This window comes from Anopheles marshallii, chromosome 2 (assembly GCF_943734725.1).
Source record: "Anopheles marshallii chromosome 2, idAnoMarsDA_429_01, whole genome shotgun sequence".
Lineage (NCBI taxonomy): Eukaryota > Metazoa > Arthropoda > Insecta > Diptera > Culicidae > Anopheles > Anopheles marshallii.
This window is the reverse complement of record NC_071326.1, coordinates 18,579,247-18,651,335: the sequence shown is the minus strand read 5'-3', so window position 1 is coordinate 18,651,335 and position 72,089 is coordinate 18,579,247. Positions and strand designations below refer to the sequence as shown.

Sequence of the window (72,089 nt, the reverse complement as noted above, 5' to 3'; positions counted from 1 at the left end):
CGACAACCGAGCAATTGCGACGCAACGACAGTAAAAGCACCAATTAGGCCCGGTACGGTACAGGGGCCCATATAATCATCACACATGGCTGCTTCTTAGAATAACATTTTGGTTTCGAGTCCATCAAAATTCTTCCGACCCCGAGCGCTCGGCGACTACTTCACGAGTTTCACGCAACTCCTGCGCTCCTGTCACGCCGGTTCGCTGCTCTCCTGCTCGCTGCTGTACGCCGCGCGATGTGATGCGCTTTGTTTACACGATTGTTTTCTTGTAAAACGGCGTAAAACAAGCATTTCCATCCATCGCCAGTGCCTTCGCGCGATCGGGTCGGTTGGGCGACCGGGCCGGCCGGGTTCGGGTTGTGCGATGCTGGTGTGAAAAAGTGGATGAACAACGGAACACCCGAAACTTACCGGCGTGAATGTGTAAATATTTCGAAATTATTGATGAGCTAATTTTGCTTCACACTTGTAAGGTTTTTGTGGTATTCACAGTTTCGCCGTTTCGTGACCGCAAAGATCAAGCAAACGCAGGCACAGCTGGTACGCTTGGGATGATGGAGGCTAAGAAGGAGTTCTTAAAGCTATGAGCAATTTTTTTAGGCCATTTTATATCCATTATCTGCCGAATGTATAATGGAATGACATCGACAATTGCTTAAACAATACACGAAAACACAGCGAACGTGCAGAGCGAATGCAACATAACATTTTGCTCACGCGGTTGATCATTCGCTACAGTAAATAGTTCGACGATCGATTTATGAACTAGTTAGTGAGCATCAATTATAAATATTCCATGTTTATCGTATCCCGCGGCTTAAGCAAACAAACATCAAGGCATTCGGGAAAGCCGGGCAAGCGCTCTAGCCGCCAAAGTGTAGCTCTTGATGCTTGCTGCAGGGCAATGCTTGGTGCCGCGTACGTATACCTTACACGCTACCTCCGTTCCGACTCCATTCACAAACACTCCAGCGACTTATATTTCCTTTCGCTTTGAAAGGGGGGGGTTCCATTTGGAGGGAAGGGGGTTATTTTTTCCTTTCCTTCCTTTATCGAAATCTTACGCACCGTGTTTTGCGTACGTTCAAACGTGTATGTTTTCGATCGATTAAGATCACATCCAACGGCCATTGCTTTTCATTTCACACTTCACTGTGATCATCATAACCATCGCGTTAATGTGTTCGACTGTTATTAGATCTTTCATCGTGCGCACGGTAATAAAACCATTGGAAGCGGGCCGGGTATTTATCAACACACCGGGCTCGGCTCGGGCGTGAACCAAAAGGACGAACGGCGTATGATGGCAATCAAAGCAGGGCTCTTGAAGTACTGGGAAAAATGATTGAAAGAAAACTTCCTGCTCAATAACCGAAGATGAAACAGTTTGATAGCGGCGCAAGAAGCTTGCACGATGGAGGGTGATGTCGTCGTACGTGTCAATGTTTGGTGTAGCTCTCATTTAATCATGGTGCTCTCATTTATTAGGATTGATTAGTCGATTCGATAAGCAAAAGTGTTTGAAAATACAATAACTGTTTGTTAAATATCATGACTGACCGCGTCTGTAAGCCAAGTCATTAACGCACAAAATAAACAATGCGCTTTTACTAATTTAGAAATTGCTTAGCTTTACTGTTTACTATAACAATTGATAATTCTAGTCACAATACCTGGCCCAATCGAACTAAGACCAACCATTGTTAGATTTGATATTTGAATTTTTCAGAATTGTTGATAAGAGTCAGCTCCCCATCAGTCTTCAACTGTTAAATGTGATCCGATTTCTCCCAGCGTTTTAAGATACAAATTGTCGAGGGAGAATTTCGCAAGTAACTAACATCCGTCCAGGAATTGCCTCTATCAGAATATCAGATGAATCCATTGTGAAAGACCATTTGTGCGGAAAGAAAGCGAGATGTTGTTCCTTCACTATTTGATAACCTGGACAATATAGAGAATGTTGAACCTTGGATATTTGTTTATCATTAAAAAACAACCGAAAAATGAGTTAATAAATTGAAATTGGGTGATGTAACAATCGAACGGAATGTTTAGAACTTCTAAATCCCAAGTACTTTTGGCCCACTACTGCTGCGATGCTACTGAGCTCGATTTTGTTGATCCTACGGTAAGCGCCCATCATAAGCGCTTCTGCTAAATGTCCACACATCTTTCACAATAACCTTGCACCGTTCAAGTAGTGTCACAGACTAAACAAATAACAAAAACCTACCCGGAACCTGGTGGCAAACGTACAGCTTTACACACCAAACTTTGTTGGCAGCGCAAGTGGCCAAAAAAAAAAAAACGCCATACCTCATAACCGTGTACGAAATAGATCCTCGCTGCCGGCACGGTGCACGCAGGCAACGCCGAGCTCAACACGTCAATAAACAATCTGCTTAAGTCTCCAGCACTCGAAAATTGGAATTGGGACCGCTGCCAAACCCTAAGTTCGCTTCTCAAGATCTTGTTCGGCAAGAAGTAAACAAATGCTCAACACGATCCGTGTTTCCCCTTTCGCTCGGGTTTTTTTTTCTTTCTTTTTGGGATTAGTTGCTTGAAAAGCCATTTTTAAGCAGAAAAACGCTATTCAACTCATAGTTTCCCGGCCGTCCATCAGGGATCCAGCGAGCAGCGGGCACGGGAGGGAAAATAGATGGCTGGAAAATCGGGGATGGAAATTGGTATATTAAATTACAGGAAACCCTTTCTTTGCAGCGATTATATTTTAGTGAGTACAGCGTCGCCCGAACCGATCTCGCCGAGCGCTAGAATCTGTAAATATTTACATATTCGTGTCCCTTTTGCCGTGTCCCAACAAACGGCCCCTCGGAGGCGGCACCGTAGCGTTTTGCACTGGTGCACTGTTTTCCAACGGTGTCGACTTTCATTGTGGCCAGCCAGCCAGCCAGCCAGCAGACGGCTCCCGCTACTGTAAGGGTGTTGACGGTAGCAGACAAGTGTAATTAAAGGATAATTCTACTATTAACCTTTCCGACCGTTACTCTCGCTCGCCCGAAGATGCGTGATGCATCGCGGTCAAACCGTACGCTGGCAGAGCTGCTGGCTGGTGGCAGGCAGTGGAAAACGGTGACGAGAGACCGTTGGAGTGCTTTCGTTCTCTATCTGCCCGTTTCTGTTCGATGCTTGGTGCCGCATCATGCGAACAACCCACATTCCCGGGATGAAATTCCATCTACTCTAGTGGGATGGTGCTACTGTGGAAGAGTATTTTAAGCACCACATTAATGCTTTACACTCATTACTTTGTTAACTGCAGGTTGAAATTCTTCCACTGTTTAGTACGATTCGAACGTTATGAGAATTAAAACCAACGCAAGTAAACATTCCACTGCGGAGATGTTATCTCGAAAACTTGCACGATTCGGCTCGTATCGCGTAACCAGGCATTACAAAATCACTCCGAGCACATTTCATTTTCGTTTCCCAACCAGCGGAACCTGTTCCCGACACGGAGGGCTCAAGAGGCTGCGCACACTTAACCGTGCATCGAGCTTATCATACCGAAAAAACACTTGTTGCGCCCGATCCCGATCCCACAGCAATCAACCGTTTCATTGCCGGTGGACAATGATCGTCACCGAAGCATATCTTGTGACGTTGTCCTTTTGCTGGTGAAAGTCTCATTCACAAGTAATTAAACCACTTCAAGATGGAGCTATGGAATATGGCGCATGGGCATGAACCGTTTGAACGTTGTTGTTTGTTACCGATTTGGGTTCCAGTTGATTGGTAACCAAATGAGCAATCTGGGAAATTCCTTCAGTTGCACCCAAGTGGTGCGCTTTCAAGTGGTGTGCGGATGTCATAGCCAGAGCGATTAATTCGTTGAGCTATAATGTGGTATTAGAAGGATGTTAATTGAGTACGGCCTCCGAGTAGACTATCTATAAATCTTTCTCACGCGTACGAAAGGCTTGCATCTTGGTGAAAGTTCGGTTAGTCAATGACTATAGCTGTTCTAATGCATGCATTCCTCAAGAATTCTATATTTAATTTTCGGTACTCCAATTCTTACAGTTCCTCAAATATGTTTTTTTGACTAATTAGGAAGATTATTAAAACTTCTTAAGAAAAATTGAAGCGTACCGTGTACTTAAACCCAAAACATTGTTATTTTCCACATATAACGCTCGATAAGAAGAGCTCTATTTCGTCCAGATTCCACTGACTCAAAATGCATCATGACTTTGAGCATGCAAATCCTTCAGAAGTTGCTCAACCAAGAAACTTAATTCATAGCGCTCATAGTACTTAAGTAACTTCAACTGCTTCCAACAATATTGACAGCACCAGCAAGTCCAATTTGTAGAACTAACACTCAGCAATAAATATAGATATTTGCGTAAACAATCCATTACTAACATCAATAAATTCCAATAGTTCCTTAATAGTACGTGTTGGTCGGTTTTCGCAACAACACTTCACCCAAAACATTGTTGAACGTTTGCCAAAAATAGAGATCTAGCCTGTTTCACCGCCATCAGCACATTGAACGGCCATCACAGTGGCTGCCCGCCATGCCACACAGTGCAGTCAGTTACTTAACTCACACTCGAGTACGGTTTTCTACCTACCGAACCACTTCCCCACTGGATGAACGCCAAAATTTCCACCAAACCGGGCAACGATTGAAGCTGTTATCTCCTTAAAACGTGCTCCAATTCCATCCCGTCTGCATCACCGTCCACCTTCCGACTAGGGCGGGTTGGCAACAGTTTGGCAAACCTGCACCCCGTGGATCGGATCGAGCTGAGTGGACTCGATTGATGGCGAAGCTTCATTTGCTTCGATCGTGCCTCTGCTCGAAAATCCACTTCCAAGTGTTCCACTAATCTACATTTCCCCGTTTGACCCTTCTATTTGCTCCACATTGCCACCGACCCGAGCCGGGCGCGACCGTACCGATCTGGAGTAGTTGACCATCGCGGTCCGCCAAGGATAACCCATCGTAACCCACTTCAACCCGGGACCCGGTGCACTTCGTTCGGTTCGGGTTTTGGCTGAGCATTTCTGCGTATTGCAATCATTCTGCCATCGGGCCACGTCCAGGCTCTGGATCGTCATCGCCTTAGGAACGGTGCACACTCCAACGACCAGAAGTGAGCGCATGTTAATGACGGCTCTAACGTCTGAATTGGTTGGCCTTTCTTTTTACGCACACGATCGAGCGCGTTTACGCGATTTTTATAAAGTTAGGATTCCGTTCCGCTTTTGCGTAACGGATTGGTGAAAAGTTGAAAATCGTAGCCAGATTTATGATCGTGTTTTAGTGAAATTACTCTCTCCGTCTCTCTTTCTCTCTTTCTTTTAAGCACTTCGTGGTTAAAGTAGGCAATGGTAAAAACGACCAAACGATCGAATGTTGAAAATTACTCTAGAAAACTGAAAAAGATATTTTTCGTACAATCGTCAAGAGGACGGCAACGGTCAGTGGCGCCAAGCAGAGCACACACGTGTTCCATGTTAAGGATGCGGCGCGTACCAGCTGGGCGAGCCGTAACTGCGGGACAACTTTACACTTGTTTTACGCTGTGAGGCAGCGATTGTTGGCCACCCAGTGGCATGCGCATAAATCTACGAGCCACACTTGACCGTCAAACAGGCGCATAAACCAAACACACACTTAAACATAACACCGGGGCTTGGAAAAGTCGGATAATGTGGGTGGTTTTCGGTTGTGACACACTGGAGTGGCAAGAAGGTTTCGAGATTTATTCGGCACGCTGAGGGACAACCGTTGATTGGTGAGCTGATTGGTGTGGGGTTTGCACTGTTTTGAAGCTATTTCTTACAGGGACTAACTATCAAGCACAACAGGCGTACAAGAAAAAGGACATAGTCTATGAATAGAAACATTACAGACCACTGCTACTATGATTTTCCAAAGTGTATTTAGTTACAGTTACTGAATAAACAATTTATGAGAATACGACCCTGCCACATTTGATTATAGGCGAACAATAGTCTTTCCTTTAACAACATTCTTTCCTACATTCATAATTATTTTGAAGTATAAAAATAAGAACTGCAAAGACGCAATCGTCAATAATTTGAATAATAATACAGCTGAGAGAACTATGCCTGGCCCTGTGATAAACTCTTTGCATTTTTTGTTTCTATTCTGTATTTGCGAAAGTAAAACGAATTAAGCAAAATAATTCATTACATGAAACCAAAATTAACGAGAGTAAACGGAAAGTGACCACGGAAACATCGAATTTTCTTCATTAGTTATTTCCTTTTTTCTAGTCCAGAGGTGTATTGGTAGCGCTGTATAGGTCTTCAAACGGCAGGACTGGACCAAAATCTCATCCTGACCAATCCTCCATACGCATGACTGGTTGTTACGCAACTGGTAAATTAAGTCAAAGAAAGCCTGAAATACGAGTCTTGGACTATGCTGGCCGAGGATGCCAATGCGGTCGCTATTGTCGAACGGCGGGTACTACGGACTATCTTTGGCGGTGTGTATGAGCCTACACCAGCGGATCGATGAAAATACTGTGCTATGAACGGAAATAAGTTGGGCAAGATTCGTTGAACAATAATCCAAGTTTCCTCACCATTTTCTCACATTATCAAATGCAGAGGTTCAAGTTCTCTTTATAACATCCAGCCAGACGTGATTAATCATGCTTAAATATAGTAAAGAGCAAACGAGGACTTTTGAAGAAATTGCATTTCTTCCTGGTGTTTCGGTTAGTGCAGCTATCAATAAACAGATGACGCTAACAACGCTAACGTTTCTGAGATCGAAAAGACGCTAGCAGCAAAAATGCCTTTAGAACAATCACATATAGGTGGCGCTAGCAGCAAGTAGACTTGTTGTACGTTCAGTTTCCGATATCTAGTGTTGTTGTACCACATGTAGGTGGCGCTAACATTTTAGTTTTAATGCTTAAATGTGGATGACGCTTACAGACCAAAAATAAAAAGAATGCATGATTGCTCGTCGCATGTCGAATATTTCCTTTTTAATATTAAATATAATGGTTTTGAGGACATTTTTTTTTGTGCCCGCACAGAATGATGAAGGATAACGATTGTTACAAACCGATCACATTGAAAAAGTATTTGATTACAGTTCATTGATACATTATATTCGTTTTACTTGGCTTGGTGTACGAAATGAGTAGGAATAATATAATAATTGAACATAGAAGTATTAAGAAAGCTCCATTCGAAGGTGCAAACTGCATAAAGTTAGATCATATTTCGCTCAACTTAAGTAATGTCCATACTTGAAACCAACAATTGCCATTCAATCACAGCGATAGTTCAGCGTAAGCTCTTACAAAATGAGTACTGATTTTCGAAATCTGTTAAAACTCACCAAACCGGAACGTGTTCGAGGATTCATCGACAGGTGACACACTGCGCTTCCATTTGACGTAAATAAAGCATCCCTGATGCTGTGCTAATTTGTGGTAAACGAAAAGTTGACGTTGCTCAAGAGAAACAATGAAGCTGTTTAGCACGCCCGAACGCACCGGAAGGTGGCAAAAAGCGCGCCATTCACGTGGTTGGGCTGGTTGGGTCATCCAGCGCTCGTATGGTCCCCCGGGGGGCCGGGAAATGCTGACCAGCGGTTCGGTTGCGGTTTTGGGAGCGCTTATTAATTTTCGATATCGGCCGCTAATTGCCTGCGCGACTAAGTCATTTAAATTACGTTTTGCCTCGTGTGCGTGGCACCGTGCGGGACATTTATCACGACGCGGACGGTACGCCGGTGCGGTGTGTAGCAATCCGGTGGCATAACTTCGTATCCTTCCTCTGGCACATCGATCGGCATTAACGATCGATTAGCGGCTGGGTGCGAGAATGGTTTAATTTAATTGTTGTCTTTGCTTTGCATGATTTGCACGCAGCGCACAAGGGTAAGGTGGTTTGGTTGTCTAATTTGCTTTGCGTTTTTGCAGCTCCTTCGCTCGGTTTTGGTTGGTTTGTGTTGGATTGGTCTAGTTATTGTGATTTCGCAGTGCTTCTTGTTTACCGCAGTCCGCATTCGCCGGTGGCTGCCGATTCGCAGTGGATCGTAGCGCTGACGTGACTGTACGTTTGAATGTGGAGTGGAAAAAATCCGGTGTTGCGCTTGAACGACGACGATCTGCTTGTATCGTTCACACTTGATTAGTAAGCAGCTATCGTTCAGCGTTCGAGAAGCGGTCGTGGCATCGTAACTCGCTAATAGATTTCGTGAATGAGGTGACCTTTGTGAAGCCTGTTTGTGATCGATAATGCTATTATTGTGTCATATGTCATATAAACAGTGTCATATGATTCATGCTCGATATGGAACCCATTGCCAAACGAACATTTTTATAGTTACATGATTTTACAGTTTTGACACATTTTGATGTCGGTTGGTTATTAAAAAGAAAGAGGAAGTCTTTCCTATTAATTTATCCAGCGACGTCTGATTTATACAGAGGACTAAAGTATGAGTAAAAATGTCCAAATATATTGGGAAATATGTGTAAGTGTCCAGCATTTTACAAACGTGAACTCCTCCGGTATATAACGGCCAGAAGAATCTCCCCTCTGATGTCCATTGGTTGCTCCGGGAAGTTTATTTGGAAGAATTTAGGATAACCTAATACTGCGCTCAATCAACACCGGCTCGAAATATTCACCTGCGAAAAGCCATGGTCTACATGTAATAAGAAGAGTGGCATATATTACTTACTTCTTCCGAGTGGTCAAACTATTCTTAGTGACCAATATCGAACTTGAACATTAAAGGAAAAACTACGATATTAGACACAAATCACTAATATTGCGTCACAATCGAATTCGGCCACATGTGGCTGCTTCGATTAAAATCTATTTGATGAATAAGGAAACCGTAGCGTCTACTGACGTTAAAAGCCTACAAATAAAATGTAAACGGATCATCCCGGGGTTGTCGACTTTAGCTCGCTCGAGCAACAAAAAATAGTTTATAAGGAACGAAAAGTTTTAGCTTTAGTGAGAAGTTTTTGGCAAATCAAGCTGCGAGAATCTCCAAACTGAAGACGACAATAAAAGAAGTAACCCTCACTTTAAAACATTGAAATAAGAGAAATATTTCGCTCTGCGTACCTTACGAAAGTTCCCGTTCAACTCCAAGGTGCAAGTTTGAAGTAAAAGTACCTAGCTTTACATGAGATTGCATCTTCAGGTGAGTATAGATATTTGCAAAACTGTTGTTCAATTTGAAGTTTGAGGTGCTTCAAGCAGAATTTATATATTTTTTTGGTGTTTGTATTTCTCAAATTAAAAAGTGCACGAACTTTATAGAAACAATCATGATTACAGAGCTACAATATTTATTACAAGAATATATAAATGATGCTCCGCTACCAGATTAATCTTTTAAAACAGGGAACTTTTGTGGGAAATTTGTCCATTGCCAAACCACACACTCAACTACCATTCTTGCACGGGTTTAGCAAATTAATCAAATATTCAATGCCCCCGAGCCCGCTTCACGCATTGCGTGGTGCAAGTTAATGTACGGCTCTATTCACGCCACGAGCCTACACGACCGCATTTGTTTGCAGTTGCCGATGATGTATCGGGTGCGTATTTATTCAAAGTAGCTTCGGTTAGTACGAGCCTAATAGAGAATGAAAAAAACTGATACGTCGTTAGCCGCAGTCCGGAGACGGACGGATCCCATTTATCTTCGCCAAACCTCCATCAGCCATCGGCGTCCATTTTTGTTGTTTATTGTTACGGTTGCTGAACGTGGGGTCCGCGAGGTTGTCCGTTGGTTGTTTGGACGGGATCGCCAAAAACCTGGCGCACCCAGCCCGGCTAGATCGTACGGCGCTGATAAGCGCATGAGGTAGCACACGGCGTACGGAAGGATTGGTACGGTTCGTTGGAAACAAAGACCCATTCTCATTAATGATAGATTATGATGCCGTTTTTTTTTTAATCTAGGTTCTGTTTTTCGTTAGCCGCCATCTTTGCACACAGCGTGGAAAATTAGGGATACCCCCAGGATTCCCAAACCCGAGCAAGGCTGTAATTGCGTACAAATGTTATGTTTGAGGAATTAGGGATGGAATAGACACGAGCAGGGTTGGTGCTGCAGCAGATCGACATAGGGGAAAGGCCGAGTCCGGTAAGTGATAACCAACCGAGTGTGATGAGGCCCTGGGCTCGGTGGAGGGGTTGTTTAGCCAATGATTGTAATGGCCACCAGTGATGGTACGGTACGCATCGTTCGACGTTACATCAATTATTCAGAATTAATTTATTACTGTCCATATTTGCATATGTTTGGGGTTGTCTGCGTCATCACCAAAGCTAAAGACGCATGTTTAACGCTATTCCCGCGTCCGTACAAAGCTTTTCGTACCTATTTTCGAGTATAAAAGATATCATTGTTTTGCGATGTTTTGCTATAAGGACTATCCATGAGTGATGTTTTGGTATCCTTAGTGCTTGACTTAATGAATGTGGAGCTACTAAGTGCATCTTAGACTCTACTTCGATTTCGCCTGTTTAAACAGCCTTTTTCTAGAGTCGATAAATAATAGTTTTGAACTTCTAGCTTTAAACATTTAATTCAATTTTGTTGTTGATTGATGAGTTGTATGCGTTGCTTTCTTTATCGGCACAATAACCGCAAGATGTCTAGGTCTGCCATTTATACTATTCTTTGATTTTATTAAGCCCTTTAATTTGTATAAAAAAAAGGAAAGTTACCCCTTTAATTTGTATGTTAAAGTGCAGCTACCTTGGCGATGATCAATTGAAGTTGTGATACTTAAAATCAAAAGCAAACAAATCATGTCCGAAGTTATTTTCGTTGTTTCGAAATCAATTTCGCAGAGTAGATGCCATTTTAATCCTTGCTTTATTTTGGCTCCGATTTTCTCATAAGCTCACTAACGAACGACTCAACTCCTTGAAAGGTCTTAGAACAAGGAAGCACAATGCTATGAAATAATTGTATTCCCTACGTTACGGAAATGATAAGAATTGCAGTCTTTAAATTGGACTTAAACCATAATTACTTATTAAAGTCTACAATAAATGACCAAATCTTGACATGCGCAGTGTTTTGCAAAACTCTTCAGACTTTGAATTAGCACTATTATCCAGTCCCTATGCTTTCTTCTAGTGCTTTCTTCTGAAAGTTTTTTTTTTTTTTGGTTGGTACGGTGGACTATCACCGAATCGTACTTCACGCTAATTACATCTTGCCCCCTTCAACTTATCATTAACAAAAATGATATATTTATGTAAATTCCCTTAGCCACCGTTGACGCTTCGCTTCACGCGACTCCGGCTGCCGTGGTAAGATTTGATTTTAACAGCTAAATTTGTATCTAGACCCCGGCAGACAGGACGCCAGCCATGGACCGGAAGCTTCATTTGAATAAAAGACGCTTTTTGTGCAATCCGTCTTCGTAGGAAGTGCTACTGCCGTACGACGGCAAGACCCTTAACGGCGAGCGCGTCAGAAAGAAGTCGGTTCCAAAATAACAGTATTCAGCACAGTCCGGCAGCACGATAACGGGGAGCCACCACCGTTTTTGGACAACGTTTTATGACTGGAGATATTTATTTTTTGGTTTTGTTTTTGTTTCAGTTCACCTATTCACCGCTGCCCGATTCGCTATCTCCACCATCGTGCATCCTGCCGAATGGAAAGAAATGGAGCCTGGGAATTTAATTTTTCACACTTTTTGTCCCCGATCATTCAACCGCTCATTTGTGTTCTTGTGCACCATGTCCCGGGAGCTGACCTTTGTTGACGGGGGGAGGGAGGGTGTCTATCGTCCGGAACGATTTGGCCAATGTGTTCGTCCACGAGTTGGGGGGGTTGGGGGAGAAGACCGACCCTGTTGCACCTCCAATCTCCTCGGGCGAGGCTATTCGCGCAGCGGAAATCGTGTAAAAGGTTAATCCACTTTTTTCGCTGAGTCAACGTCGCGCTTCCCTTGGCATCGGCACCGGCCGGCCGCGCCGACATGTTTGACGTTTCATTAGGGCTAATTGATTTAATTTACGAGCCCATTCTCCGGAGGCCTGTGGTCCTGCCGATGGTGATGGCTCGTGGATGGCTCGCATGCCCGGTTCTCGTGGCTCTACCGGGCCCTTGATTGATACCTTCGGCTAAGCGACCGATTCGGAACCAATTTCCTGTCCTGATTTTTGATTGCCGTCCGCCGATCGATCGGACCCATTTGCCAAGCAAAGTGTGAACCGCAGGAATAGACGTGGGAAAATATTACCCAGGCACGCACGGAACGTACGCGCTTTGACGCGTCAGTAAAGGAGTGCGGCCGTGCAGTGATCTGACTGCCCCGGCATATACCGCGCTTTGTACACCGGAGAGGTGGGCTAGGGTTGAGAGCGGGAATAAGTTTCAGATAATTAATAAGTGTTGATTAACGATTGGAATAAAACTCCAAAAATGCCGTCCAATCCGTGGGCTACGATGTTGTATGGAACCATTAGACAAATGAAGTGTCATGGTACGCGCTTAGTCTAATGGAATACCGCACCAGATAGTGAATGTATGAGAAAAGATCTCATTAGCTTTGGAAACTGAATTGTAATCATCAAGCCGGAGGGATTTATGTAACAGTAGTCTACTGATAGAATTTTTCTCATATCAAAGTTGTAAAATAACAAAACATTTAGTAATTAGTCCTAACCGCTCCATAGGAATGCTAAAAACTGTCAAAAAAAATCGTTTGTTAGAGTCAATGTGAAAGAAAGTAAAGTAATGTTAAGCAAAGTAAGAATAGGTTTAAGGTATAAAAATTCTTTCCACGCAAACAATCTACACCAAATTCTCTTCAAAAGCTTAGTCGTTCAGTAAATATAGCTATATATTCTTGGTAGTCAAAGTGTCAAAGTACATATACAGGAAAAAAAACTTTGTAGATTTGTATGAAGAATGTTTTGTTGGTTCAAAAAGAAAGTTTGTTGATTGTATGTTGTCTGAAGAATGAACATTCTAGTACGTCCTATCCTAAGTCGAAATCAAGACATAAAGGAACAGAGCTTGCGATTTTCTCCAATTGATAGGAAAGATATTCACATTTATATTCATTGGAGTTCCTAACGTATTTCATTTGCATGGTTTCAATACTACCATTACAAGTTACAGTGCGTTTTGGCAGGATAACAAAACTACCATACTCCACTCTGAAGATGACCAAGATGCATGGTAATTTGGAATAAGTCAACTCATATTCACTCTATATAACTCTATCTGTTTGTGAGAATAAGACGATTTGTTACGACACAGTGATAATGGAAATTCCACGAGAAATTAACTATGTTGTACAGATCTTAAACGCAGGATGTGTGAACTTTGTGTTCTTTGTGAGCAAATTTGAGATTTTTTTTTTCTTCTATAGACATAATAACCTCAAGAGGTCTAAGGCCTAGCATTTCTGGATTTCTTTGACTTTATTTACACGTGGCCGGATAGTAGTCAGTACTACGTACGAAAGATTGGTCCGGATGGGATTTTGTACCGGTCCTGTCGTGTGCGCCGCTATCAACACGCAACCGGACCGAGATTATGGTTAAATCCTTGCAATCATTCTCCCTTGGTAAAAGTTAGGTCCAGATGTAATAATAAGAAGTTGATGTTTGAATAATTAGTTATAATAAGCAGGCAAACAATTATAATTGTAATCAAATTCAAGTACAAACAAACAGTTGGTAAGCTCTGTGGAAAATAAAAAAAATCTTTTAATATGTTCAATAACGCGTGTTTGAGAAGAGCTTCATCTAATTACACATTTCATCTAAACCCCTCTCCGTAATAAAGTGTTTCAATGAAATGTGTAATTGAAATTTGTTCGTGCAAAACACACATACGCGCTCACTCGCACATGACACAAGGGAACGGCAAGAGAAGCTTACAGTGCCATTGCAAATAAATACTTCATTAAGTCCCATTAGCAAATGGAAAGCAGCCTTCACACGACCTGCAAGTGCACGCGAAGGCGTTCGGCCAAACGTCCTTCCCAGTCCCACTGCCACCAAAGCGGTAGTTCCGGATGAGCAGCTCTAACGAATCTTCGAAACGAAACGGAAGATTAGCTGCACTAGAAAACTCGTGTATTAATTACGACAAATTCAACGACCTGTCAAACGTCAACCGTCGAAGAAGAGTGCCGTTTACTGCCACAACGTGTTTGGTGTGTGTGTTTTTCTTTTTCATTTTGCACATGTGCACCGTACTCGAGGTACGCGCACTGGCGAAAAAGGAAGAATAGCGCTGTTCCCCGCCTCGTTTCCACCGTGCTGGCGCCTGAACAAATATTGCATTATGCATCATTCCGTTACCACGGCAACCAGATGCCGAAACATGAGGTCGCGGATAGAGAGCAACCGTCTTCGTAAAAAAAAAATGTGCATCTTTGTGCGAGAGCTGCATTCGTCGTGTCACTCGCTTGTGGCCAAGAAACTAAGGAGTGATTTATAATACGTTGGGGATGGATTGGCGGTAGATCCGCGAGCGTGGTAGGGGTGGGAAACGGGGGTTTTGCTAATGTTTTTAATTACCGAACCGACTCCCATTTCCGTTGCCGGTGTTTACCGGTCGATGTTGGTTTCGTTGTTTTGGCCAGAAAATTTGCCGCATTCTAATGCATGATGATGAATGGGACAGCGTAGTTGCGATGGCATAGTGTTTTATCGTGCCGTTGGTTCTGTATCGTGCTGTGTACTAATTGTAGATGACGGAGATACACATACTAAATGGAAAAATATGATCAAAATGTCATAATACATCGAGAAACCGTGCTCATTTGAATTGCATTACGCTTTGAGGTTTAGAGCTACAGAATTTTACGTTCATAATTTAGTCAATCGATTTGAAATTAACGTTTGAAATAAGATCAAAAAATGAAGATTACCAAAAATCTCCCCTTCATGCTTTGAAGTTTTGTCCAGCAAAATTAAGAATGACGGTACATAGTGGCAGCGATGGCACTCGTCATGTGATTTGAAAATTAATTCGACATTTGCACTACACATTTCGCGCTGCACTATCTTGGTCTGTCTCCCCATATTTCAGTTGACACTTGGCCATGTTTCCCCACGGACCGCTTCAACTAGGAAAGCGAAATTTTCAACTAAGACGGTGAAGTGTTTCACAGCCGCACAAAATGAGGCGTTGTAAATAAAGTGAGTAATTTTGAAGAAATAATTAAACATTGCTTCCACTGCCAAGATGCACAGAAGCACTTCTTGCGAAGGATGAACCACCAACCGGCTTTACTTTGTGGATGTAGCTTCACGTACGTTGTGTGCCCAAGGATCAGTTTTTGGCGTTTTTCGGATTGATTAAAGACGACGATTTAAGGGTGCTTAATTAAAACTCGGTTGCACACGGCTACAGTTGGCCCCAAACGTATGGGTTGGTAAAGGGTAAGCAGCGATCATTACAGTTGCCGTAGCGGTGGATGCATCCACAGCCGCTGCGAACGTTCACCATGACGCGATGTCTCGCGGATTCTACCGCTCGCTAACGGAATCATTTAGCGCGTGTAATGTTTAATTTGCTAATTATTTTAATTATTTATGTGCAATTTGCGGTCACTTGCAGCTGGCGTCCTGCGCTGGGAAAACGCAACACATAGGCATTAGTTTGGTGGAACGTGTTTGAGGATCTCGTGGGTACGAAAATGTGTGAGTTACCTAGTTTAGTGCTGGCAGGCGGTCGACCGCGGTTTATTCGCCCGTAAGCTGCCCGGTAATTGCATTGAAAATTTGGTTGCGAACCGGAGCGGTATGGTAGCGAACGGGCGGTTAGGTGAGGATCGCTTAGTGAAAACGGTTGGGAAGAGGCAAAATTTATACGTCCGAGGACAGGATGTGGTTAGCCTTGGAAATTATTATTATCACTACATTGAAGATGTGTGTCTTCGGCCGGATAGAAGATTCTGATCGATGTGCAACGATCGTAACGTGACATGAAGTAAACTGCAACATTGAAAACCATGTACAGGCAGAGGGTGTTTCACAACATTTGTTTGCTCAATCTTTAATGCATGGTTATCGCAATGTCCTGCGGTTGGGTTAACACAGCACTTCCAGAACACAATGTTGTCGAAGGAAAAGCACCACTTCTCATGAAATAAATTCGAAATCTTAGCATCCTTTTTTTTGTGAACCATCCTGTCACACGCATCGAGATGGTTTATCCGTCTCCATTAAATGTTCGTCGGAAGCCAAGAGAGAAAATTAATCACTGGGACAGTCATTGCATTAAGGGCGCCGATGGTATCATCCGAAATTCCATCATGGCGAACGTTAAATTGAAAACGCCAGCCAAAGAAGATCTTCATCGTTTGCTTTGCTTTATTTCGTTCCAACCACCTTGTTTCCGAACCTCCCTGCGATCATGCTCGGCCGGCACCTACCTGTCCTAACCAGCGGAACCACTCGTTCACACAACGAACTGGCCCCGTTGCCGCTAGAGAGAGGGTAGGGCTGATGGTTCAACATAGCCCCCCAACATAAAAGCGCACTTATCGGTTCCACCTGGGTTCAACCAATCCTGGACGAGCAATTCATCAATTCGTTCGGTTGGCGTTTTCCCCAGCGTTCGTCGTTCGGCTGTGGGTGGCTTTCGATGCTTTGGATGAAAGTGGCCAGGTGAGGGTATTTTGCACCCCCACCTCTGTGTTGCTGTCTCGTTCGTCGAAACGAGCCGGACGCGCTGTTCGGGCCAAAGGTATTTGGCGGTACGTTCTTCTTATCTGCCGGTGGATCGAACCAAGAAGCTGCTGAAAGAAAGATGGTCATTGGGGAAAAGTGTTTTTCTCACTCGTGCACGTGCAAACGAGAGGCAACAAAGACCAACGCTTTTGTGACAGCTTTGGATCGCTTACTCCATCCCTTCCTGAGGCTTCGCTCGGTCTCCAGGCACCTCATCGCACCCTGCTCGACACTCACTAATTTCACATTTATGAGCGGTAATTTATTTTTCGCTCCTCCACCGACTGCCAGCGCCAAAAGTGGCCTGGCCTCGCCCGGCTTTCACCCCGTTTACTCCCTTTTCCTCGGACGGGGAAGTCTTTATCTTCATCATTGCGATTCTTCTTCCAGGCTCATCGGTGATCGGAGACGTAAACGGAGACGACCACCAGGAGCCCGCATTATTCTTTCTACGCTGCACGATCTTCCTGGTGATTGGACTGGTGAGGATCGTTGGGACTCTGTAGGAACCGTTTCATTTAGCATCGTCCCGTTCCGTTCTATCGTTCGCCGCGCGAGCGCATTGTGTGCACCGAGCAAGCGTTTCGTTTAAAGTACTATCACCATCGAGCGGAATGGCAAGCAGAGCCAGCGAGCGGCTCCATCGTGAGCGGAATGAACCAGAATGGATCGTTGGAACGCTGCACCATCCGTTTGACCACCAACGTAAAACCGATGTGATCAGTGGGCGTCCCAGAAGATGCTGGAGGACAAACAACGTTGCCAGTGCGAGTGGCTGAGAGCTGAGTGAGTGTTGCGTGGAGCTTTGGAAGGGAAATTAGCTGGTGTTTGTGTATGTGTGTGTGTGCGGGAGTCGGTGGGAGGAGAAGGAGGACCAGGGGGACACAGGCGCGGGCCCATCTCAAAGAGAACCACCGACAGACGACGCCGCGACGAACGAAGAAAAACCACCCAAGCGTCGGCATCTTGCCTTTGATGTTATTGTTATAAGCAAAAATAAATACATCATCATATTAATATTATAATTTTCTTTCTGTGTTTATTTTTTCTTTCGCTTGGTTCAATTCCTCCGGTACAAACCATCTCCAGCTACACCTTCATATGTTCGTCCTTCGCGGGCCCAACTTGTCGTTCTCGTTTGCTCGTTTGTCCTGCCATTCCGGTGCCATTGCGTTGCCAATCCTATTTCTACCCTCGCCCGCTCGCATTACCGGTTGCCGGCTCCCCGTTTCCCTGGCCCCTGACCGATCTTTAATGGGCACCGATTCCTTGGCGCGCCAACGCGCTAACCACCAAAAAGGATGCCGCCTGTCGTTGAGCTGTGCGTTTTAATCGGTTTTGCGCTCGATTTGCCGTTGCCGACACGTCTTTTTGGTATCATTTTGCGCGTGCACCGTTTTACGAGCAGGAAACAGTGTACCACCTAGTTTGAAGCTTTAGCATGGGTTCGGGAAAAAGTGTGAAAACAAGGCACGGTGGAATAAGTTATGCTTTGGGAGGTATTTTAATCCCTTGTTCTGAATCATGGATCGCGTTGAAATGAAACAGATTGTAGCTCCGGGTATTCTATTTTGTATAATGTTTCAGAGCAGTCAATCTTATAATAGCTTCTTTTCTAAAATTAGAACAATTTACTTGTTCTACTAATGTTAAATTTTTTTTTTAAATTAAACTTCTTTCTTGCAATTTCTTTCACTCGCTATCCTCATTTAAGACAGATAACAATAATAGTCTTTTAATAGTTTATCCATAAGCTCCATATTTTTAACTAATTTACTTACTTACTTACTTACTTACTTACTTACTTACTTACTTACTTACTTACTTACTTACTTACTTACTTACTCACTTACTTACTTACTTACTTACTTACTTTCTTACTTACTTACTTACTCACTTACTTACTTACTTACTTACTTACTTACTTACTTACTTACTTACTTACTTACTTACTTACTTACTCACATACTTACTTACTTACTTACTTACTTACTTACTTACTTACTTACTTACTTACTTACTTACTTACTTACTTACTTACTTACTTACTTACTTACTTACTTACTTACTTACTTACTTACTTACTTACTTACTTACTTACTTACTTACTTACTTACTAGAATTCGTCAAATAACCATCATTTATCTGTTTTAGGCCATTTACCTTGAACATTTATTAGTTAAGGATAAAACTACACTGGCTCATTTCATTACTAAATCCAAACTGTGACGATATTAGGTACGCCATTTGTACTCCCGAAGGAAATTACTTTATTTATCAACAGATCACACCACACACCCAACACACCCGTTCGTTGTTTGATTAAACCTTATCATACCTTCCATGATCACGACTCGACATCATTGTTGTAGAGCCTCTGGGACAGCATTTTTAGATTGCAGCCTACATACATAAATACCACAGGTAGCTAGAGCGTCACAGGCCCCCCAAGAAGTAGGGTCTCACCTGAAGACCACCGAGACGGCGTGAAATGGTAGCTAATTTTCTACCGATGATTAAGTTGTTTTCGCTGTCCGCTAGATTTCTTTCACCTTTCCACTAAATTGGTCACAGTTTTTGTTCTTTTTTTTTTTGTTTTGCTTCATCGCCCGGCTTACAGTCTTGCTTAATATGTTTTAGTACTAAAACTATAAGTTTGAGGACGAAGCTTCAGAGTCTCGTTTTGTTTCACGTTTGTTGAAACATTCTTTTAAAAAAAGAAAATGATTTTAAATGAATATTTTATATCAAAAACGCTGATTAATTGATTCTACATGTAATATTAATCAAATTTCTACAAGCACTTATTTAAATACTTATTACTCGTTTTGCTTCAAGTCATCAAGAACAGAGGTCTTTTTTATCCTCGCTGACACAAACTGCATAGTTTGGTAATAATGCTTTCAACTTTCTTGTCTTCATGATTTGCTTCACTGTTTGGTTTCCTCATGGTTTTATAATAATAAACGTAAACACCATCGGAAAACCCAGCAGTTAGCAAAAGAGGAAGAGAAAGTCGTAAAAAAAACCCCAAGCCAGGATGCACAACGATTCGACGAAAACAGTGAAATAAACGAAAAGGCATTCGACCGCCAAAGGTGTCAATTAATTAGTGTTTACTACGATGACTCTACACAACAAGAAAGACCGGTGCCGCCTGTATAGATGTTTTTGTGTTGGAAGCTTTATCCAAAGAGGGTTTTTACGGCATCTCACGGACCGTAGCGCAAACGAAGGTTCGAACCAATCAAACCTGGAAGCACAAAAGTGTTGCGATCCTTCCATTATTGTACCAAACGCTCAAATTGGATCAACCGCTGTAGATCGGTCTGTGAGGGCTTCATTACGGTCGTTTGATCCTTTCGGGAGTTTTTGGTGGTGGTGGTGGTAAGAATTTGATAAGTGCAAGGATCAGCTGCAGGTAGCCGTTGGTTTTGTTCGGTGCCGATGCGGTAGGGGAACAATTAAGGAACCCAGCATCGCGTCTGTTTGATGCTGCGGTAACAAGGGAATGATATATTGAATCCAACTATTCGGGTTCGAACCGACCTGTAATCTTTTCAGTAAAAACTAAATAAAAACACAAATTTTCGTTTTTGCTTACACAATCTTCTATTACAATTGATATTTTTACAAATATTAACGCAGAATACAATCGTTATTATACAGAACAAGCTTAGCAATAATGTTATATTATATATTACGGCTCTTAATTAAATTAGTTTCTTTTTAAAGCAGTTGTTCCTCTTGGGTGGATTGATTGGGCTGCGGTCGTGGTAATCGGAACCTGCAAAGCTTATTTTATACTTAAAATTGATAGCCTGTAGTTTGATTTTTTGCTCTTCGATTCGTTAGTTTGCGTTGACGAAACGACCGAGCAAACCTGTTCCTGATGCAATAAATCTTGTTCGGGTGTTAATTAGATTCCTCATAAACTGTTCGAACGTTAGCGTGCAGATAACGTCCGGCAGCCTTTGAGGGTTGGTGCGCCCCGGTCGTATTATTTTTTTCCGGAGGTCCTTACCCGTTGCGTACCAACTATCTTGTATCGGGATCGAAATTAGTGCTGTATGATGATCCCTGCGGCAGTGTGGCCTTTCTGCCACAACATTCGCCGCGTTCAGCATCTTTGATAGCTGTCAAGTCAAAAGTGGAATGGCATCAACATCTCAATCAATCGTATCAGCGCTCGGTAAAGCTTGTTTCTGAACAAAGCTATAAATAAAGCACAACACCGCCAAAAGGAATTGCGAAAATCGTCGCCAAGCAATCACTTTTGCCTCGTTTTACCATTTTGCCAGCCCATCGGAGCGGAGTGTCGGATACGACTTTGGGATCTGGCGGACCAAAGTGTGTCGATCGTCTTTTACCACCCAGGCACCGAAAGGCACATGATTATGACTTCGTCCGTCAAAACTGTCGGATGATTATCTTTCGTTCCGTGTGAGGTGAGGTAGCGAGCGATGCGCCGCTTTGCCGCATTGCCTGGGTCCCACCCTTACTCCGCTCGAGAAACTGCCGACGAGCTTCGATTCGTAATAACCGTTCTGTGAGTGACAGCAAATGATCGGCATGGATGGATTCACTATGCGCTTGACGAACGAGCGGAGCGGCTTGAACGAGCGCGGAGAAGGTAAAAGGCTTTATGCCGGTTACAGTGCGAAAAGGGTTAACGTTTTCAATAAAATGCCACACATCTCGCTTTTACCGTTCCCGAGCGTGCACACAGATGCTTCGTGATGGGAGATAATTATCCGTTCCGTCATTTTGTTCCGGATACCAATCGTGATTACTACTATGCCGAACGATCCAACGTATACTGACACTGGTGACATCTTGGTGGAGTATGAAGTGGAGAAAAATATGTTCGATTTTATCTGTTACGATGAGGAAGGTGTGCCTCTTTTAAGTTAGTTCTGGTTGAAGTATTGGTGCTTCAATAAATTGTGTTAATCAAAAAATGAGCCTTAATGAAAATGAATTGAACTATACTCAAACTTTTAAGGTTCGTCATAATGATGGTCATTCTTTTTATGCCAATTATGACTAGCCCAAACATAGCTGTTAACATAACATAGTTTAATTTGGCGTTTTATATATGAAATGAAGAATTATTATTTTCCACATAATATTTTATTAAACTTGAAGGCAACCCTGAACAATATAAATCTTTGTTCAAAATTTAAAAAAAGAAGAGTACTATTTTATCAAAATTTAAATCGGGTAATTAAATTACCGCGGGACATTCTATTCATTTTGTTCATAGTTCATAGTAAAACAATAACAATAATCATTAAATGTTATCACATTTTGAACGTTACAAATATTACAAGTGGAAAATCAATCTGTCTATCCTCTTTAATACTGAAATACAATTTTCATATTTTTCATAGTTGATCATTTTTAAGCAGCAGGCCAATGTTGTTGCGAGCAACAATATGCAGACGAAATGTATTGATTTGACAGCTACAGAAAATATAATTAGTCCTACACAAAGGTACAACCGATTTTCTGAAAGAACTCTGCAGTTTGCAAATTATAATATTCAAAACCATTTATTTGCCTCAAAAGCTTTTATACAAGCGCACTTGCACGACCAAAAACCATAAAAATAAACATTTGTATGACATTTACTGATTTGGCATTACATTCAAATTGTTACTAGCAATATTTATAGACTATTTCGCCAGTAACACATTGAGAAATGTAGGTAATTTTTAATAATTTTAGAACTGGTCCCTGGAGTATATGCAGGAAGTTATTACAATTCGTACATATTCCAATATGTAATACAATTAAATTTCGATTTAGCTCCATTCAATGTTTCAACTCGTTTATCGACAATTTACATATATTCTTTTTTAATTATTTTCAGTGTTCTGTCAGTATTAAGAACAGAAGATGAATAAACATGTTGATTATATAAACTTACTTACTTACTTATCGGAATTACAACCGCTTCGCGGTCTTGGCCTGCTGCAAGTGTCCAGAAGTTTGCAGGAGTTTCTTTCGCCAATTTCTTTACTGGTTATAAAAAAAGTATTTTAAAATCTACATATACAACAGCAATGTGTTGTTATCGTTGTTCCCACGAACTGCCACGAACCACGAACCCACGAACTCCCACGAAGGCATTCTGATGCCTACAATTTTCTTTTTGTCAACGTCTATTCTTCTTTTTGCAGAATAAGTGAATGTGTTATTTAAAACAATATAACGAAACTGCTTTTTTCCTGTTTTGTTTTTTCGAACCATTGTCGTTGGAGGACAAGGCCCAAGAAACAGCAGTTTATCATGTTATATTAACCGCTACTAATTGCACATTGTTTGCATTAGTTTTAATTAATTGACTTAATTGCGCATGCAAATGAGGTACGCACATGGTTACGCCGGGCCTGTATGTTGCACCCTTTTTTTTTCAAGATATCTCTTCTAGCTTCTGTCACTGGTGTATTTCTCGACTTTTCGTCGTTCGGCATGCTTCACTGAGCTGCCATTTTCACTATGATGAATGTTCCGAATGTTCGGATTTGGTTCTGTGTAAAATAAATGTTTGTCTGCTTGAATGCACTGTGATTAGAAGCGTATGTGATACATTAATTGTATTAAACAACAATCTGTTCTGACTTACGTACATCCGAGATTCGAGTGTTTCGCAGCTCATATGATTTACCGTATAAAATAAACAATCAGGAATGAATTATTTTCTTAAGAATAACAGGAATGGAACTATGTTTTACGATCGTCAGCATCGTATATAAACCTCCAAAGTACAACAAAAGTGCGCCCTGAAAGTATCAACAACGATTCGATACTTTTTTCACTGTTGCTCGAATCAACAACAACAAAAAAAAACAGACACACACTCATTTACGACTTTACACACTTTTGCTCCAAAAGCCACGAAAGGACAAGAGGTTTCGTAGCAAGTGCTTCATTATTTGAAAATCTGTTTTTTTTTATGATGCAGTGAAATTGAACGCGCAATGGCGGTGACGGCAAAAGAGATAGAAGCGTTTGGTTTACTTATTCCACGAAGATTCAGCTATAAAAACCGACCCATCACAAAATAATTCCGAATCAGAACCATTAAACAAAGATTCATTAATTGTACAATGCTTGCGGCTGGCCTCTGTGAGTCGCGTTGGCGAAGGACTAGTAAATATTGCTTACAAATCCACTCGAGAAATGGTCATAAAATCAGCATGATCACAACACAACTTCGATGTAGGTAATCGTCGGAAGTCCATGACCTGATGGTAAAAATGATGTATTTAAAGAAGAATGTGCTAGCGACGGTTTCGGTTAGAATCCGAACAGCTTCATAATCATTGTGGCTGGTGTGCCTGGGCAGGAACCGAAAGATTGTTGTTTCAGTTGTGTTATGATCGTAAAATTCAGCCAGCACCATGAAACGTCATTTGTGATCACAGAAGTCTCCGCAATGGACGGCTTGTTTTATTTTTTACTGTTCTGCTCATGGTAAATAAATAATTCATCACTGACCGCAATCACATTTATGATGTTATAGAGTCTCCGTTGCGAGAGCGCGAGGAATAAATAAACAGTTATTGTAATGTTATCCGATTACACCGATGGAACGGAAATTTTTATTTCTCGCAGTAGAAACTGTGCTGGATATCCTAAATACACATTTGGTTGGCATTCGATTTTGTAGAAAATGTTTTAAAAGATTACGCGGAATTCTGAAATCAAATTGTGTTAAGACCGGCTTGGCAAAATGTTTCATCAAATGGCGAAGTAGATTAATTCAAAGCAATTGAAGAAATAGAATCTGCGCATGTGTATCACTCTTCACAATTTTCAATCATTACATCCTACCGTGTTGCTGGAAACTATTCACCGGCATCAGCGACGGTGATTGTGCCTCATCAGCATAAGCAATGTAAAAGCCTGTAATTTTGATTAGTCACACTTTTTGTTCGTAGCTGGAGGCGCCCTCACAAGACGCAGATTGTGCGATCGTCCAGAAGTATTGTGTGCATTCGATCGTCGTAACTAAGAGAGCGAGAGAGAGAGAGAGAAGGAGAGAGGTAAGGTTGGCATCCACGACCAACGCCGATCAATTCACGCAGCATTCCCGCGGCACTCGGCGGCAGTATCTGAGCGGAGCTAAATGCAGAACGAGAAGTGAATGAAACGAAATCAACGTGGATCGCGTCCTCGGCAGAGCGACAGAATCTCCGGAAAATTTGATGGTATTGAAGGCGAACAGGCGAGCAAAACATACAATGTTAATAAATAATAATAGATCGATTAAAGTAAATGAGATTAAATTGTACCCACTAACAAACGTGGCCCGGGCTGGAAGGATGCAAGGCAAAGATAACGACAAAACGATCACCAACGATCGATCGTTTCGGAACGAGCGAACTGGCGAGCAACGTTTGCCTGTATCAAGCTTCTTATTTCGATAACAGGATCCTAAGCCTGCAGAGTGGAATAAGTCGGTAGGATGCACAACCGATAAGTGCTTGTAATAGTCGTCCCTGTACGGGTAATGTAAAACTGGATGATTTTCCCTGCCCAAACAATCTTTCATTGAAAAGATAGTCAGAAGTTCCGAAACGTAAAGGCTTATTTATTTGCAAACTGGATGAAACCTTACAGACACCTATCAATCCATTCAACCAGATGCGGGGTATTCTTTCCCCATGGAAGAATCCCTAACATCATGTCGCTGCTTGTGGTAGCTTAGTTTAAAATTTTGAAGTCTGTTCCGCTTTTGACGCGGTGTGCTGGCCAGTTGTGGCAAAGGCACACACAAAAACTGGGTAATTTTTCTTTCCGGAACGCTGGAATTGATTCCGTAAAAGGAAGGAGTAGTGCTATTTAGTCCCATTCTTCGCTGTAGGTAATGGTCAGCGAGCGTGTGGGCACGAACCAATTGCCACTTCGCTCTTTTCGGTGGGCCTTCATTAGGACTAGGCTGGGAAAAACAGAGACCCTACACCGTGGAGGATGCCCTGATACGAAGGCACGTAAATTTGGACGCCTTACAACTGTTATTAGCCCGCTTCCTTGTCCTCGCATAAGTGACCCCGGACGACGGCAGCCCGGCATGCTTGCGGGGGTACTTCGGCGTAGGGAAACAATGATCATGACGATGATAATGATGATCAGCACACTCACACTGTACGCGACGGGGTCGATAGCGATGGCGACCACCCACAAATTAATTACTCCTTTTATGGAGGCGCGATTTTTATTGTGTTTCCAACGCTTCGGTGAACAATCCTCGCGACACGCGGGGCACCCACGGGGGAATGGCTGTGGGGCAAGATGAAGTATGCCGGTGGTGGTCTTGCGCTAGTTAATGATTCGGATGATTTGCTTCACCCGCCGTGGTCACTTCACGAGCTTCGCGGCCATGCTTTTTTCCGCACATTCGTCTGCCTTTCCCCTCTTTGATGCGCATGACCGTTGTGCGGGATCCCGCAGGTTCCATTTATTTTACCTTTTCTTTCAGTTTTGATTTATTTGATTGGGAAATAATGACGGCTCTGGTGGTCCCGAGCGGGTCCCTAAGGCCGTACCGCTCCCCAGCAAATCCGTTTGGATTATAGCCGTGGGGCTCCCAGCTGCCCGTGGTCAAAGTGGCGCGAGACGATACTCAAGAATCGTGTGAGAAGTGATAAATTACTAACAGCTTCATCAAGAACGAAGGAAACCAAAGTCCGGCAGCAGCGGTAAAGAAAGCCAATAACAACCCAAAACCAACCCCTCGCCACTCTGGGCCGAACCAAACGGAACGTCACGGAATTCGACCATCTGCGCTGCGGAACTCCGTGCGCTTACCGTCTCATTGGTCAAGCGCCACGGAACAACTGGACCGGTGTTTGCGTTCCCTTATCCCTGGGCGGTACATTTGCATGTTTTTATTTCTATAAGTTCTATACTCAAAGCAAAGTCGTAGTCGGGGCGCTTTAATAAGGCGGCATGAAAACCGTCACGTTGAGCTAAATTGGTTGGGGAAAAGGTGAAAAAGTGCTGGTCTGAAAATATCAAAACGGATATAGCGATAGATGCATTAAACAAATGGGATTTTCACAAACAGCGCAGCAAGATAAATGATACCATACGGTAATACGAACACAGTTACTGTAACAATGAACTTTTGTGAAATCATAGCTAGCAGGTGGGATAAGCACATCAGCAGCAGAAACTGTTTAGGAGCGTTTAATCGTTCCGAGTACTAAGCAAACATTATTGCAAAAGGCATATTAAGAGTCATTTTGATTAAATAGTTGCCTTTTACTTGCGTTGTTGCCTCAAGGTCTAGCGCCTATGTCGGTTTTTTTGGCGAACGCATCAACGCCATTGCTCCCTCTTATTTTGGGCCTACCACGGCTCCTCTGTCCATGTGGAAGACCCAAACGGACTTTACGGGCAGGGTTGTCTGAAGTCATTCTAATGACGTGACCAGCCCACCAGTCCTTCCACACATACGGAGCTAAATATCCTTCTGAGCATCTTACTCTTGAAAGAAGTCAGACTTGGATAAAGTACATGTACAAATTAAGTTCCAAAACAGAAGTTCCAACTTATAAACACAAAATTCAGTCCATGTGTAAAATGTTCTTGGTAAAGGTGTACTTCTGGGAAATTATTGTAAAAAAAACACTAAAAACCACATTCGAAACTAAAACTCATCTTTCATTCCGACGTAATGATGGTTTGGTGCAATGATACGCGTTATTTAAATTCAAGGAACAGACCCTTCCAGCTGAACGAAATCTGCCTTGCTAATCTCACCGCTTCGTGTCAAATGAGGCTTTGCTTCCGTTGTCGAGTTTTCGAGAGCTGTTCTTCATTTCAGCAAATTAAATTAAAATAAATTATCGTTTTATGCCTATCATCTCCGTACAGCTTTTTTTTCGCTTGTTCGGTTTTTTTCCATTTTACCGTCCGCACTGGTACGCACGGTTTTGCCAACCTTTTGCGCTGCTATCCCGACTTGACAATCATCGTCGATATTCGGTTAAGATTGTCAACCGCAAAGCAGTTTTTGAAATCCACAGCCGTCAAATGAGTGAAACCACATATGGAAAATTTAACGAAGCAAATTAGTTGCCGCAATACGTGAAGATGTCGGCGGCGTTCGGTTTAATATAACGTACCACAGGGCAACCAGCATCACTGATACACCGATCAAGTTGATAAAAATGTCTCAATTGCCATACAAACGTGGCCGGATGGTTTTGCCGAAGAAAATTCTTTCGAACCGACAGATCATCCGATTTGGCAGTTCGTCATCTGCGTTGTGCATTTTGGGGTCGAGTTTCTTCCGCTCTTCTGTAATGCTGGAATATGTATCGACCCAAAAAACCAACCTGCACATGATGTCGCTCTGGACGCTGGAGATGTGCTGGCGATGATGATGGCAGTTAGTTCCCATCCGCATGCAAATTAGTGCGAGCGGGGAAATGTGCAAAACTGGATCTCATTAATTACTAATTAGCTTCCAACATTCATGACGATGTCATTTCTCGTCTTGTCAACGGTCCGGCCACATAAATGAGCTGTGGTCGGAAGAGCTTTAAAATCAGTTTAAACGGAATAAATTGACGAGCCCGGGTAGGGAAGGCCCCGGTATCGAGAGAGACAGAAGCGAAAGGAAAGGAAAAAATATATCCTCCCTTGTCAATGATAAGCAGGCTGCAGCACGGGTTGTGAAGATGGCGGTAATTGCATTGCGAATGGCAACCACTCAATTGCGACCATGCGTTGCACAGCTGGGCTAATTAATTGTCACGCGCAAAACTCTACTGCTGCAGCGTGCGCATTACAATGTAGACCGGACGTAACCAATCCTGTTGCAGATTGGATTGGTATTCTGCACAACATGATCGCACTTGATCGGGTTGTGCAAAGTGCGTGAAGCAATCACTGGGTGCTTATTAAACCTCAACGATGGTAGTAAGGGTGTTTAATATCGTTTAAAGTGGTTCTCTTCAAGACCTACGCCATAATTACTGTGATCTGTTACGATTGCGTGAGTAAATTTTTATTCAAGTGGCTGCACTGCAAGTGAAAACGACGGTGGTGAGGTACGCAGTGTTTGATGTGATGGTTTTCGATGCAAATAAAAAAAATGTATTTTGGTAGTCTAAACTATTACAAAGTGTTGGTCCAAATGTCGGCTCCAATCCTTGTTTTTAAGTTAAGCTCATTTGAACCAGAATCAACTCCATTTCGATATAATGGTTCTAGAAAAGCTAAGACCAGATAAAATACATTCTGATATTTTCTTACAATCTAATAATATTGTAAGTTATGATTCACAGCAAAATTTATTAAACGCGCTTTTGAAATCCAATAGAACCATCAATATAGTGTAATAATACATATAAGCGAACACACTTAGCTATGAGTTAATTTATTTTTTTTTATGTTACATAATTTGGACAGTTTGTTTGTTGTGATTTTTCCGTTTATAAAATTTTAACAATATATACTAGAAGGATAAATAATCCTTCCGTATTTGAATGCTGACATAAACGTCTTAATGCTTAATGTCTGGAATGGAAAAGTTTAACGTTTAGAAACATTACTTGAAGGACATGTTGTTATACTCTTCAGGAAGGTGAAAAAAAAACATCTATGAAATAAAGATAAAAAGTTTATGAACAACAGTGTTCAAACGTACCCGTAGTTGCTCAAATATTCAAAAAAAATCGAATCTCATCTTAAGCCATCCCCGTAGCAAAAAAACTCACCATTATCCAAACGTTTTGAAAATAATACAAAATTATTGATTATGAAGAAAAGTTAGAAAATAACTTTGTTTACGTGTTGGTCGCTGATTACGAAAGGTAATTCAATGTCTGGTTCACAACCCATGGCAAACGGTACTTTAGAAGCGGCCGTCCTAAAATAATGAAGTAATGTTCCCAACCCTCAAAGAAATATCATCAAATTATCGTGTTTAAAAGTATCATGATTGTGCTTCATTGAAACGTTCTGCAGCCATTTTCTTGATTAGCATATGGAGGAAAGCGGAAATCTTCCATCCGGTTCCACTGCACTATGAAACACCTGTTGTATCGCCAACAACATCCAGAACATGTTCATCTATCAATTGGCTAGGGGCTAGGATGATGGTATATGGAAACGATTACTACCTTACTCACTTTTACATGATACCAGTACCAGCTGTACCACCGTCAATTGGGTGAGATTTAGTAACTCTCGCACGAAATACAGTTGGAAAATAAATTATCCTAATGTGTTTGCGTGCCGCAAAACACGAAAATATAGTGGAAAAAAAGAACAACAGTTTTGGTTCATTGCGTTCTGCTCAGCTACTTCTTCCACCAAATACACTCGCAAACATGCGCACTAGCAAAAGGATTCGATTACGATTACATCCATTAGGACGGCATCAAACTAACTCAATTAAAGTAAATTATATCTTTTCTTTTCGGGAAACTCGCGTTCCCGCTTTTCGCACATTTGTACTGTACTGTTGTTCGTTCGGGTTCATGTATGGAAAACAGATTTGTACTAGTTTGCAGCCGGTGGCCTAATAGTGTGAGAGCATGCCGGTGCTTCACACCACATAATTAATCTTCATTATGCTAGGTGTGCTTGTTGTTGTTGTGTGGAAAATTGGCAATGCTTCGGTATGGTTTAGAAACAATTGCAGTACGAATGTATCAGTGTGCAGTCCAGAAGAATACGGAACTATCGGCAATGGCTAGCAGAATGCAATTAAATATCCGGTCGAATAAGCAACCAGATTTCGTTTGCGGCCGAGAACACTACTGACAGAAGTAGGCAAACAGACCCCTAAAACAATTTGCTACTTTACCGGCAGTTAGCCAACTGCTTAACATTCTTGGCTACGCACGGTCTTTCACCAGTTTTCGCAGGGATGTATTATATTCGTCGAAATACGAAAAACTACATTACGCGATAGGGAAGGAAATGGCCGCCGTACGATTGCTACGCCCGATGCTCCTAACCTGCACTAATGCACGTAATGCCAATTTCGCAATTAACATCAATCTAAAATATCACTAATTAGTTCGCTTTTCTCGGCTCACCTCGACTTTCCACCTGGGCGATGCTTTCGCTTTGGCCGAACCGGCCGTTTTTCTGCACTCATACACCTATTGCTTTAGATTTTTCAACCATAATCCTCCAGCAGCTCCGTTGTTGCGCCGGCTGTCTCGGGTTTTGCACTGCGAGATGGAACGAGACAAGACTCTCCACCTTTTCCAACCGAGCCCAGTGGGGGGAAAACGCTTGCCCTTGCATACTGCTTCGCACCCTCGACAGGACGCCACGGTGATGGCTGCTTTATAATTGCCCCCGTCTGCTCCCCATTGTCGCGCTTGTCTGCAAATGCCAAGTCACAGCTATTAGAGAACGACAGTTCTTTAGCGCGGTGCAACACGCCGCCCGTCTGTCTCATCAACGCCACCGGACCAATCCTTCCGGCCATACGAACGGACGAAGAAATTTCAGCACCGCAGCCTATTCGGCCAAGATGGATCTAACCCATTCCACTCTGCCTGTAGTCGGGCCAGCAGTTCAAATGGTTGTTTTCGATCGCTGCGTTCGTTCGTCCGTCGAAGTCGTTGCTCCCCGGAATCCGGCATCAGGGTTTACCTTCCCGACCTATCCTCTTCGTCCCCCTGCCCCAACGACCCACGCCCTTCTTAGCCGCAGCACAGCATAGACACGTTTGGCTGGTTAAAAATCGATACTTTGCCTTCTCAACGCGGCCCCGTTGTCGGCAAAGATCAAAGAGCAGCGATCGGTGGAATGAGCGCTCAGCCCGTTTGTAGTTAATGCTATAACACACCTTCTTTGCCAACCTGGCGTTTTGGACAAAACGGTTCGTTCGGTGTTATAAGTGAAATGGGAGAAGCAATACGACGAAATATTGGCGACCCACCAAGTATGAGGCGGGTTGGTCCCGGGAACCGACCCCGGGGAATCAGTGTCGCGGGATGCGGAAGATCATCATAATGATGTTGCAGAAAATGGGACGCAATACGGAGTCCATCGGTCTTTGCGGTAGGGACAACTACTTATCCAGAGCGAGCAAGACACAGTTTCAGTTAATCTCAATGCACATCCAATAAATACGACACTGCCATTCAGAATGATCCCCTTGTGGTGAGCATTAAAAAGTGTAAATTTGAAGGGTTTTTTTACTATTAAAACAATGCGAATAACAAAGTGACATAACATTGCAATTAAACAAAATTGAAATATCATGTTGCTGCTCAAAAAAAAAAAGCACAGCAAAAAGCAGTGTAGCATCAGTGAAGAAAAATTGCATCCCACTGCCTTTTAATTTCTTTATGCCGACTTCGGCCGTCACACCTTCTTTACTAATTTCCAGTTTTGGCATTCCATTGTCGGCGTGCCAAAATAAGCACTTGCGTATCATTTCGGCGTTTCGTTCGTTTAGCATGCGTGTCGTTGGGTAACCGAGCAGTGTAACGATACACACAATGGGATGCGTTCGAACAAGCTCCCCTACGAACAGATGTGAATATTGTTTCGGTTCTGTCTGATTGTGTCTGAGCGAAGGATATTGGTTTGAGGTGCATACGGAAATTGGCAAAAGCTGGAATGTGGAATGGAATGTCAGTATAGCATCATTGGAGTTTGAAAACTAAATTGGAGTATTTGATATGCACGTTATACTCTGTAACATTTACTTATTTAAAATTTACTTTTTAATATAATACAAAATTTACTTTGAATTTAATTTTAATATTCTAGAGTGATTAATACAAATTGTTTCTCTTTGAACGCTCTTTCCAACAAGGACACTCAAAACGCTCCCCAATTTCAAGGTTCCAAATCAAGGTCGGAGCCGTATCTGCATTGTGTTTAAGTGGAGTTCAAGTTTTGTTTTTAAATTCAATCAAAAAAGCTTAGAACAAAATCAATTTCCTTTTGAGCTACATCCAGAACACTTAATAATTCAATTTTTTTCAGAAACCAGACCAACTCCTACTCCAACAAATAACATGGAAAACCCTGTAAAGAAACACTTTTATGTTTGAAAGCTATAAAATTTCATAAGGACTTTAAACGCGAGTAGTTGATTTTGACAAAGGATTTATATTGTTAACAAGAAATGATGAAGCATCATACTTATGCCAAAACGGAAGTAAAATTTGTAGGCATTAAAATTAAAAATTTTCTAAAGAATTCTTTTACTCATATACAACTCTAATATCCTTAATGTATATATGTTAGTTCAAAAGAAGCGCAATGGATTTTTGATACCTATTTCTATCATCGCTATCAGTATTCTATTTTAAATCTTTTAGTCTTATTGCGAGTCCTATGATGTGTAATAATTACTGTCATAAATATACTAATGAGTTCTATGATATGGAATTTTTGTATTAAAATAATTTAACGCTGCCTTGCCAGAGTTAACCTTACAACGGTGACAAAGTTGACTGCATTGTGGGCAAATGTTTCTAAAGTTAAAAATATGCTACAGGTGAATGTGCGACATCTTTATGCTGTTATACCCTTTTGCTTAATGTGCTTGTGTGTTGGCTCTGAGAGGCCCACACCGGGAGTTGTTGCCGTCTGTTTTGCTCCCGGTCACACTCCATCAATGTTTTACCACCTGCAAAACATGACAACAACACAAAAAAGGCTAACAAACGCATTCCCATCGCATTTGCGATGCTAGTATCTTCAACATGACCGTTATCCCATCAAACTCAGCGCAAATCAAACTGTTCACAAAAGTCGAAATGATGCCCGGTCCCTCCGGCTCGGGTGGACAAAGTGACGAGGGTTGTGTGGCAAACCGTACGAGCAACAATAGCTCAAAGTCAGCCAAACGTACCAAACACTGGGAGTCCAAACGTGTTGAAGTGCCAATGGAAATTGTTCAATTACTTATTCACTTTAATTAGTTGCGGTCCATTGTTTTCCCCCGAACCCCGGGGGCCGTTTGCTTCTAGCGCATTTTCCATCCTCTGCCCGAGTCAACAACGCCAAGTCTTTTTGCATTGCATGTGGCCCGGTTTATGGTATGATCCTTGTTTCTGACCTGCCAGGTCTCCTATCGCCGGGTCTGAGGCCAAATTCGTAAAGTCATCGTTTGGCAGCTGAGTTGAGGCTTGAGCGTTCGATTTCTGGTCCCGTGCTTCGTCGACAGTCCAGGCCGACTGTCGGTCTGATTGAAGCCCTCGGTTATGGATATTAAGTTCTCGTTTAATTTCCACTCCATCGCTCTCTGTCGTGTTTAGGGGCTGTGGGTACTGAGTAAGTGTCACCGATACGACTGGAATGCATGAACGGTGCAGAAACGGTTGTTCCATTCCCAAGGGGTTAGATGGCAGAATTTTAATTCAATTTCAAAAAGGATGTATATGCACGGCAAATTTCATACTACAATAACTATTTACAAATAAATTAGAATAGCTACAAACGAACGCAAGAAGATGACCTTTCCCAAGAATTCCCAAGATTCCTGGGTGTTCTCGCTGAGATGATTGGTTCGAGTATACCCACCGATTGAATATTGGGTTTTATTGGTAGAAAAACAAAAGTATATTGTTGTTTGTAGCAAACATCGCATCCCAAAACCAGAAGCCGTTTTGAAGGTAGCTTGCTTTTTTTATCCCCCGAGGAACGGTAGCATTGTTGGTGGTTCACTTAGCACTATTCTCACGTGCCTTCCAATAAAAGACGATCCGTGCCGCTCGACGGACATGTACAGGTTCGAAACGAGTGCTGCCGGGTGCAGTAAAAGCCCCGGATGCCCATGACGACCGGACCGACCTGCGTTCGGCGCGGGCAGTGCAAACAAAACAAGGAACAGCCTAACCCGCGCGGGCAATTCTCATTAAACGGGTTAACCATCCCGGGCCGAACGAATCGTTGACCGATTCCCGTTTGCCCGGCGACTCAACCGGTCGCCGGCTGGAACAGAAGCCGCACGGAGAACCGATATTTGCTCTTTGGCACCAACTACCTTCAATTAGCATCCAACAGCAGCTTCCGTTTCGATCGCTAGCTAAAGCGAGCCAGGCCAGCAGCAGTAAAGCGGTAGCAATAACACCCTTACCCATTTGGCGAGCTCACAGGCGACCAGATCTCCATCTCTGCAGCGAAATGAAGCCATCGTTCGGGTCGTGTACAGAGAGTGTGGCGGCATCGGCATGTACTCAATAAAAGCCAAATCAAAAGCCCAAAACGGTAGCAACGGTAGCCAATAGGGAAACGATTTTCTAATCATTACCCTTGTGTAAACGGGTGTAACCGGGCGTAACGTGGCCGGTGCCTTTGTTCTTGTGTCGGCTTTTGTGGAAGTAGCGAAGAGCGTTCTGAAGGTTTGGATTTTTTGTGTGTTTCTCCCCCCATTTGTGCATGTTGTACCTAGATCCAATTTAACTCCTTAAACGATCAACCTTTAACTCTTGTCTTTATGCACGTATATTACATTAAATGGTTTGCATTCTTCGTAAATGCGTTTCCTATCCTAATTCACTTGGGAAATGAAAGATCGAAGTTTCGCATTCCATCGAATAGCTCCGGCGATTTTCCTCCATCGTAAGATCAATTCGGAACTTAATTGCTCGGTTGATTATAGATGAAACAACTTAACAGACATCAAGAAATGCATGAAGCGTGAATCAAAAGGATATTGATTGTCTAGTAAAGGGCAAGGAAATAGAACAAAACCGAAGACAAGCAATGAAAATCTGATCGTTGTGTTAAAGATTCGACGCTAACAAAACACTTCCCACTTCCGACCACAAGATAGGATGGTGATTGCTAAGTTATCAAGCACCGATCGCACAAGGCCCGAGTGAGTGACTTTAAATTCTTTCCAAATGTCCAAACGATTTCTTCCACGTTTTGGGTTTGCTTCCAAACGGGCTGCAGCAACGCTGCATACATTCCATTTTCGGGAGAATGGCTTCATTAGGCGACCGGAACGAAAGAGAGGAACGGTAGGACAACTTCATCAACCGCAGGAGCAACAGGAACCAGATCAACATGATTTCATTTCTCGCTTCTCGTTTTCCACCTCAGTGGGCAATGGCAAATACTACACTGGCTGTTGCATTTCGCTTTGTGAGAAATTGGTTATGGGCTTTCGATCATTTTCATGAGGGCTCGTACACGCACCCGACCGGAACTGATTCGCAATTAGATCGACATTCAGCTGGCAGTGGCTTACCACACGGTGTCTTGGCAAGCTGGCAACGCAACGCTTAGCCAATGAGTGTTTGATGCAGCTACCCAAACCCCTAACTGCTCAACTTTTGTCAACCAGATATATTATGAACCGTGACTGACGACGTGCGACAGCGGCACGGCATCCAATTGGGATCGTGGATGTACCGAAATGCTCTCATCAATTGGTGATTTTCGAGTTTGTTGGCGGTCGTGATATCGTTGCCACCGTTGGAAACAAATTATCATCACTGCCAACCTCATCATGATTGATGGCAGTAGGGAAAATGTCAGCGCAGGGGATTTTGACATTAGAAAGCGTACACCAAGCCAAGGCAACAAGCTTTGCAAATGAACGCATTTTATTCATTGACATTTGGAGTGTTAATCGTAATGAGGTTTTTCGGTCTACAATCTGATTCGCGTATGAGGTAAGACAATTGCAGAAAAGATAGGATTTTCTCGTAGCGAACGTTTTTATTCGACACACCAATAGTCGTACTAACTATTGAAGTTAGCGTGACTGTCGACAATTTGCTAGAGGCTACGACGGGAGATATTATTTTTGCATAACTTGATCCTTCAATAGCCTAAGTGTATTGGGATTTAATGGCATGGCGTTGCAATTATGCTTGATACATTGACTCATCGACAGTAATTTCACATGCATTCATCATACTGCAATAAACATTAGAAACTTCAAAATGACCCCAAAACATTACAGGTGATTTTCTGCAGACAAACATTACGTTTGCCTTCAGCCACGAACCCTTGGTACTCGCCGGTGCTGTTGTTGAATTTGTTTGTGAATTTTCCTCGACACGTGAGTAAGTAATGATTGCGTTGGAGTGTTCAATTTAATTAAGCGATACTTTCCACTTGCAGATGGGCCACTAATGTGCCACCGCGTATTACGACGCAACTTCCATCTCCATCATAGCGGCCCGATAAGCTGAGTATACAAAATCAACGTGAGTATACGATGGCCACCGGGCAACGGGGTTGTACTGGTTGCAGGATCAAACCTTCATCATGTAACACGGATGGATGAGGCAGCTACCAATCCGAGGTTGTTTTTGATTCACTATCGCAACTGAATACGTTTGTGCGGCCGTGATAGTGCAGACGGGACAGAAATTGATTGCTACCGCCCCATGCACACTCGATCAACCATTAATTCGTTCGCTAATGATTGCTGCGATAAATCATCAGCGCTGGACAATGTCAATCGCCCGATGCTACCAAGACGAATGCGTACCGCGGTGCTTCCGATTGTTTCGATGCACTTTTCATTACATTTCATTTTAAAATCTCCTCTTGCAAATTACTGTAATCAGTGAAAATGTGCGGCGACAGCACTGCTAACCGTTCATCGGATGACATCCGCTCGATCCACTTTTCCACGAAACACCCGGCTGTAGGGCCGTTTGGAGCCAGGGGGGAGCAAATTTTTCGAACGATAAAACTATTCTGTTTGCAGCTGGTCGCTTCTTTTCAGGGCTTTTGCATTCGTTGATGATCTGGCTTGAATGTGAAAATGTACAATTTATCGATTGAACGACCGTTAGAGCGATGAATGATTAACTTGGTGTTGCTTTCAACTATCTTACTTACCTTACGGCCAGACTATGGGACGTCAATCAAAAATATTTATGAGTCAATTGGTTCCTACCCAGTTTACTGTTCATCGACAGCAGAATAAACTATTCGCTTTATATCCTAAGCCACTTACATTGTAATGTGTTGTAAATTATCTTAAGAGATATTAGGAATTAATAAAAGTCTTCGTAGACTATGACATTCTCATGATAGTCTTGCAATGACACAAGAACTGCAAGAGTTTAATAAAAACGTATAACAATTAGTGCATGTTCGTACATTAATATGTTTTATAAACTATAAGACAGGTAACCTTTCATAGTTTGGAGAAGGAATATATCTTTCTTCAAACAAATGAGAATTGTACCATAGATCAAGATACCCTTAGTTATAAAACAATCCTTTTTATATAAAAAATAATAATAAAAACATAAATCGTTTTAAAAATCATTAAATAATGAACAAATATCACAATGAAAATTTAAAATATGCATAATAATACTAAACATGCTATCGCTATGAAGGATGTTCGATGATTTTATGAACAATTTTAATAACATTAATTCTCGTTACAATTTTGCTTAGCAATTTAGTTCCACCTCAAATCAACACAATTTTGCATTGCTTTTTGATGTATTTGTAAAATGTTTACAGCGCAGAATTTCGAGCGCGACACCAATTCAATTCAACGAGATAGTTTGCTGCCGGAAATTGTTCGGCGATACTATCACGCTAATTGACGCCTGTTGGTAGCGATTTTCCCCTAATATTTGGTATTAAAAACACTGCACATATTAATTATAAACTGTTTTGTTTTGACGTTATTTTTTGTGTTCAGATACGTTTAGATTAGGCGAGGCTCGGTTTAGTGCGAGATATTTTCCGTTCACTTTACGTTTTTAATGCAGATAGTCAGGTCTAATCGTCCCGACTTGATGAAAATTGGAATCATTTTGTAGTAGTACCGAGCAGTCCAGATCAAAACCGATAGCAGCACTGGCTAGATGGGTTGTTTTAATTGACGTACACTATAATGACAACTACCAATTCAAGCAGAGCATTGAGTAATTAAGGCATGTGGGTCATTTTCTCTCGTCTATTTGTTTCCGTCCATCTAACGACTGAGCAGCCATTCAATTTTGTTGATGAGGAATTTGATGTAAATAAGTAATTAATGTCGTGCACATTTATGAAACCTTTTTAATTGTTGATTGTTTAAAAAAAAGTTTAGTTGAGTTGAGTGAGAAACAGTTTTAGAGTTTTAAGCAAACGAGGCTAGGTATATTTTTGGACATTCTAGTACGAAACTGTACAACTTCTCCTAATATAATTTCTTTCGAGCTTTTTTTAATTCTATTGCCACAAATAGACAATTTAATGAGTGTATATGTGTGTGTGCGCGTAAAACAAAACAATCTAAACACGTAATATATCAATTAGGAGCAGATGACCAGCGTGTTACAGTGATGGTTTTACAAAATGGGCGCATAAGGTCGATTTTTGGACAAAACGGTGCTCTCTCCAAGACACGGGTGATTATAAAGTCATTTCCGCTTCTTTCTTTTCATGTAAGTTAGAGCTGGTTTGATTATTTGTAGACCGTAATTAAGGTATTCTATCGTTTCTATGATTTAACCTCAAACAAACATTTCGTTTCGTGGTTTGAACGCTGTACAAGGCTTTTGCCTGGTGAATTACTGACTAATGCGTTGGGATAGGAATGACTTTTTAATCTCACCATCGCCACATGTTTGGACTTTGGATTGTACACCAGGTGATTGTTAGTGATTTTCAACAGCTGTTTATGTGGTTTACCGTATGGTTTAAGAGAAAAAGATGTTGAAAAAGACACAAAATAACGAACGAATATGGCAACATGATCAAGCGTATAGAACTAAATGTTCATGCATTTGTAAACAATGTCACATCAAATTAATATAATAATTTGGAAAGATAGTTCTACGTAATTTAAATATTCTTAAATGCAAATAGTTTAACTGTTGTAGCTGCAGATTTTTCACAAAAAGTTTTTTTTAACGCGTTGATCGTCAAATCAGGAACCACTGAAAAGTGACATGCTACAAGACGTGATACGATAAATGCTCTGTTTTGCAGAAAAATCCCTTTTTTGCTGATATCACACGCTTTTATTACAGACGCATATTTGTATTATTATCTCATTCTTATTATGCTCAATTTTGAGTTTTCAGTAAATTAGCTGTCACCCAAAAACTGGTTGACATGGCCTGGATGTGTCACCAATTCGGCGTTCAACCAGATAAATTAAAGTAATTTTTTCGTATCGTGGATATTATTGTGTTAAGAATGCACGTAAAATTATTGGATTTCAGCTGAAATATCCTGTGCTTTTTAACAACATCAAACGCAACATCCAACATCGCAAAGCCAACACAGCAAGTGGCATATCTACTGTGAAGTAGATCGGTAAAGACGCTGATACTTTAGAGCATCTGGCAATCCTTCAATCTCTTCTATAACAAGGAAAAAGAATGCTTAAATTGTAAACCACCGAAAGCCAAAGAGCAAATGTATAAGTAATATGAGCCAAAACTACGGAAGCAAGGAAATCACTGCCACAGGAAAGCAGAGCATCTCGCGCGAGAAAAGCGCAAAGCATCTCGCGAAAGAGACGGAGCCACAGAAAGCAACGCTCTTGAGCGCAATAAATAATACATTTAACTTCTAAAACACTTTTGCACTTAGTCTCCTAACTACGTGCGCTCAAAAGTCAATTAACCAACTTAACAAATTAGCCACCGGAACCGGAAGGCAACGGGGAAAGGCGCTTCTGATTGGTTGGCACACGGCGAAGCACCGCCTACTTCGAATGGATGAGAAGGAAGGAAAAAATGCCGGCCTTACGCAAACCACGCAAACGCAAACCGACCCGCAGCGCTGCTGCCGACGAACAGAACGAACAAGTTTCTCTCGAACCGGCAAAGCGAACGCCTCGTGGTCGGACACGTTTCGAAGTCGTGCTCTTCGCAAACGCAGTGCGTGGGTTACGTAGCTCTCCATTCGCGGCGCCGTCCGTTGTGTGTACCAGCCCGCGGGGTTTGTTGATGTGGCCGCGTTTGGCAGGTGTGTTTTACCGCTCGTAGTGCGTTTTGCTGTGAAAGAAAGTGCCCCATTATTCGGTTGGTGCCACTATGTGGCCATATTTGCATTGTGTAATGTAACAATCAGTAAGAAAAGCTGGAATTTACCCTAAGTTCTTCAGTGTTTGAAGGCAGAAAAAAAGAGCAGTTGTGTATCCGTGTGTACAACATGAACCGTTGAAGGTATTCGGAAAGAAGTTGTCCAACTTTAGCAAAATATCGTAAGAAATAGAGTGCAACAGTAGGTGCGGGAAAGTGTGCTATACGTAAAGACGCAGTGCAATGTTGTGCGTTTGTTGAGTGACAGATAAGAAGGAAAAATTGCTTTAGTCGACTTGGTCGATCTCCGTGATCTCTCCTCGCTTCAAGTTCTTGGGGTTGTTCGTGTATAATTGAGACGATACAGCGTTCATACGGCCTCCCAATGCTGGAAGAAGCGGAAATGCGATCTGGCAAGATGTTGTGCCGGACGAGCAGTCCACCACCGCCGAGCAGTAGCCCGGCCGGGTCGGAAATTTCCGTCGGTTCGCCAAGTCCACCACCCATCGGAAGCGACTCACATCCTGCCCACCTACCCCATCCGCATCCCTTGGCCGTCACACATCTGGTCCACCATCACCCGCTCGTTCACCCGCACCATCCACATCATCCGGCGTTACATGCTCACGCCGCCGTCAGTGCCCTGCAAGCCCGGGCAGAAGATTACTTCACACCTCTGAAGCGGTTACGCATGGTGGAGGGTGGCAGTGGGGTGGAACTGGGAAGTCCTCCTGGTGGCAGTCCCAAGGAATCGACGAGCCGGGGTTCGAGTCCCACGACGCCCATTAACAGTGCGAGCAGTACAAACACCAACAGCACGCCTAATAACAGCACCACCTCTACCACCACTACCACCAGCACAACCAAATCCTCCTCTGGCCACTCGACCGCAGCCGAAGGAGTCAAATCGTTCTCCATCGCCGACATCCTGGGACGCGATGCGGAGGCTAATAGCCGGGAGGCGCGGGAACCGAGCCCTCCGCCGATTAACCCGAGCCTTCACCATTCCTCCCACCATCACCTGCACCTGTCGGTGCATCATCCCGGTGCCCATCTGGCGGCCGCACATCATCATCACCATCATCACCACAGTAGCAGCACGTTGCAGCAAGCAGCCTCCAAAATTGTCCGACCCTGGGACCATCTCCGGGGACCGATCCCGGTGAGGCCTTTTCTACCACCGGCACTGCTACACTACGAGCATCGGCTAGCGCTCGACTACCATCAGCAGTTGCAGGAACACTTCCGAGCACAGGCCCAGCTACTGCGCCACATGAGCATGGACATTATCCCGTCGGAGAGTGGGTCGGAACGATCGAGTTCGGCGGCGAGTGACTGCTGTTCGCCGGAAATTGGACGCGGCTCCGACCATCAGAGCCATCAATCGTCTCAATCGTCCTCGTCCGGTGTGGGTGGTGGATCGGCGGGTGCCGGCGATGGCAGTGGACGCAGTGGGGCGAATGGTGGTGCCGGTGGTGCGAACAAGTCCGGCAAGACGGCACCGAATGGGACGCCGCTTGATGCACTGTTTCAAATGACCAACAAGAATTTCGACGAAACCAATGAAGATAGTGGTGAGTAGTAGTAGCAAGTTTTAAAATACTGAAATTTCGGATTTAAAAGATAAAAATAGATATGTTAATTTTAGCTTCAGTTATAACAGAGGCTTATTGTATAATTAATAACTTACTGAAGAGCTGACAATGCTAACTTTACTAAAAGATCATCTTTATCCTAAGCGGGTTACAAAGCTTACTCTATCTATTCAGTTATACGAGCCATCTTTACCTTGAAGACATTAATGTTGTTGTTGTAGGTTCTCTGATGCTTCTGGGACTCTAATAATCCTAAGTGAACTCATTCTTCACTCTGTTCTGTAGGACATGATTTCTTTGTCCTCTATTTGCACAAAATGGGTTTGGAATTTCCCACCGAGTAATGGTGCATGAAGCAAACTGCTTTCATGTTGTTTGCAGTACAACTTAGTGACGAATCACTTGATACTTGCGGAGTAGCTACGATTGCTCAAATATTGGAGTTGTCGGGAAACTCCCCAAACAGAGGGCTGCTAATAAACAAAGCTAATAAACGCCAGTGTCTCACCCTCCAGCAAACATATGATGCAAAATGGGAAAATATGTTGCGAATTTAATGTCGTCATATTTTTAATTTGTGCTTTTAATTTGATTTGGCATAGTTGCGTTGCTGCTGTTCAGTGTTTCGGGTGTTATATAAAGGAATCGATAAATCCTGACCATGCGACATACACAAAAAAGCAGGCACCAATGGAAGCTAGCACTTAGAGTGAAAGAAAAATCCTACCCTAGAATGTAAACCTTTAAACGTAAGCCTTTGAAACGGCACGATGAGATAGTCCAGTTGTGTATCTGGCCATCTTTTCTTCAGTACCTTCCCATGCGTTTATTGACGTTTTTTCTTCGCCAGACTCAAAACGTGAGGACCACGGTGGAAAGCGTTTGATAATTTATGAAATCTACTCATGCAACATTCATGATAACACGACCGACACCAGCTAACCAACCGGTGCCGCGCATAACGTTAGCCGTTCGAGCGAGTATCTGGACCGCTTGTTACCCCGTATTGCTGGTGAGACTTGGAATTAAAATTAGATTACCAAGACTTACAAATGAGATCCGATTACCATTTTCTCCAAACCTCCGGATGCACGCTCGGTGGTTCGGTAAACGATGTTCGTGTTCGTTGTTTTTGTAGCGTTTGTTGCTTTGGTTGCCCCGCTGGGCCCATCAACATCATGCAGTCCATCATCAAGGTACGCTGCCACCCTGGGCTGGTTGCGACGCGTGATTGTAACGCGATTAAGCGCAATAGACAACGCAATGGCGTCGCGAGTCTGGGTGCTGAATGGTAGCGGGCAGGGTACATGGATGAGATTGTCCATTGTTTTGCACGGTGCCGCTGACAGTACGCGGCACATTAATGTACCACGAGTTATCCTCGTTTCGTGTGTGTCTGTTCGTGTGTAAAGTTTTTTTTTCGCCATGCTCTCGACAGTTAGACTCGTTTGTTAAGCTAACGAGCAATTTTCATCGTTGATTCATGGGGTGGGGGGGATGCGTATGCAATGGAGTGGAGCTTCCCTTTGGAGAAGGGCTGTAGATTCGCTGGCTGGTCCCTGGTAAGCTAGTGCTACTTCCGTCACAGTTGCACCGTACCGTGTTATCGAGGATCGCTATTTTTTGAAGAGCTGCAGACTGATTAACTAACAAGATGCTGCTTAATCAAGGCGCGATCCGCCAAGGCGGGTGGTGCCGTCATGTTTCGGGGTTAATTACTCATGCATATTACGGTTGACAGAGTACTTGCGGGGGTTTTTCTTCTTAATGCTTTGCTGAGTTTGTATGCAACTTAAGCTTTGTGATATTCTTCATAGTTTTTTTTATTTATTAACTTTAAGGTGTAGACATTGATGTTGTATACAAAGGCTTACACAAATTGTAAAAAACTTTTTGATTTTAAATTCAAATCCATGCACTATGTTGAAAAGTTGTCTCAGCTTTGTCTTGAATACTGTCATATTGAAAAGGTAATAGAAGAATCAAAACTTTGTTATAGGAGTTCTTTACAATACTTTTTCTACAAATTAATGATTGTAAGTTAAAGCAATATCGAGATGGTATAAGTGGGCTATAAATCAAGCAAGTTTGCCAATAGGTGCCAGATATGAAAATGGATTATAGCTCGAATATATTGTCTTAGAATGAAACCTCGAATGATCGTGATTTCATCGAAATTATGGTTGCTCAACACCGTAAGAACAAGCGAAACAAAGAACGTCCACGGTTGGTGCTGATGTTGAACGAAACGGTGGCCTTGAACGTGAGAAACAACATCTTGCTCCACGGTTTTGGTACAATATTAGTGCTGAAGCTTCTGGGCACAGCAGGGATACGGGAACCAGTTTCAGAAGTGTGCAATAAATCAAAATCCAATTACCCAAAACGTTCGACCCACGTTCGGCAAGGTAAGGCAGAATCAGCCCCGTAGCATCAACCTTTCCTTTGGCGGATGCCGCAAGATCAAATCGATCGCTACCGCAACTGGCGCAAGTGATTATGTGCAATCAACGGTACAGAACTCCCAAATCTTTGACTCACCCCAAATTGGTCCCCACAAATAAGCTTTTCCGATCGGTAATGCAATGTTGTGGTTATGGCATTGCTTGTTTCATTAAGCATGCTTGCGTGCAGGCTGCGACTTCGTGCGTGGGAAATGAGGCGCTTTGACAGATTGAATTTTCTTTTATTTGCTGTGTTTAACCAGCAGCCCCGGGAGCTGCTGGGTGCTGTTTTACTCTAGCGAGAAATCCTGGGAATAAAAGTCAATCCATTCCAGCAGCATTCAAATCGTCAACGAACTAAAACTTCCAGTTCAATCTGTTGCAACTGTATGATGGTTTTGCAAAAGGATCACGTTCGGGGTTATTTTTTCGAATCCAGCATCAAACGATGGAAAAAAAGTGTTGGGTAAGTTGAGAGAAAATAACACGTTACGTACAATTGGCTACGCCCGATTTAGATTGATCCAACAATTATGTTATTGTCGGGTCGGGAAGCGATGTGTTTTTTTTTTATCCTCTCCTTCCTTTCGAGACACCATTACTCGCTCGCTATTCCGCTCTCGCGCGAGCTAATGGACCAAAAAAGCCACTTGTCCGCCAGCACCGCCGAAAACCGAGCACTAATCAGGTGCATCCTGGTCCTAACATCGCTCCAGGTGAATCACTCGCACTAGGGGGAATCAAACAAGTCGACCGCATCGACGTCGGCACCAACAAAATCCTTCGCGAGTGCGTGATGAATCGATCGATTCGTTATGGCGCAGTTCTGCCGGACCGAAAATAAGCGAGAAGGAAAACAGCGAACAGAGCAGAGATCCCAATAAAAAGGCTCCTAGTTAGGCAGCAGCAAACCGTACGGTGTGCCAGGATGGAACGAATCGAAGGTAACCTCGGTGCGATCTCCGATCACGATCATTGCGGCCGCGTTGATCGCTTATTGTCGCCACCAGCCTCGGTCACCGGCTTAACATTGCAGCGTGCTCGAACTGCACGTCAGCCCGAACATTTTACCGTTTCGATGGCAGCTGACAGTAAGGAAGGCAGTTAAAAGTTGGCCGATCGGGAAGCTCGACTGAGTTGCCGTTGATCTGCTTGTAAAGTGCCACTTTAAATTATCACGTTCCGGATGTCAAGATACCTTCCTGTTTTTGTTGTTTTTTTAATGCATCACCATCATGCCAACAATGGCCAAAAAAAAAAAAAACTGAGCTACCTTGCAGCCGAACCGGCGACCGAACCGGACCCCGACCGCACCCTAAAATTTGGCCGACTGCACACTGACACTAATGGTGAACCGACCAAACACTCCGGTGGATTGGACCGCTGTTGGCTGTCGCTTTAATTGTTTTTCCCCCGTCGGCAGTTGTTTCCTGGCGGACAAATTAACGGGCGAGCACGTTCTGTGTGGTTCGAGATGCAAATATGCAATTTTGCCGCCGTAGTGTAGCCGGTGTTTGATAAAGCAGAAGACGCATGTGGTCCAACACCGGAGCTTGCTCTTTGATCATGTAAAACGGTTCTGTGTCGTGCTCGGGCTTAATAATTCCAAAAGTATAATCATAATATTTGGCAAAACTAGCCTCAAACGAGTGTAACTATGGAACAGATATGACAGGACACATGCAAAAAGATCTTCATGATACAATTCTTCAATATTATTCGACTTTTCAGTAGGAAATGCTGTTCTATATTTGTATTTTTGTGCCATTTAAAACGGGAATGATAAATGACAAATTACACCTTCTCGGGACAGGTGTTCGTAGTCCAGAATGTAATTGAAACTACAATGCTTTCACCACCTTCCATTCAAACGCCGTGGTTCAAATGGGCTTATTAGACATGATCACTGTATTCAGTAACCTTTCCTCTTCGCCTCATTTCATCTTAGAACCACATCAAGCACCGCTGGACATCGACACTCCGATTCAAATTTGCGCCCTTCCGTTCCATACTGTGCCGTCGCCTCCATATAGGGACAAACTCGTGCTCCGCTTTGATCGGCAATCCGTAGAGAAGCTTATTAGCGCTTGTTCTCCTACTTAGCTCCATTTTATTCCGGGCCCTGCCGCGCGACCGGGCTCTCGGCCGAAAGCACTCACGTGTTGGTAGTGCTTTGGCGTGCGCAAGTTCCGCCGGCTCGCTCAATCGATCCGGTTCCACAATTGGTTTGAATAAAATCCCTCCCCAATGGCGCTGCCGGGTCCGTCCGCGAGGAAGGATTCGGACACCCCTCCTCTCCGGCCCTCCAGCCCTCGACCAGTCCGTGTTCGGAAACGGTGGAATACAAAATGTTCGCTACATCAAAGGCCACATGCCGACAGATCATCAATTTTTCATTGATTGACTTAATCACTTTAGTACCGGTTGATTACAGTTTTCGGTTCTTGATCTCCTTGTTATTCGTCGGTAAAGCGATCGTAGGATGTGCACACACACACACGCACACTACCGGGCTTGCGATCGGGGTATAGCTGGTACCGTGTGCACATTGCCGACATATACCAATAAACGTTTAACTCGTTGTTCTCGGGCGAAGAAGACAAACATTCCAACAGCCTGGGTCTGGTTGACCGTCGCCAGCAATCATAATTCTGCACCGAAAAAAAACGAACGAAGCAATAATCGACGCCAATGCGAGGAGTGTGAATATCGTTTGCCGAAAGCCAAAGAATGCTGGTGCGCGGCCAATGAATAAAGGCACCGGAGTGCATGCAGCGATGTGGTGAGATAAAAACATGTGAAATGATGTCAGAATTGGCAGTAATATTAACACGCAACCAAGGTTTGCCGAAACCATGCACCGTCGCTAGGGGATACTTTGTAGTTTGAGGAGTCATTCCATAGGGATATGTATTGCACGAGTAAACAATCGGGAGTGTTTCTTGATTAATGTATTTAATACATTCATTACTGTCAATCATGCGTTCGTGCAGGTGCTAAAGATGTGTGGTTCTGGTGACAATAAGCGTTGCACTCTGTCTTAAGACGGTTTTGCTTGAGAAATCTCTCGACGAGATCGACACAGTATAGATGAGATGCAACGGTCAGTACAATCGAAAACTGTTAATAGCTATTAGCCATTGATAATTCCAACCCCCGTCCTAAATCATCGTTTTAATGGTTATGGGATCAAACAGGTTAGCTCCGTGGAAGCCATGTGTGTGACGCCGAATTTGTCGACAGGTCCAAACTAGGCACTGCTCATACCCCCACGGCTAACCCTCGCTGCACGCGGGTGAGGCAACTCCGGAGATTAGCAGCACCTTCGAGCATCAAACAGCATGCCGACCCCGGGGCAGCTCGATTTCGTTCGCCTAGTACTGCGGGATGAACAGCATAACTCATTCAACTATTAGATACAACAATAAAAGTCATAATAAGCCAACAACAAGCAACCGGACCGACCGTCGGTGCCCTGGTGCCCACCGTATCCGTAACCGTACGAAAGCATGATGAAGATGGAGGGCGATGGAAAAGTGATGGAAGCTGGTTTTATCGCAGCAAATACGCAGGAGTAGGCTTTCAATCGAGTGTTCAGGTTGAAGCACCGGGAAAGGCGGGGGGGGGGGGCGTCTTCGGGGGGGGGGGGGGGGGGGGGGGGGGGGGGGGGAGAAAAATCAAGCGCATCAAACGAGATTTGAATGTGTGCCAGCGGAAACGCTCGCATATGACGAATGTTGCTGCTCGGAATAGCTGGCGGGCATCGGAGAAGCAGATGGGTGGAGTGGCCAAAGTGTCGAAAAAAGCACAAACATGTGATCAAAGCGTATGAAGATCGTCACTTTTGCAAGTGTGTTGGTGTGCCGGTGTCCAAACGCTGGTGCGCTTTTGTGTAGGATGACTGGTACAATCTCACATGGTAAATGCTAACTAATATCCTCTTAATACGAATTGTTCTTCGCCAAGTGTGGCTGCAAGATTGCTCACTCACTCACTGGCCACCCTCTCTGCCCCGGCCGGGAGCCTCGTGCCTTTCTTTAATGCCAAGCACAACTCGCACACACACACACACACACCTTGAGCGATCTGAGCCAGCGCGATCGTCGGAGTCACTGCGGCGCTGTGGTACAATCCGGTTCTGTTTGCTGGAAGTGGTTGCTCTCATTCCTTCCTGGCCAGGTTGCCCGGCTGCTCGTCGGCGGTGTTGATGAGCGAACAACCTCCAGAAGGAGACGGTTCGCTGTCTCGCTCGGACTCGATCTTCCACTGGCCGCGGGTCCAGCTCAGGACCCACGGGTAGCGGTAGGGGAGTGGCGGGTAGTAGCGGGAGGCTGATGATGATGATGTGTCTGCCTGTGTGTGGCGAGGCCTCCGGTATAAATGGTGGAAGCAGAAACAAGGTGATCAAAGGCCAACGCCGACCGAGCCCAAAGGTGTCGGCTGGGCTAATTGGAAGAAGATCAAAGGATGCCGCCGCTCGGCATGGCACAATGAGCCACGGAGCTTTTTGTGCCTGTTTTCGTTTCTTCTCGGGGCTCGGGGTCTCTCTCTCTTTTTGATCGAAAAAAAGGTGAGAAAGAAAAGATGACACGAACCAAGGAGATCGAGTTGAGCGGGTTTTTCGTTGCTTTTCCGTAACGCTACTCAATCTCAGAGGATTCGCTGCCATCTTCACATTGGAGAGGGGTGGGGGACTGCCATCTCTCTCCCTCGCCCGGGCTCTGACCCGATCGAACCATTTCACTGGCTTTGAGTATTTTGATGCTTTTTCCATCCACAATTTTGCCAGAAGATCGATGCCAGTAATAACTCTATCGCGCGCTGCCGAGCGCTCTGCTTGGGAGGCCTCACACATAAATTGGTACAATGAGTTTTCAAGCTCTTGCACACTAGCCTCCGCTACGCGCGCGTAGTAGTTGAAATCGTTCGTAGCAAACCGTGGCTGTGTGTGAAACGCAATACGCACTTGGCCGGAGCATAAATGGAAGCAGCGGAATGGATGGGGTAGATATGGCCAAGAAAAACGAAACAACCTCCTCGCACACACAGGTACGGACAAATTGAGTTTCAATTAATTTTCGATTTTCGCTAAACGATCGGCTGGCTACGATCATGGAGGTCTTCTTATATCGGCTCTGATTTTGGGTGCTTGTGTTTGAGGCTTTGTGATTTGATTTGTGAGAGAGAAAAGGTTGATTTTTTACCTATGTTGCGTTAAGTAACTTGGATGGATTTTCGTTTTAGTAATGCTAATTAATAACTACCAAATGCGATCGATACTAAGACCCTTTTTTTCCATTGAACCAAGACCTCATTAGCATCCGATGGGATGTATTTTCCGTCGTTTTTCTGCATTACGCTGAAGAGCGTGGGTTAATTATTTAATTTCGATACTTGATGCACTACCTACTCAATTAAACTTATGAGAACATTACATGTCAATTATTTGTTCGATTGGTTCGATTCGCGAATACAAAGAATATCGAACGTTCGTACGGACGTATTCGTACGAATGCTACACATTTACCAGTTGCCACCGACGAAGATAACCTTTACGAGTGTTCTGACCATTTTGTTTTCACAGCGTCACGTTGATGGTGGTTGAAAGTACCACTTCATCAAATCACACATTCTGAACCCGATCCAATTAAGTCTTTAGCCGGTTCGGATGAAAACGAAACTCCGTAGCTCAGAAGACAGATTCCTCCTCAGGTTTCGGTGGTGTTGGAGTTGGGGATTTGTGTTTAATCCCTCTTCGTATTCTACCCCAATCGAGCGTATCGCCTCGCTCGGTGGTGTTGTTGGTCTGCTGTTGTCACTGACTGACAACCGACAATCACAACAAACGAGACCAACATAACTTCAAGAGAGTGGTCCTTCACCAAGCCGAAGCAGTACGCCCTTCGAAAAAAGAAAAGGAATTTAAAAGACATCCGAACGATGTACCGAGTACCATCGCATGGGATCTGTACACTGACCGCTAATCCCCGTCACTTCGTAACAAGCTCACCACTCACTCAGCTGTCAAATTAAATCACCTTCTTTCGTTGCCGGCGTGGTCGGTTCTGAGCTCGCACTCTCGCTATACCCTTTGCGGCAAAGCGAAGAACAAAACATCTACCCCGAAGGCACATTGATTCTGATCCGTGATATGTGTTTCTCTATTTCCTAATCATCGCTAAACATGGAGAATTCGGAATCGGAAGATCGTAGCAAAATAATGAAAGCTTCTGAAGCTCTCGTCTGGTGTATTTGGCTAGAACCAAAATTATCAATGCTCTTTAACACAAGGAATTGTGAGCGAAAATTTCTCACGACAGCTACAGAAACCCGAACGGGATCATCGATCGTGCGGGAGTCTTTGGAGTGTCCCCGCCAAGGAAAGTCCCACCGGTAATGAATGAACAGCAATTATTGATTTGTTAATTGATTCTGGACAGGCGATATCTCGCAGCGGTAGGCGATGGCGATCTCCTTAAAAGCGTCTGCAGTGATTGACCGCAAGTATCATCATTACCACAGCCGGTCCGTTTGTCTTTGATCTTCGTGCGCTTCCTCTTTGTGGGCCGCGGAAAACAAAAAGAGTAGCACCCCCTCGTTCTGGTACTTCCTTGCCGGTGTACAGAGAGAAGAGAGGAAAAACAGTGTTTGCCTTCCATTCTTTTCCGACCGCGCAAGAACGCGATGAGCGAGAAGCAACGCGGTCGAGAGCGCCCTTAATTCGATAGTGGCGGCAAATGCGTGCCCTGTAATTATCGTGCCCAGCCCGAAAGAAGCTGTGAGATTTGGTGGCCCACCCGACACCGGCCTCACTAGTGCTTCCGCTCGCGGCATTTCACCCGCACACGGGGTGAAGCAGATCACTTCTAACACCTAGCCAGCGAGCCACCGGCCATGACCCAAACAAGTCGGGATCCGGCACCTTAACCAGCCAAACGTCATAATGATGCTCGCAAACATACGTACGGGTTCGCTGCATCTTATCCGATTTTCCGAACAAGCATCGTGTACATTCCTCAGCAAGAGCACTGGTTTTTTGTTTTGCTTTTTAACCAATTGAAACGTCAAAAATAAAAAAAGTCAGATCAAAATTGATACTAAAGTTATTGACTGCAATTACGAAACGCACGGCAAGAATATTATTTAATAGCACAGGGGTGAGAAAGAGAGAGGGAAGGAAGCGTGAAAAATGAACCAGGTTATGGCACAGCACTGATAAAGGATCGCTTTGTTCCTATCGTACGCGCAAATAAAAACGCAAACAAAGGCAAAACCAAACAGTACGAAAATGGTGAAACAGGCAGATAAAAGAGAGGCGAAAAGCGGGTAACGAAAATGAAGGAAAAACTAATGCACACACACAGCAACTACAACAAGAAAAAGTGCCGAGCCCATAATTATGTTTATTTATGATCACTTACCATCGAGCATTGTTATGCAAATACGAGCACTGCTTGCGCCACGAGTGCACCAGAAGGAAGCGCAACGAAAGGAAAAAAGATGAAAAACACAGAAAGTGCTGAGGTGCTGAACGAGTGCAGGCACGAAAAGCCAGTGCTGCTTTCCAGACCAGCTGGTGCGGCCGATTTTAACAAATGCGGACCAGTTTTCACTTCCCGAAGACGCAGTGTGCCGCGTGTGGTGAGCGTTCATGCTTCATTAAACTATTACCACCGGGAGCGGAAGTTTTGCCGTTGCGAGGGTACGAGGTGAAAATCGGCCTCAGCAATACTCGATTCCCACCGAAACCCCACGGAAGATAATCGATGACACATTGAGCACGGTGCGAGGTGATGATTTTTAGTGTAAACATAAGGCTGCGCTATGAAAAATCACGTGTGACGATTAGCCCGGAAAAGGCACTGGTCCGAGCGCACCGGAAGAATCCTACCGGGAGCAATCCATCTTCCGATCATCCGATTCTGCTGTGCGACGGCGAAACAGACGAAACACACTGGCGGATCGGTCGATTATTGGCTACTTAATCAAAATTGCGGCGCAAAAAAAAAATGGTAGCCCGAAACGGATGCCTACCCTTACCGGACTGGCATACAGCGAAACAATTTGTAATCGATCCATCGGGCGTATCGAGCGCCATAAATCAATCGGATCGAATTTTCCCGGGTATTTCGGCTACGGCCCGCGGCAAACGCAAACGGGTCCGCTCCGCTCCCAACCTAGCCCAGCGGTCGCCACCGGATCGATGTTTTATGTGCCCGGGAGTGATAGAGATTGTTTCATTAATCCCCAATGTAAACAACACTTGACACTTGGCAACCGTCCGCACACGGAAGCCCAAAAGTCAACGTGCCCTGTTCCGGGGCCGGGGTTTGTCGTGTTGCGAAGCAATAAATGCCGAATGCTTTACGACCCACGCTGAGCACGAAAAGAAAAGCAACAGCAATCTCCACCCAAGCCCAAGCATTCGAAAACCTGCCGGTCCAAACGGTTTGAAAAATGGAGACGACACGAACGAACGCCGAAACGACGTGATTTATGGTCGAGTGATTATTCTTCATTCCCAGCGTTTGGGTGGTGTGCGTGTATGCACACGACGGAAACTTCCGTTCCTCCACCGTTTCCCGCTGCGGGCCACTGCCGGCATCCATGCATCCTGACGGACCGAGCCGTGTGTACTTTACAATTGCGTGCCGGGGCACGATCGTTTCGCTGGGTGGCTTGTTGACATGTTTTAGTAGCATCATCACCACGAACGCAACCGCCACCATTCGTAACGGTAGCGAACTGTAGTGAATTTAATTTGACAGATGATAGAGTGATGGCCGTTTTATAACCACCATCATTTCAGTGACGGATGACCCGTTCTCTACCGCCGCGTTTGATAACGTTTGATTAGTCGCTCGCCTCTGATTGGTACGCATGCCGTAAGAAATGGATGCCTTACCCTCCTTATAGGACAGTCTTTTTATCTTTGGTTAATAAACTGCAAATACTAAATGAAGAGGAATTTCAAAATCCTGATTAATAATGTTTGTTCAACTACTTTCAACTGTTAAACAACAACGCACCTGATGTATCTACGCACCGAACCGCCATACAAAAAAGGAAAATGTGAAATGTGAAATTACAAATTTAGACCACCAATGCATCAATCTAGTCGATCCACACGCGTGGTCCGTTTTCAATCAATTTTCCGTTCGCTCCGGGCAAGTGCTAGTCCGAGTGGTTTGCAGTGAGCCGAAGCCAAATTGTAGGCAACTGCCAAGAAAATCTCCCACGGTACGCTACCGGCTCGCGTACGGAAGAAACTGTTTGCTGGTGAAAATCGCCCACAACTGACGCGACATGGGCAAGTGCATCACGTCCGCATCGTCGGAGGTCCGTGCTGGGTGGGATGTGCGATACTTCCCGAACCGACGGGTAAAGGAACATCTGTCTAATTTTCCAATTAAACGCACTAGCTTGTTTGATTGATTTTGTTGTCCGTCGGGGATGGAGCATTCTGTTGACTATTTACCAACACCCTAGTGTTGTAAAGCTAGATATATTCTATGATCAGAATCTTCTAGACGTGTTGTACTGTGAAGTTTTCTGATTCTTTAAAAGTTCAGCAATGTTCAGGTTCAAAAATCGCTGCTTGAATTTTGAATCTTTGAAGAATCTGACATTTACCTATTTTATTATTTTGGCTTCTGGAAAAATAGTTTTTATACCAACAAAATAATTCTTAATAAACAATTATAAAAATCGCTCACGTACTGTTGTCCTTTTTGGGCCCAAGTACATAAATTCAGAAATTTATACAATCGACATGAAAACACGAAGCTTTGGATACATGATGATCGACTCAAGATTCTAACGAGTCCTTTCTGAAGATTCATTGTTAAGACTTTTCTTAAAAGATTTTTCAATCAACAACTCCAATGTTCTCCGATCGATTCATTGATCGGATTGAACGAAAAACTCCCGGTTCATTTCACCTCTGGAGCAGTAAAAACCCTGCTGCACTACAAAACGCGAACATTAGAACGGAGCGGATGAAAGGGAAGCAGGAACAATGGGTTTACCGAAGCGTGGAAGTGGTCGGAAACACAAAAGCCAAAGCAAACCGATGCAATTGGTCGCATTAGTAAAACCCATTTGTTCCTCCGTGCGGTGCGCGGATGTGACGAAAGGGAGAAAAAGGCCCAAAACTAACGAGCGCACGGGCAACTAAACGATCGGAACCTACGGGGGAACCGGGATCCACACACCATCGAATGTGGACGCGAATTCATCGTTCCCGCGATGGTGAACTTTCTTGGGGATTCCGCTGCCACCATTGGTCATGCTCCGGCGGGTGACAAAACAGACGAGCGTGAAACCGGCACAGAGCAGCAAAAGAAAAGGAAGGAAGCAACATAAAACACAGAAAAAAACTGCCCCCTTGTTCTCGGTTCTTTAATTCTTCCCTATACTGTAAACATTATCTATAAACTACCCTGGAGCCGATAGTAGTGAACGCGTTGCGCAACCAAGCAATCGCCATCTTACCGCGCGACAAATAATATTATTAAGAAACGTAACCCAAACACGCGGCGAAAGGACGCCTTTTGGAAGCATTTCATTCGCTCGTTCGTTGCGTCCGTTTTTCGATTAATTTTATAAATGGCTTTTAGTTTGTTTTTTTTCTGCGTCCCCTCTCCGCTGCCCGTCCCGGTTTGCGTGAGACATTCGAGTTCCAGCGTCAAACCCCGCTTTGCTCACGCTGTGTATTTACACGGTTGAGGGCATTTCAATTTCCTGTGCACCCAAAACCGCACGCCCGCGACACCGACTAAATGCGCCCCTTGCTACTGGGTTATGGGTTTTCCCTTCGATGCTAATACGATCAACTGTGGCACGCAGCGACACAATTTCGTTTAATCAATCTTTTATATTTCTCTGCCACTTGTACATCCTTCTGTGGGTGACTAAATGATGGCGGAGGCATGTCTGATGGTTGATCAAACGAAACAAATGAGCGCGAGTCAACTGAACCGTTGTTTGGTTTTGTTATCGTCTGGTGCAAGCTGGTGCTCTTTTACGAAAGCAACTGCGGGAAAACTGATCGCTGACATAATATTAACGTATGCTCCTCAGATCTTTAATGCCTTTCGGATGTTTTGCCTTCCATACGCGAGCTGATAATATGTTCAGCATGCTAGACGCTCTGTTTTCCTATTGCACAATTGCGGGGCTGTTTGTCTAACCCACTAGAACACATTCTTCCGCTAATGAGCAGCAAATGTTGCTATGTCGGAGAGTTTTGCCGTCCGCTTTGCCGAAATGATTCTTCGGCGAATGTGTTATGCTGGGTAAAAACAACCCAACAAAAAACTAGCACACAACACAGACACCTGTACCGCAGCCACTGCGCGCTTTGTGTTATGATGAACCAAATTCCTTTGATCGATCGCGGATCGCGAACGGAAGTAACGTGTTGGTTTTTCCATTTTTCGTATGCAATCACGCCGTCTAGACGTTTCGGATCATTAGAGTTTTCGCACTCGATTTCACTCGTACAATCAACACCGTTCGGCCGTATTGATCGATCTGGTAGCTTCGATGTTTTGATGTGAAGATTTCGCCCACTCCGCATATTGACTACATATCAAGATGAAAAGGGATGCTGGTTGTGACTGGTAGACTCAACTACAAGGCGCAGTACATTGACACTATCGAAAACCGCAATTCTCCTCCAAAGTCCATTCTGGGTCATACACAATAGCACACCGGTAAGAAAGGAACACATGTGCATGCAGTTCTCGCTTCAAATCTTCGAATGATCCGCGGATGTATCTTGCGTTCGTTCTATCTTTCGCTTTCTGTACCTTTGCTTGTATTGTGCTGTCTTTATTACATTCATTCCCTCCACTTTTTCCCTGCGTTTGTATGTATTTTCCTTGGTTTCGTTCTTACCCGTTTGTCGGCAACGATCAAAGGGTTTGGGAAAAAGTGAACACACCCTTGAGGGCGAATTTTTCCACTTTTCTTCCAACCGGACCCGAACTACGGTCTGCAATCTGGCCCATGCAAACGGCCGCACCGCCGTAGGGTTTAAAAGGTTGAGGAATTGAATCACAATGCGTGGTGAGTCCTTAAGTTGTTGTAGTTTTTCCTCTTCTCGCAACTAGCAGTAATGTACCCGGTGGAGTAGTTTTGTTGCGTACGTCATCAAAACTGATGGCTCGGTGGTGCTTTTGGCACGATTGGATACGAAGAAGGTGACCATGTGCACTGGCAAGTGGTGCTATGTTTTGCTTGGATTTTGCTGGCCGTTTGCTTCCGTTGGTTGGTTGCTGCAGCGCCGAACCGAAGGCTGATCATCCTTCAAGGGACGATTTCGACGACCATCAATCCTTCCAGGTTCACGCGCTTGTATCTGTTCGATCTTCGACCAGTTCGCGCGCGGGCACAAAGTGTGGCACTACCCGTACGAATTTTCGCTTCCAACTCCTATCACTTCAAGCGAAACGACTTGCTGCCCCGAAGGCACCGAGCCTGAACTGAACGATGACGATGATGAACGGTAACACTTTTACGAAGAATAAATGATTTTTAAATTAATAAACCTCAAAACGAACCACGGACAAGGGGTTTGTTGTTTTTTTTTTGTTCGCCCTTCTTCATCTTCTGTTGTTGTTTCAGCACTTTTTTTCTTCGCTGCTCCGTTGGGCACGATTAAGGAGCAAAAACCCATGCTCGATAATGACCAACAAAAATTACCCTCATCATCATTCTTCTGCTGCACGGTTCCGACACTCGGTACTCTGTGCTCACTCGCCCTTTTATGCTCGCCGGATAATGGTCCCACAGCTCGGCTTTGCGGGTGGAAGCTAGACGGAAAGTGAATTAATCACTTCTCATCAAAACTTCCGATGCGCGTGTTGCAACTGCGTATGGGACGCGTTTGCTCTAGCCGTGGCCCGGGCGCACCGCAACAAAACTGCACCTGGAATATTTCAACGGAAAAGATGAACGCTGGCGCGGGGGCAGAGGGCTTGCACCTTTTCCCGCCGGTGCCGAGCGCATTCCTCAAGTGGCGACTCAAGAGAGTGACTCAAATGTTTATGTTTAACTCAAACAATCATAATTACCATCTACTTATCGCTGCACGCAGCCCGATGCAATCCGTACCGAACCGCCAGGGTTGTGGCTTTGTTACCGTGAGTGCTATCTTAAGTAGCAATGGGTCGGTTAAGAGCATCATCGAGTGCATCTCACGGAAGGGTGGCGCTCGTCTTCTTGTTGCAGCTTTAGCCGATACTCCGGGAAAATGAGGGCTAGAGACAGGGGTGGGACGCCCTTGACGCGTCAAGTTGGGCTGCAAACGTCATTGAAACCGTTACGATACGACATGCTGCACGGTCGCTCTCACCGCTCTCACACATTCGTAAGCATGTAAAATCTTTTCTTTCCCGACCAGTCCAACCCAGATCCCGAATACCCAGATGGACACAACACACCACTTCAAACGGTTGATTTGTGCTGTGGAACCCACTCGGCTGCACTGCTAAGGATACGCCGTTTGGTGAAATGATTTTTTTTTATTAATTTTATGGCTTTTAAACGATAGTAAATTGATGCTTAATATTAGCATTTATGACTGCCGCTGTCGGCATCGCTTTATGCTTTTGCCGCCAGTGTTCATCCGCATTCGCTTCGCCTCGGTTCACCGCTCGATCCTCGTTCCGCGGGCATACCACGGCCTACCCGGGAGGCCTACGATCGCGATCGTTCGATCTTAGCCAACGGTCTTTTGCGGCAGGTAACTTCGCTCGGTAACTCAGTGTCTGGTGTTATTCTTTATTGTCACATTTGGACATTCAGACCATCACTGGGACTCAAAACTGGTTGCAATGTTGGTTGGTTGGTTTAAGCACTCTGGCGCACGGAAAAGTCCACACATATGAGTCCTACCATCCAAGGCGTACTTCAACGAGCGTGTACTCGTTCCGGGTAGTGCTGTCTACATGCCGGTTTGAAGACCACGAGAAAAGAAATAAACTGTTCTCGCGGTTCCAGTTGTCGGCTATCAACGCCATTTAGTATGAATCCCGAGCAAGAATTAACGGAACGGCCCGCAGAAAGCAGATTTGCATGCACAAAGCGTAGCATGTCGTCAAGATTTACGACGGTGTAAAGAATCAGAGATAGAAGGGAACACCATGCGAGCACTTCAGAGCAGGTTTCCGACCAGAAAACGTGTGGATCTTCGATTCTCCACGTGTTTTTGTTCGATTTCGGTGACTAATTAGGCGGTTCCATTAACATTTATTACCAATCAAGCGTAAATAACAATACTTGTATGACATCTTAAAGAGAATTCTAGGTTGGAAAATATTAAGACATTTAAAGGATTAATGATCTTCATCTTTTGACAACTATACTATACTCTTTTTTAATGTGAGTTCATAGTTATATGGTAATCTACTTCTCTTGATGCGAGAGCGTACAATACTTCTAAAAGACGTCACTAAAAACAAGACTTAGTCACGATAAACACATTCTTCATGCCAAACGGACTTCATGCTAAGCATTTTCCCTTTACAGTGTGTAAATCTCTGTAACGTAATCTTCAAATTAGATATTGGCAGTGGGTCGATCGTAACCCTCAACTCCGGTCGATTAGATAACAAAACAGAGTGCAACTGTTTCCCATAAGCCCGGTACGGGTTTTGTGTTGAGTGATGCCACTTCAAACACCGAGCAGCAAAAGATCTCTACCGCGCAGAGCCTGCGGCGGATTGTTTCCGGTGGAGTTGTAGCAACATGGAGATTCATGACACAGCCTGGGCATGTTTTACTACCATGTTACATTTGCATATATATGAGGGTACGTACGGGCAGCAGGAATCGGATAAAAAGGAAACGAACCGGCAAGGCGAAGAGAAAATTTATGACCTGTGCACTCACGCTCCTAATTTATTGCTTTCCGAAGGATCGAGACCTTTTCCTTTGCTCTTGTCGTTAGCCCAACCAGCCTGCCAAAACTTTCACCCCCTAGACGAAACGCAAGCGATAAACAGCAGAGATGTAGAGCAAAACCTCAAATTACAGCACCGGAGTGCGTTCTGTTTTGACAGCAATTGGGTAAATTAGTCCAAACGGTGAGAACCACGTTTTGTCAGCTTTCCACCATGTTGAGACACTGGTAGAATGGATGATCGTGTGGAAGAATATGCCATTTCCCGCTTTCTTCTAGGGTGGGTCCGCTTTTTTCTTCGGGATGGTACTTGATGTCATGATCATGTTGTTTTTTGTTTTGTTTCGTCAAAGCTCAAATTGCAAGTTCATTACATCGGTACATGGGTACATCCAACGGTAATCATTTTTCTTTCCGTACTACTCTGGTGGTCAGAAGACCGCCGGGGAAGAAAATCCCCAAAAAACTAACGGGGGGTAGTAATCCGAGGAATGAAGAATGTTGCGCCCGGCATCGGCGGAAAAACAAACACTTCCCATAACTGGAAATTCCAACATCTTTTCCGAACGTACACACACGCACACACGTACCGCTACACTATGTTCCGTGTTTGCGTTTCTCTGTTCCGTTTTGACTAACTTCATCACAGCCCCTTAGTGCCGCACTTTTGTGCAAGTTTTGAAGGGTTTTGTTGTTCTTTGCAGTTTGCAGCGAAAAAAAAAATCCCGGGTGGTTTTTATTGAAAATTAGCGCCCAATCGAGACGACGACCACCAGGTACTTTGTGCTGCACGGCGTTGTTGTGTCACGAGCGGAAGTGCACCGAGGTCGTTGCGAGGCCCCTACTCGAAGGCTCGTTAAATGTGCCAGTCACGATCTGATTTGAAAATTTGCTTCCTCAAACGAGGGAGCTCTAAAACCGGGGCCCCCTAAGGTATCACGCAAGTAAAGCAACACAAAAATACATTCGATCGATAGTTCTATTCGCACGAGAACAGACCGTCGGCTAGACATCGAGTAGTGCCTTTCTAAGACCAACAGAATGGGGCTGACTGAAAACTGGCTCTGTTTTTTTTCTCAAACCAGTATCGTTCACAGACAACCGCGTGGTCGGTACGCGAAAACGTCACTTTAGAAAACGAGCGACATTCACGCAAGGGGTCCGCCGTGTTTTGTGTGTGTGTGTGTGTGTGGCGGGAAGTATTTCGGCGTGTCATAAAAATAATTACCCTTCCTTTTACCAGCAAAGCCCGTTGTCCCGTTGGCAAACGACAGTTTACTGGTGGTCGTGCTAATTTTCTTTCCCCAGTTGGGGGAAGATACGATTCAAGCTGGAAAATGCTCACTCACCCAACCCCAGGTGAACGGGGACGAGAGGAAAACCTCGGGAGATGTCGCGGTAGGAAAGGCACTGCACAAGGAAAGCTGCAGCGAATGGAGAGCGGGTTGTTTCCAATGTTTCTTCTGTTGTTGGAAACAAAACGGTGGAAATAGACAGCAGGGAGCACAACTACTGCCCTGCAAACCTCCCGGTTCCCGTTCCGTAGAAAGTTCGATTTAATTACAGTGTTAATTGATCATTGTTTGAGGTGTGCGCCTTATTGTGTTCCGCGCCATGCCTAGTCATTTCATGCCTTCCGTGTTGCCCGAAAGCTAGAGTGTGATGGAAATTGATTAGCTGTAGCGAGCAGCTGAGTTGAGTGTCATCTCGCTCTTTTGCGTTTTAGGTAACAAAACAGAACAACTTTAAAAGAAAATAGTTTTCCTTGTTGCTTAAAAATTGCTAACTTATTACGCATTCATAAAATGCACACTACAATTAATTTGTAAATCTAAAGAGAAACTCCAACCTCTGTTTTCTTTACCAACGCCACATAATTTTAGCAACCAACTGCTAACAGAAATTTTAATCCTCAACTCAACGTTAATTTAATTGGCCTGGCCCGCTAATAAGTTTGGCCCAGTTTCAATGGTAGTTCCGGCTAAGCAGACCAAACAAACAATCGTATTGCGTGCATGCATCCTAACAGGATTCTCATCATGTGGACCGCGTGAAATTATTATCCTAATGGATGCTTTTATTTGAACAGACAATTAGAGGTCCTATTTTTTTTTGCCGTTGAGCAAAGGTGTGCTGGCTGGTGCTGGCACTCTTTCGCTGGCAAAACATAAACGGTGGACGAGATGGAAAAAAGTACTATCATTATACATGTAGCCTTCGAGAGCTGACTAGGGCGAGGTCCTTGTTCCGTTTTGACGAGTGACAATTTGCCCCTTCACCGGTACACTACTCGCCGCCATACGACACCAAGTAGCTGCAATCGACTGCATCGTTAGCATTTAGTGTACGAGTGTACGGTAGGATGTGATGGAAATACCGGCCGCTCCTTGTTGGGGCGCACCGAAACCCCGATCGGAGCGCATTGTGTGGAAGCACAAGGCTGCTACCAGTGGCGTATGTCGTTCATCATTTGTGTGCACGATAATGGTGTTTCTTCATGTGCGGAATAAAACCGTGGAGTTGGTGGTGGTGTGTGCGCAGCGGAGCACGGGTAGTAGCGCTCTAACAACCTCTAGCCCAAACCAATACGGTGTGTGTCCATAATTAATTGATTAATTAGAGGCAAAATCGTTAGCACAGCCAGCAGCGTATTGCGTCATCCTTCGCGAGCAAATCCTCGCGAGCCGTGGGGTGGCTGTGCGACACCAGGTGGACCGGTGGAGCTAGACACTCCTCGGCTGCTCTATCTCGTCGCCGATCGACGGCTCGACATCGCGAGGTACTTTATTCACGCTACGATAGTCTGGTGGTTTCGGTTTGCCGAGAAGCTTAAGAAAACATGTACGAATTGTTTGCAAAACGAAGTTTAAAAGAAAATAAAGAAAAAAAAAACGTTGCAAATTAGGCACGTCTCAAGCTGGTGCCAATTATGGTTTTATTGGTGTCAGCCAGGCACCAGTTTTGGAGTTTGCTTCGCTGAGCTTATGTGGTTGTGGGGAGAACGACACTCAAAAGAGTGCGATAATCATGCTACTTAATTATCATGTACTATGACCATTTCCACGGTGCAACTTGGTTGGTTGTCATTTTTAGTAATTCTTTGGCAAGTTAACGTTTATGCAACTTATACTACTGTACCTTTGACATAATTGGTGCGGTGTCTGTTATTAGAAATTGAAGTTCGAAAATTCTTGGCACTTGGGGAAGCACACACTGCTTCACGACTCCCCAAAAAGGAGTCGCAAAAGTTATACAACATAACGAACACAAAAGGACAACAGCGCAACACTCACATTACAAAACAATCGTAACAAATGCGCCATCTCTTCCGACTGGGGCGTGGTTTTTTGGAGCCCCTGAAAACATCAAAGTCGGCATCTGTAGCTCTCGTTTTCGTCCGCGTCGCGTTACGTTTGGCGCTTGCTCTGTCTTTTGATACCCAGTTTCCCCAAGTTTCGCTCCGTTCCGCCGGCCGCTTCGGACGTTCGAACCGGGCCACCGCACCATTGCCCGTGGATCAATTTATCAACCAACCTTCTTACGCACCGCAGAGCGCAAGCGCCAGTGTATGTAGGGGTGCTTTCGCTCCAACCGTTGGATGCGTTCTGGGAGTTATGCCGTACCGTGGGAGCTTATGTTACACCAACACAAACAACAGGCCCCGGAGCTCGTTCGCCTGGTTCGGTCGGTTTCATTCACTCGCGATAGGCAACCAGACGGCAACCGGACAGTATTTGTCCAGGCTAGTGGTTTTTTTTTGCTGTTGTTGGTCTGTTTGTTTTACTGCGCCACCTCTTTCGGGGTCCGGTTGCGTGTGGTTGTGTGCTCGAGACTCTACCTCTAGCTCCACGCACCGGGTTCCATTGACCGTGGTGTTTGCTCACGCGGAACGCCATCGATTCGCGGTCTGCGCCATTGCTGTTTGTGCCGCTGCGCTTTGTTTTTATTTCTCCACACCATTCCAAGTCGTCCTGGAACTGTTCGTCAAACGGTCGTTAATACTGGCGCTGCTAAGTTTGTGTGGTCGTCGGATCAGAATCAACATCCTTTTGGTGTCTTCTTCTTGCCGTTGGAAAAAAATAATTTTTGGCATTCATCCGTCGGTCTGCATCGATTGCGCCACTAAGCGGCTCCCACTCGCCAGTAGTTCCAAAAGGTCGTTCAAGGGTCTCCTCACGGGGAGGTCCACGCTCGTCAATCTGTCAATAGAGTGAAGGCTACTGGGGAACGCTTTAATGTGCTTTCGGTGAAACACGCCGGTGAAACATCATAAACGGAGCACGGTGGCAGAGAGGTGTTCTTTGTTCGTGATGTTTACGACCCTACCGGTTTTGCGCTGCAGAACGGAGAAGCCCCGACCCCGTGAGTCACAGCGATCTTGGTGGTATCTGGCAGAAGAGACGGCAACCATTGACACCGAAGCTAATTATCAATCCCATAAAGTGATGGTCAGTTAGAGTCCCAGGAATTTCTGCAATACGCTTTCCATGCCTTTCTGTTTTGCTTCTTCGTGTTGCGAACAGCATTGAGGATTGATTTTCTCGGAACGAAATCCATCTTTGCTAACCCTCGCAAAGCGACTTGGCCACCGCAAGATCTTGCAGCTAATTCTTCCCAAGTGAGAACTCATAAAATGGTACGAATGCGAATGATAGGGAATATCCAACAAAGGGTCACAAGCACAAACTCGAACCCACAACTCAACCATCATGCCTCGACAACTGTGTGTGTGTGTGTGTGTGTGTGTGTGGGAGGGGGAACCTTTTGACAAGTTTATTGACAAAAACGCCAACTTATGCATCAGTCGCTGATCGGTGCCGTTCAGCGCGGTTAGGTCGCGCGAAGCTTTGCCAGAGATCAAAGAATTAGCCGGGACTCCCACCGCACCCACGTCAGCCCACGGTGTGTCGCCGGTGTTGGTGCGTTCGTCTCGCAGTTAATCGGTTCATTTAACGGGAACAGAACGGGCCGCATCCAGCATGAGCAGGCAATTAACCACCCCGATCCCGATTCGACCCCCAACCCCTCGATGTGACCATGCGCTGTGGTGTCGCGAGTGGAGTCGCACGAAGAAGAACAAGTTAGAGCTCGACTGCACGCTTCTGAGAAGTGACGATTTGGACCCCGCGAGCCTAATTAGCTGCCTCGGCGTTGCGGTGCGGTCAATTTGCGCCGGAATCGATTTGAATGGCTTCAAACCGGCCCCGCGCGACGAACGCACGCGGGTTTCGAATGTTTTTGCCAATTCGCGGCTTATGCAAAAGCGCGAAAGATGCAATCGTACCATGCCGAACCCGGCTGCGTTTGCTGCTCGCATCGTTTCCTTTTCGTCGCTTATGCTGCCTTTAGGCAATTATGCTTTCTCCAACACCGCCGCCGCTCGAGCGGCATTTTGCATTATGACGCTGCACCGCACCGAAAGTTGTTTGATGCGGTGCGCATATTCATCAAAGCGTTTTACGTGGCATCTAAATCATTATAATGTTTCGTAATTAATGTGGTACTTTGTACCGATGGATGGGTTGGGCGAGATTTTTTCGGTTTGTCACATTCGGGAGACCATTTGAATAACGGTCGTGTGTAACCGGGCTGAAACTTTCATCGCCAGCGTGTGTCCGAACCTGAACCGTTGCCGAATATCCTCACTAATTATCTGCTAAAATAATAAGTTTGCAACACCTGCAGTCTGTTTCGCGGGCGCGCTGGTGCAACGATACGTTTGACATCTTTATTGTCTAGGGTGGGTTAAACACGTAACCGGTGTCGTGCAAACAGTTTTTGCCAAAAAAAGACAGTTGTCTCCACCGTTCCCAATCGGGTTCATCCCGGCCGACGAGCGGAATTGATTTTTAAAAGTGAAAGATCTCGCAGCTGAACGTTGTTTCCGCACGGTTCCCGCCGCAAGCGCCGATCGACCGCATCTCCCGTACAGTGGCGGTTCCCTTTTTTGTCTGCTGCCTCCAAAATCGTTCTCTTCATTTTAATTTTAATAATTTTATTGCCTCGCGAACGAGTTGGCTCCGCCATCCGCGCGCGTCCATCCAGCCCACGGTGGAAATGAATGAAATAAAACATAACAACAACGACGAACTTCACGAACGAAAAAAAAAATCGTAATAATAATAAGCATGTCCGTGGAACATCGCATCCGCATGGCGCGGATCGAACCCGCACCATGCGCCCCCAGTCCGATCGTACATTAATGAAAACGGCGCACTTCGGCTTTACGCTCGTCTTCCACCGCTCTCTTTCTCTTCCATATTCATATCCCGTGCCTTTCATATCCGCCGCGGATGTGATCGCAAAGGTTTTCGAGCGGCTTGTTTCGGCTAACCAAAGAGCCTCTGGTAGATCCCGTGGCCACGGCACAAAGAAGAAAAAAAAAACACAGCCGTGCCGTAATATGTTATCATTTAATTTAATATTTCTTCCCCGGGATCGCTTAGCGAGTGACGTTTCACGTAGCGGCGAACCTTTTTTTCTCTTCTTCGCTTGAAATGAGCCCCCCTGTTACGTGGTTTCTTTTTTGTCGCTCGAGAACCATTGGCATCGATTCGTTTCTCACTCGGATGTTAATTAGTGTCGTTGTCGTTTGCCGGCGGTTCACGTGTTGGTCAGATTTTGGGGATTTTTTTGTGTGGATGAGTGGATCATATCCAATTTCTAGAAAGAGAGTAAGTTCCATTTGGTGGGTTGTCCTGGGCATCCGGAAAATGGCTACCGCCTTATTGAGCCAATGATTCACTAGAGTACGGTTTGGATTTGGAATTTGAGAGAGTATTTAGCAATACTTACGAAATTATACATGATTTACTATCAGAAACAGTTTGGGCACGATGGAATTATCAAACATTGCCTTAGAACTTTTAAACCTTACATTCTACGTAACGACGTCGATTGTAGGAATACTTCTGTTAAACCTTGTTAATGGTTAATGTGCAGCCTATAAGAAAGATATTCAACCATCCTCGGATTAAATCATTTCAATTCGTCAATTCGTGTGTGGGGCATCTTCGTACTGACTGGCTGAATATCAAAATCCAGGAACTCCCAATTCACTTGGTTCTGCAGCTAAAACCAGTACGGTTCTTTCTGGATAAGAGTAACTTGATCTGGTCGAAAATTAGTCTGAGAAGAAAGTATTGTAGTACAGTAGTTTCTTGAAAGACTGTTCAAAACTGTACTGCAATTAATGTTGTATTATTAAAATAATCGAGGCTTGGACCAATGGAGTAAAGCAGCTGAAAACGGTATGGGAAATGTTAAACCATTACTTATATTTAACTTACACACCTCTTGTTAGTTAGAGAACATTGAGAAACAAATTTCAAATCTTATACTGTGTTTCTCCATCTCTACCGCATAAATGTTTCACCCCAAAAACAAAGAAGAAAGTGAACCGTGCGCGGACTCGTCAATCGCGCGGAATGGCATCTCATTGAGGAGGAAATTAGATCTCAATAAACTTTTATGGTTTTATAGCACCGCGTTAAACAGGAGCAAAAAACAACGGGCACCAAAAAGAAAGACCGCGAAATACACAGACTGGTGCGCGGTGGTTGTGGCCGATGGGCCTACCAGCGGGGTAAAGATTATTGCACGAACGAGCGGGAAAAGCGCAATGTAAAGATCAATCGTCGATCGAGCCCGTAATCGAAACCCCTCGGTCGGTGTTGCCCCTTTGATTGAGCGCAAACCAAAGCCATCCTGCCGCGGGCGCACAGACGCCGTAGCCTTTGTTGTTTGTCTTTAATTTTAGCGTTGCAATTAACAAATTGTACTAATGTTGCCCTGACCTTTTCCCTCCCGTCCCGGTTGGGGATTTTTCTTCTGTCGCTTTCACAGAGCAATCGCATTTAAACCTGTTCGCCAACCGACCGCAGCCAAAGAAGAAAAGGAAATCCCGGACGGCGTTCACCAACCATCAGATCTTCGAGCTGGAGAAACGGTTCCTGTACCAGAAGTACCTGTCGCCTTCGGATCGGGACGAGATAGCGGCCGCCCTTGGGCTTTCGAACGCACAGGTAAGTTTGTGTGCAACCGACGTGTAACCGTCATGCAACAAAGTGCGCTAAAATCAATAGTTTGACAAATATTGATGCCATACCGTTCCGCTTCGTTCCATCAGGTCATCACCTGGTTCCAGAACCGTCGGGCCAAGCTGAAGCGCGATATGGAGGAGCTGAAGAAGGACGTCGAGACGGTAAAGGTCCTCTCCGCACACAAAACGTTCCTGGAGAATGTGAACGATATGAACATTCTCAAGAAAAAAATCATGCACGACGATGGTGGCAGCCCACAGAAGTAAGCTTCAATCATAACCCATCCGCATTAAGCACCAGGAACTTACCGTAGATAATTTTCCTCGCAAACAGCGCATCCTACCCACATCCCTATTGTCTGCATAGAAGTGGCATAGTGTGAAATTGGTCCAACACAGTTTGTTTTGCAATGTGCGGGTGTTTTGTGTGCAAAAGCAGCTCGACCGTAAGCAGTCGAAGCTGCGACTGACTGGGGCAATATTCGGTTTTAAACTATTGTTTAGCTATTCGACGCGTGGCTGTACAGGTTAGGCAGCGAGTTTTCTGTTTGTTAGTTTCTGAACGCGCCAAATGAAAGTGTGTACGCGCGATCGACGTGTGTACCGGAAGTCGAAACATGTCCTGCCACCATGTGGTGTGTCGCCGTCTGTGTTCACCTCACGTAACCGGGAGGATGTTTAGTGGAGCGTTTGTGTTTCCTTGCCGTTCCGATACCGTTCGTATTCGTTTGTACATATAGTGAATAAATAACATGTGATGTGATGTATCTTTCTTTTATTGTTTGTTTGAGAAGCAAGATGCAAGACTGCGATCAGTTTATAGATATGTAAATGTGTAACACCTACCTGTAATGAGTTAGCTAGAATAACGAGCCTAGAGCGCCGATTCAAAGATGATGAAAAGTATTATTATTGATCGTAAAAAATGTACCACATGCAGTGCGACAAACTGTTCGTTTGTTTGTTTTTTACTGTCCCCTACCCTTTGATAGTTAGGTTGTTGTGTGATAACTGCTCGGGATAGCAGAAGGCCAATCCATAGTGTACTTTTTGTGAAGCTCACCAACGGGCTCACTGCGTTGGTTTCGTACACCGTTTCGCATGACGTTTGTGTACATATATTTCATATTGAAGCAGAAAAACTTAACGGCATCATTTGGCGACATTAAAGAAACAGTGAATGTGTGTTTGTACATCCGAGAGCCTGTTGTCTGGCAGATAAATACATAGGCACAGCCCAAACAAACTAAGCAGCAGCAAATAGGCTAACCTAGGTTTACGCAATTTTTGGGTATATTAATTTAAATGCACTAGCAAAATATCTAGCATAAAGAAAAAACACATACACACACAGCCCTACTAACGGATAGCAAAACTACTCGCATACGCCCCAAGCTTCTCAAGGCCCAGTGTATTTCGTGATTGTAAATTTCATAGGCATAGTAAGAAAACAAACTCGTTTACTGCATACTGCAGCTCGATAACGATGCTCACACACTGATGTTGAACTGTGGCAAACGAAACTTCATAACTGCATAGTTGAGTGTATGTATGTGTGTGTGTGTGTGTCTGTACAAGCCGCACACTGTTGGAGAAGAAAACATCAGAAATACATGAAAATGAACGTACGAGCTGTTACGGCTCTAAAATTGAAAACCCTCTGTGTACTGTGTTTGATAGTGGTGGCTTTTGAACATAATTCCTGTCAATTTTTGTAACCAATTCCCTCGCGGAAAAACAAGGGTAAGTGTCGATGAAAGTGTAACACGAAAGAAACGGGCCGAACCTTGAAAGAAAGTAATGAAGTGTTGACAAACGTAGGTACCTTGCGTGGAACCGCTTGTGGTTGTAATAAAAGTTGGCTTTCATTGCGATCGTTACATTAATTGCTCGAAGGGATTTTCTTCTGGCGCGGTGAGATTGTTAATAGATTAATGTTGCAGTCTTTACAGTTACATGGCAATGATTCTTCAGATTATGCCCGAAGGATTTGGAAGAATGTTCTTGCACTGACAAGAAGCTCACATGACACTTCACAATTACCTATCCAAGTTGCTTGGTCATGTCTTTCATGTATCGGTTTGCTAGACCTATTATGTTTACCGCATGCTCGGATTATCGTATATTAGCGCTGTACACAAAACTAGCGGTGTAAGCATCCCTAACGACTGAGAACACAACGTAGATACAGTGAGTCTGTTCCGTAAGTACGGATAGTAGTGTTTTTGTGATATTCTATAAACAGGGTAAATCCTTCCTTTTACATGAATAATCTGACACTGTTTTCGGACATTCTGTCTTTTTAATGTCTTAAGATTGGATTTTTATATCATACGATACGATGAGTGCTTGATAGAAGCTTGGCGACACGAAAGTATTGGTAATTGGTATTTGGTAATAATTTATTATTAAATTATTAAATCGTAGATTTATTCTCATTCGAAAACTCGAAAAACTTACCGTGTATAATTTTCAACCGTGTATAAGATGAATACTCAGTTTTAAGATAACACTTGTAGAAAAATAGTTTTTATTACATGAGAAATCGTATAAAAGTTGAGAAACAAGCTTCGTAAAACAAATATTTCTTTCGCCATACATATATTGGAATTTCTGTTTAGTGTCATCAAGAGTAACAGTTTTCAGAGAACTATTCTTATTTTAATTTTCCTGGTTTAATTGGATATTCCAAAATGAATTGATGACAACCTTGGTCAGTAAAGTTTCCGACATTCACAATTCACCTTTGCTAAACCAATTTAGGAAACTAGAACTGCCAAATTGACGTCATCTGAGCGACATTATGGTAAGTTTGTAATGTTAATGCCCGAGTGGCTCTAAATATATGTATTACAAGATGTTGAAATTATTACACCTTAAATATTGAAAATATGTTTCGTTACAACAGGCGATGTGTTTAGTACTTCGCACTAGTTAGTATAAATGTATGAATTTATATCCTGTTATCCTAGCTGTTATACCTATCATTTATTATAATTGTCCACAGTGTCCATAGTCAAAAGCAGCTTGTAAATAGGACTTTGTTTAACATTTTGTGCTTATTTAACCACAATTGAAATACAGTTAATTTTTTGTTTTTAAAGGATATGATAATACTGTTATTGTTTTTATAAGACACATAAAATTTCAACCAGCGAGTTAAACTTCCATATTGAGTTAATTTTCCCCCATTTATCCAATCAACCTTACGGTTATGATCTCAATTAACTTCAATCATTCCTAGTCGCGTAGCGCTGAACTACCCAAATGGCACGCTATGGTGGTATCGGTTAGATTTCCAGTATCAAATATCCTGAGATACTGGCCAGCTGACGATTAAGGAGCCGGGGCAAACGGTGGGCCAAGCTGCATTCCATTTAAGCATCGTTTTCCATCGTTTTCCTGCCACACAAAAACCCAGTGCGTCACCTTTTCTGAAAGGGTTCTGTCCCTACCGCCCTCGATTGGGCCGAACTCTGGGAGAGTTTGCTTTTGGGAAGAAAAACTCCCAAATAATGATGGGTTAGCTTATTATCCTACCCAATGAGCTCACAGCTCTTGCTTACAGCTGTTTGGTTTGGCTATCACGGTGTATAAAACAGCAAAAAATAATCAACCGAACGAAAGAAGAAATTATCCAAACAGCGGACGAATGCCACCCGGTGCGACAACCACGCCACCATACCCACATACGTGTGCGTGATGATGGGGCAGAGGATGATATTTGGAAAACAAAACCACGGTGCCGGGCAGCATGTGAGAATTATGATGGCTTTATTAAATAATTGAGTAGAAGCGCTGGCCGAACGGTTCATCTTGAGCATCTTTTCGGTACCTACCCTTCTTTAGAACGGTGTGGTCTCCAACCGGGAGTACGTGTGCTGTTGCCGTAAGGCATCCCTTGGCCGGTGAAGGGTGGTTTTCCACCGCCGGGACCACACGCGGTTCCAATCCAATCGGTTAGATCCGGGGTGGCGTACAAAAGCGAGGCCGCGAAACACGAACACCGAGAAATTATCAAATTTAATAACAATTCGTTACACACGATCCGTTCACGAGTTTGGTGTGCTCGAAGGGAAACAGAAGGGGGGAAAGCAATTCTCGGCGAAGGTGTTACGAACGTGGAAAAGTCGAATATTCACGAAGGTGCTATTAGCCGCTGTTAATCGAAACGCCCTTGAACAGCAACACCAACCCACCACCGGTGTGGGCCTCCGCACGGGGGGGAAAAACGATGCTGCTTAGTTCACGACAATAACGTACGGATCCTTGTTGTTGGTTCTTTTTTTTTCAGTGAAGCAATAACAACTGGAAAAGTGGCTACCAATCTATATTCTGCTGTGGAAAGCCTTTTCTTTCGCACCCGGGAATCGAACCAGCTGCTGGATGAACAATAAGCGTATTAATACAGCAAAAAGGGTCG

The 72,089-nt window shown here is 44.1% G+C and overlaps 1 protein-coding gene across 1 annotated transcript; it reads left to right on the top strand.

Moving 5' to 3' along the window:
• Positions 1 to 41,063: 41,063 nt before the first annotated feature.
• On the top strand, positions 41,064 to 68,049 carry LOC128716328 (homeobox protein B-H1-like). Its single transcript, XM_053811251.1, has 4 exons — positions 41,064 to 42,252; positions 67,471 to 67,649; positions 67,754 to 67,929; positions 68,001 to 68,049. Exons 1-4 carry the CDS (start codon positions 41,064 to 41,066, stop codon positions 68,047 to 68,049), a joined length of 1,593 nt encoding a protein of 530 aa, XP_053667226.1.
• Positions 68,050 to 72,089: the final 4,040 nt, after the last annotated feature.

Excerpts from the sequence above, each read along its gene's own strand:
- LOC128716328 (XM_053811251.1), top strand. The coding sequence starts at position 41,064 with ATGCTGGAAGAAGCGGAAATGCGATCTGGCAAGATGTTGTGCCGGACG. Across the intron at positions 42,253-67,470 it reads CGAAACCAATGAAGATAGTG|AGCAATCGCATTTAAACCTG; the intron begins GTGAGTAGTAGT and ends TCGCTTTCACAG. Across the intron at positions 67,650-67,753 it reads TTGGGCTTTCGAACGCACAG|GTCATCACCTGGTTCCAGAA; the intron begins GTAAGTTTGTGT and ends TCGTTCCATCAG.